Source organism: Felis catus, chromosome E1 (assembly GCF_018350175.1).
Source record: "Felis catus isolate Fca126 chromosome E1, F.catus_Fca126_mat1.0, whole genome shotgun sequence".
Classification (NCBI taxonomy): domain Eukaryota; kingdom Metazoa; phylum Chordata; class Mammalia; order Carnivora; family Felidae; genus Felis; species Felis catus.
Genome location: NC_058381.1, coordinates 30996014 through 31068102, shown reverse-complemented (window position 1 = coordinate 31068102; position 72089 = coordinate 30996014). Strand labels below are relative to the sequence as shown.

The 72089-nt window shown below is 43.1% G+C and overlaps 1 protein-coding gene across 5 annotated transcripts; it reads right to left on the bottom strand.

The window, feature by feature from the left end:
* Positions 1 to 21089: 21089 nt before the first annotated feature.
* MMD (monocyte to macrophage differentiation associated) lies at positions 21090 to 47489 on the bottom strand. Of its 5 annotated transcripts, none has more exons than XM_045044295.1 (9): positions 47194 to 47489; positions 42309 to 42531; positions 40729 to 40887; positions 39695 to 39776; positions 35686 to 35846; positions 32710 to 32784; positions 30848 to 30949; positions 28944 to 29013; positions 21090 to 22972 (listed from the first exon to the last, which is right to left on the bottom strand). In XM_045044295.1, the coding sequence occupies exons 2-9, from the start codon at positions 42461 to 42463 to the stop codon at positions 22772 to 22774; spliced, it is 1005 nt and encodes a 334-aa protein (XP_044900230.1). In that variant the 5' UTR covers positions 42464 to 42531; positions 47194 to 47489; the 3' UTR covers positions 21090 to 22771. The 5 variants fall into 5 exon arrangements, with proteins under 5 accessions (XP_044900230.1, XP_023099270.1, XP_023099271.1 ...); XM_023243502.2 differs by having other exon boundaries at positions 40729 to 40758; XM_045044296.1 differs by lacking the exon at positions 21090 to 22972 and adding an exon at positions 29718 to 29818.
* Between the last annotated feature and the right edge of the window lie 24600 nt (positions 47490 to 72089).

Below are 72089 nucleotides of genomic sequence, written 5' to 3'. Positions count from 1 at the left end.
GCGTGCAGAAGCGGTATTGCCTTGGGAAGAGAGATGACCAGATGCACATGAAGAGACTGGCCTTTCAGAGGACAGGACACTTGCTCCATTGAACTAGGAGTGGAAGAAAAGATTGATGCAGATGTAAGCACGTGGACAGAGTCGGTCAAGGAAAGGCAGCAGCACTACCATATGATGGCTTTTACTTTAACCATGAAGTGAAAGATAAGAATATGAAATTTGGGAAGAGGGTAGGAGATCAAGCTTACCAGAGACACAGAGAGAGAGAGAGAGGGAAGGAATCCGAGGCACCCCAGTGTGCCCACTTGAAGTGAGTTATTCATTTAGAGCAACAACAGTATGCTCCATATTGTGGTTTCCTCAGGCCGTTCCTGGAAGCACTGGTATAGAAACTTTGGCTTGAAAGGTGAGTTTGGTGAAAAGAAAAAAGGGTGAAACCAAGAAAGATAGCAGCAGGGGAGTGATAATGCTGATAAATCATGAAATTGAAGTCATAAAGATGTAAGTGATGTCAAGAGAGAGCAAATGAACAAAAGACAAAAAAGTGGTTGGCCTAATAGGCAGGAGGCCTAGAAACTGGATTTGCAAACTCATGATTTTTGGAAGGGGTGCAGATATTTGACAATGTCTGGGGCAGGATCTTGGGCATGTGGGTTGAGGAACAGTTGAGAAGGTCAATGAGTAGATGTGCAAGGTGCTGGGTGAGCAGCCGACCTGCATATACAAGTTTATAAGCTCAATGACATTGACCGCAAGAGACAGTGACTGTGATTTGGGTCCTACAGTCTTCAGTGAAGGAGAGCAAGTGACAACTAAGGAAGAGGGGAGAGAAGTAATGTAGGGTAGCATGAGCTTCAAAGGAGCTACATTGGTTATGCGATTGTGTCTTTTGGGTTTCGTTTATAAAAATTTTTTTTAATGTTTTATTTATTTTTGGGAGAGAGAGAGTGTGTGTGTGTGAGGGAGGGGGAATTGACTGAGGCACCCAGGTGTCTCTAGGTTTAGTTTGTTTTTTTTCATAAGAGGGAAGGAAATAATTGTCTGGATGTAGCTATGGCAAACAAGGAGGACCATCATCCTTCCACTGGATCCTGAGCTTTGAGAGAGTAAGAGGGCACACAGTCACCTTGGGTTTCAACTAAGGCAAGTGGGTGTTGAAAATAGTTGACGTGTTTGAAGATATAGATGAGTTTGCTGATCACTTAGTGGAAGTTCTTGGTGGCGGACTAGCAGAGGTTAGGAGGGAGGGAAGAAATACAGGGTTGGTTAGATGAGGGGATGTTTAGATACATTTTTATTAAAAAAAAAACAAAACAGGGGGCGCCTGGGTGGCTCACTTGGTTAAGCGTCCGACTTCGGCTCAGGCCATGATCTCACAGTCCGTGAGTTCGAGCCCCGTGTCGGGCTCTGTGCCGACAGCTCAGAGCTTGGAGCCTGCTTTGGATTCTGTGTCTCCCTCTCTCTTTCTACACCTCCCCCCCTCACACTCTGTCTCTCTCAAAAATAAAATAAAATAAAATAAAATTAAATTAAATTAAATTAATAAAAAACAGGACTAGCATTGCTGATTGGTAAATAGCTTGCTATAATATAATGACATACATCTATATGTGTATAAAATAATCTTTTCAGTAAAATAACAACAGAGAATCCCACCAGCCTCCAATTTTATTTTATTTTTCTAGCATTTTAAATGGCTTCCCCTGTCCATTTAGACGTCTTGGGCCCTCGGTGGTTTGTGGTTTTGATTTTGTTCAGCCCCGCTGGAAAACAAAGCATTAGGGAATGCATTTGGACCTCAGTCGGTGCCCAGCAGAAACAAAACAGAATATCTATTTCATTAGCACACCAGGACCTGGGAGAGGTGAGAATTCTCTGGAAAGAAAAGTACAGGAGGGCTCGGAGAGATGTCAGCCAAGCCCCACAAGCTCTATTTTACTTCTTGACAGACCACATCTCCATCAAAGCAGCTGGACTAGACAAGGCTCTCTGGTTAAGATGCTGAAATTGATATTCAGATTAAAGGTAATGTGAGGACCTCTCTCTCTCTCTCTCTCTCTCAGACCAAGGGTTTTGTGTGAGGGAAAGCAGCAGGCAAATCAAAGGAGGTGCTGCGGCTCCCAAAGAAAATGAGAACAGAAGAGGGTGATGGAGAATATGGTTTAAATGACCGAAAGAAAGGCTGCACTTGTCTATACAGGTCTGGCCTGCCCATCAGACAAGTCAGACTGGGAGTGGCCATCTGCTGCTCTGAATAATGACAATGAGCCACCTGCAGTGACCCAGCTTTTGATTCCCTCAGCAATGTGTTGGTACAAGGACCCAGCTCATCTTCCTGGTGCTAAGAAACACGTGGAGCCATTCACTGGACGCTTAAAGGTATTACAGTGAGGGCGTCAGGGTGGCTCAGTCAGTTCAGCGTCCAACATTGGCTCAGGTCCTGATCTCACAATTCGTGGGTTCAAGCCCTGCATGGGGCTCCCTGCTGCCAGCGCAGAGCCCATTTTGGATCCTCTGTCCCCGCCTCTCTGCCCTTTCCCCGCTCTCTCTCATTAAAAAAATAAATAAATAAATAATAAAGATAGTACATGATATGTTAAATGGGATAATATATCCAGCCTGCCCAGTGCATACGAAGGCTACTTTCCTTCCACTTCATTGTTTTGTAAAAACACAGTGTAGCAATGGACAACACACATTCTCTAAAGAATTGGTTTTCTTTCCCTCTGACCTTTAAAATTGCAATCATTACAATATGAAATTATTATTAATGGTACTGTTGACTCTAAATGACTTTCTTTGCATTAAGTGGGATTCTGTGTGAGATGGGTCCTCTGTGGCCCTCTATCCAATAAGGTTTAGTGAAGTTGCCTCACCTGGAAGGTGGTCTCGCAGCGAGGATGATAATCATACTGAGATGCTCCTGAGTGTCAGCCAGGTACTGTGCTTAACACACGTTATCCCCTTCCCCCAGAAACTCTGTGGGAGGGATATCGGTATCCCAATTTTACAGGTGAAAAACCCTGAAGCTTAAGAAGGTTTTGCTGCTCAGCCAAGCCTATTTTATTAACGATCAAATTCATGAATAAAAGGTTTTCTTTAACTTCTATCATGTTAGCGGTGGAGCATAGCTGACCTTTGATTGGAACCTTAAAGCAGATTTTAAAGCCCTATGAATTTGTTACCTAAGCCTAGGTCACTGTGATCAAACACAAGAACATACAGTCAAAAATGACAAGTGTATATTGATGCCTATCTTATTTTTCTTGAACACTGATGACTTTGATCAAAACATAACTTCAACTATAGGAATCTGCCCTTGGGTGCGTCCATGTCTCTCTGGGCAATCTCACTCATGCTTACGGCTCTACCTGCCAACTCACTTCTGATGACTTCAAATCTTTAATTACAACTCAATCTCTTTCCTGAGTTCCAGATCTATACATATCCAACTACCCATGAGAGATCTCCTCCTTGCGGTTCCTAAGGGACCACTAACTCACTAGATCCCAAATAAAACCCATCCCATTTTGTCCCAAGTAAGCTTCTCCTCTTCTAGTCCATGCCCACCCAGACAGCCATAATAGGAACCTGCAAGTCTTCACAGACTTTTCTGTCTCCCTCTCTTCACGTATCCTATTGGTGGCCAAGTCCTGTAGAGGAGAGGTTCTCAGGGTAAGATCTCTAGATCACCAGCAACAGTAACAACATCTGGAAACTAGTTAGAAATAAAAATACTTAGACTTCTCCCTAGTTCAGCCTCTTTGTAGGTAGGATCCACTAAGCTGTGTTTTAACATGCCTGCTAAACTGACCTTCCGTAGTATCTCTCTGATTACTCCACTCCTGAAGCTTTTATTGTGATCATTTCCTAACCAATCTACCTTTCCCCACCCTTAGTTCCCTCCATGTTACCCTCCCCTTTCCTACCAGAATGTTCCCTCTAAATGCAAATCTGATCACGTCTCTACCCTACATAAAATTCTCCAGTGTTCCCCCAATGCTTACGCAGCACTGTCTACTAGAAATATAATATGGGTCACATATGTAATCTTTTTGTGTGGCTACTAGAAAAATTTTAAAGTAAAAAAAAAAAGCAAAATTAAAAATTAATTTGAGCACTGTTACAAAATCCAATATATCAAAAATATTATTGCAACCTGTACTTAATATGAGAGTCATTAATAAGATATTTTATATTCCTTTTGCATGCCAAATCTTTGAAATCTGGTGTATATTTTTATGCTTACGTATCTCAATTCCAGATGTTAAATTTTCAGTGGAGAGACTTGACTTATATTTACATTTCATGCAATTTACAATGGAGTTGAAAGAGCACATGTGCTTATCCAAGTTGTTCCAAACATACTTAACAGTTTTCCAGTAACCGAATTGAATCCATTTTTAAATTTAAATAAATTAAAATTAAAGATTAAACTGCTCAGTTACACTAGCCACATTTCAAATGCTCTATAATCCCATGTGGCTAGTAGCTACTGTATTGGTCAGTGGGGTTTAGAGGACAAAATTTGATCTCCTTGGTATGGCTTCCTAGGCTCCCTGTGAACTAACTTCTCTGACTTCATCAGTATGTCCTATCTTCGTCCCTTGTTGCACATAATGTTTCCGTTACACAAAAGTGCATCTCCTAAGATATTCCATGTCATTTCACACCTTGGGCCCTTTCCCATGACTCCTCCTCTTCCTCAATCACTCTGTTCCCCCATTCATGTGTCAAAACCCACCTATTTTTTAGATCCAGCCCAATACAATGCTCAATTGTTAAGCGTCCCACCTCTGCGTCCCAGGACTCATTAATCCCTCTTTAAATGGAATCAAACTCTCTGTAAATTAAATCTCACATAAGATTGTATTTCACTTACTTGCTCACAGGTCTCTCATTACTAGAGAATAAACTAAAAATAATAAAATAATATAATATAAAAAATAAAATAAAATCTTGTGTTATTCATTTTTTATATCCCTAGCATTTAGAACACCATCCAACGCTAATAGACACTTAAAAATGTATGTTGGGTTAACAAATAGTTAATATCCCAAAATTTGCACCCTTTTCTCTGTGACACACTCCCCTCTGTGGCCCTGCAGGGCAGTGGTTTGCTAACACTGAAGAATTGGATGTTTTGTTGTAACTGTCACATCATAGTGATTTCCCCAAAGCTCTAGGAGTGAGATGGGCTTTCTGCCTTCCCATTTCTTCCTTCTCCAAATGTGATGATGCACACCTTTACACGCCTCACAAAGGATTTAGAAATAAGACTGTAAGGGGCGCCTGGGTGGCGCAGTCGGTTAAGCGTCCGACTTCAGCCAGGTCACGATCTCGCGGTCTGGGAGTTCGAGCCCCGCGTCGGGCTCTGGGCTGATGGCTCGGAGCCTGGAGCCTGTTTCCGATTCTGTGTCTCCCTCTCTCTCTGCCCCTCCCCCGTTCATGCTCTGTCTCTCTCTGTCCCAAAAATAAATAAACGCTGGAAAAAAAAAAAAAAAGAAATAAGACTAAGTTCTGGGAACTGCTATCATTCTCTGGTTTGCTCAGGCCAGGTCCCTTAACCTTTCTGAACCTTGGTTTTCTCATCTGTAAAAGGAGGGAGGGGTGACACTAGACGCCCTCTTCACGGGGATGTGCTAACTGAATGCACTAAGTGATGTAACATGCTTGGCAAACTGTGACTACTTAGGCAAACCTAAGGGCTTATTCTCATTTAATCTCAGAAGGTCACCAGCACAGACCAAAAGAGGAATCACCTCCTTTAGGCAAGAGTCTACACTGCCTAAAGAGGCATAAGAAGAGGGAAGTAAGTGCATGGATGAGGTGCCTGATGGTGAGGGTAGGCTGCCCCCGTCCTGCTTTCTTCATCACATTACATTCCTAGACGGAGAAGATGCTGTTTTACCCTCTCTGCTGGTTCTGGTGTGTCCCTCAACTACTACATCTGGCTTTTTTCCCCTCCAAGTCTTCTCTTATCCTCTTGTGATCTTTCTTCGTACAGGCTGCTAGAGACAAGGTCTCTGGAGTCAGGTGGAACTGAGAAGCAAGAACAACATTGTAACGCTATTGGGTCTTAAGATTGGCATTGCAGTCCAAGTATGAGCTGCAAAGATCTAATGGAGTACTTGCTGAGCCGGGCTCCCCTCTGCCCACATCCATCTCCCAAGAGGAAGGACCTCAGCAGGTTCAAATGAAAGCAGAGGCTGAGTGCGCTGGGAAGGGGGCCTCCCCGGAGCCAGCTTCAAAGAGGGTAAGATGACAGTGTTCCCAGGTAAGTGAGAGTATGCAAGAGTAGAGGAACCCTTCCCTGATTCCTGTCTGGGACCGAAGAAGGTGTTTGTCATACCCTTGTGGTCTGAGGGCAGAAGGTAGAGATGATTATGCGAGAGGCTGAGAGCAAAGGGCATCTGAAACAGCCACTGGCAGTTTCCTAGGCTCCAAAGCAGTGTGGGAGAATTCCAGACTTCCCTCTGTCTCCAAGGCAGATGGTGACAGATAGCCAGCAGGTATATCCGAACGGCGTCTGCGACATGAGGAAGCTGATGGGCAGGCAGCCACTCCACAGATAACCACAGCTGGGGATCAGGAAGAGGTGGGCTCACAGGTGATAGGTGACACCCAGGTATTCAGTGCCACCCCCACCTCTAATGCCCACCCAGCACACGAGACCTTGAACGGAGACACAGCCCTTGGAAGTCCCCGGAAGGAGAAGAAAACATGGAATTGACATCCTGGAATTGGCTTGACTGAGGATTCAGTAAGGAGGGGTCCAGGAGGATGGAGAGATTAAGTCAAGTTACAGAAAATAACAAAATAGGGATGCATTTTTGATACCCATGAGAGATCTCACATCCTCTGTGAATAGTTGTTTGTATGTCTGGATCCCTGCTAGACTATAAATCCCCTGATGGGATGTTCTGTGTCATGCATCCCTGCTTCTCTGAAGCCAGGGTTTGCACATCATAAGCCCACCTGACAAGTCTGTGAACTTGCTCTGAAATGAGCTGAGTTGGAGATCATATGTTTTCTTGGCAAACCCAGGCTGTGTCCTCTCTTTTCCCTTGCTTATCTGCTGTCACAACTCAGGACGCATGTATGCATTCTTACGCTCACGTATCCATCCATGCCTTCACTCAGAGAATATTTATTGAGTTCTTGAACTGTGAAGCTCTACAGATGTGAGTGGGGACGGGAGGCAGAGATTTAAAACGAGGTATTTGCATGTTTTGCTTTGTTTTGTTTTAAATTTTCGAGAGTCCTTTCTTATCACTTTATTCTGGCTTCACAGTCACAGCAGAGGCAAAGGGAAGCAGGTGGTGTTAACTTCACTGTTGAGGCGAAGAAAAAGACAAGTTGAGATTTGACCAAAGTGACACAGAAATTGATGGTAGAGATGGGGGAGGAGGGGGGCGGTAGGGGAGAGGAGGGGAAATTTAGTTCTTCTGATTCTTTGTGCTCTTGCGTAAAAAGACACCAGAACATATGTTTGGGTTAAAAGTGCCATCAGCCAATGGAAAGAGCCGCCACCAGCCAGAGCTAGAACATTCTCAGCAACAAAATTCATCAAATAGTATTTAAACCCAAAGTATAAAATAAATATCCATGAGTCTATACCGATATAAATAAATGATTGAATAAATAAATAACCGTGGGAGAACAGCCAGATATCTCTGAAGAAGAACCCAGATCATTTATTTAGATATTCTGCTCTGAAGGAGGTACAGCATAACTCTCCACTCCTTAAGTGTGAGCTGTGCATAGTGATTTCCTTCCTAACAACATAGTATGGAGAGAAAAAAGAGTAACTCTACGGTGAAGAAACTTGACCTCAGCCAGGTGATCCAGGTCAACATCAACAGTGATAAGTCAGGTTGACAGTATGTACCCTTGGTAGGACATAATGAGAATGGCACTTGACCTCTGTGACTATTCGTCGCCAAACCTGTAACCTCAGTCTCACTATGAGAAATCATCAGATGAATCCTTGTTGAGGAACGTTCGACATAATACCTGACTAGTACACCTCAAAACTGTCAAGGTTATCAAAAACAAGGAAGTCTGAGAAACTGTCACAGGCAAGGGGAGGCTAAGGAAACAACATGACTTACTGTAGTTTGGATGTGATCCTGGACGAATAAAGGAAATTAGATACAAGCTAAGGAAATCTAAATAAAGTATTGACATTAGTTAATAACATCAATTTGGGTTGACTGCGCCTCGTATATCTCCTTAATGTAAGATGTTAATGGAGGAAACTGGATGTGGAGTTACAGGGGAACTCCCTACTGTTGTCACAACTTTTCTGTAAGTTAAATTATTCCGAAGTTAAAAGTTAATTAAAAGTTGGAGAGCCTGGGTGGCGCAGTCGGTTAAGCGTCCGACTTCAGCCAGGTCACGATCTTGCCGCCCGTGAGTTCGAGCCCCGCGTCAGGCTCTGGGCTGATGGCTCAGAGCCTGGAGCCTGCTTCAGATTCTGTGTCTCCCTTTCTCTCTCTGCCCCTCCTCCACTCACGCTCTGTCTCTCTCTCTCTGTCTCTCAAAAAATAAATTAACAGTAAAAAAATTTTTTTAAGCTAATTAGAAGTGAAGTGGATTTCAGGGGTGTCTACATAGCTCAGTCAAGCTTCCAACTCTTGATTTTGGCTCAGGTCATGATCTCACGGTTTGGGAGTTCAAGCCCCACCTGGGGCTCTGCACTGACAACACAGAGCCTGCTTGGGAGTCTCTGTCTCCCTCTCTTTCTGCCCCTACTCCCCACTCTCTCTATTTTAAAATAAATAAATAGACATTTAAAAAGTGGGATAAATTTTTAAAAATAATATTCATTGTACAGTGAAAAAAAAGCACAATAAATTTATTGCCAGCATGATAAGGGAAAGGATGGGAGGAAAGAGCTATACGAGATTTTACCCTGCTTTCCCACAAAACTGTAGCGTTTACAGCCAACCTTGGTTGAAGTAACACAGAAAAGGGTCCTCGTATTCCTGTCACAAATATGTGGCTCCTCCAGTGTCTGGCAAGTCTGGACAAACACATTTTCCATGCCAGCATCTCCAGAATCTTTGATTTCCAAGGTCAAGAAGCCCATATATTACTCTTTGGTAATTCTTCTGGCTTACCTGGAACTTGAATGTCTATCATATCATCCAGTTAATTTTCAGAATCCAGGAATCAGTGAGAGAACGGGGGTCAAAATACCTTTGAGTATCACCTAATTGCCATGCCCCTGACTTGATCCTTCTCAGTTTGTATTCCTTCATCCATAAAATGATGATCCCTGGGGTAGTACAAGGTTAAATGATATAAGGTATGCGAAAGCTTTCTGTGACCTAGAAAAGGCTGTGAAGTTTTATTTTGGAATGTCCTTGTCTTTTGGGAGACTAGGACGGCCTGTGTCTTTTCTTCTTTTAAACCGTGCTCTGGCTTAACCACTCACTTCAGTTCAATAGGCATTTTTCAAGTATCGATATGTTAGGCACATTAACACGTGCCTCACCTGGGTAATGGTTTCCCTGGAAATAGAAGATGGAGACACTTCAGTTTTTCAGAGTCTTCCTGGGAAGAGCTGTATGTGGCTGGATGGATAAGTTGCCTGGGGTGGGGATTATAACCCACAAGAGGCATGCATCAGTTACAACACCTTTGGTTTTTGCGCATTGAAACCCAAATCAAAATGGCCTGAATGAGTTGTTGGCTTACCTAACTGGAAGGTCCAGAGTCAGGTAGACTTTAGGGTTCAAGAGTACAGTGGCTTAACTATAGCATTAAGGATGCAATTTTCTCCTTTTTCTGTTCTGTTATCTACAGTGATGGCTTTATCCTAGAACTGGCTCCCCTCAGGGTATGGGATGACTGCCAGCAGCAGGCGGAGTTCTTAGCTTCCTTGTTCACAGTAAGGTGGGGTGGGAGGGCACTTATAAAACTAGAGCCACTACCCATGACCTTGACTACCCTATCTTAATCAGACACTCCTACCTCCACTGCCTTGCCAGTCCCTAACTATGTATGACTTCTTTGTCATCTTGAAATATTATTTATTTTTAATTTTACTTATTTGTATATTTACTCATTTATAGTCAGCTCCCCCACTCCCCCTGGCTCCGTAAGGTCATGGGTTTCATCTTGTTCACCTTTGCTCCTTTCTAAGAGAGCAGGCCCCTCCTTGTTGACCTACAGGAAAGACGCTGGGTCTGCTGCGAGGGGTTTCTTCTGTGTCCTCCTTCCTAAGCCCATGCTGAATCCTGCCCGAGTCCTGATTGCTGGGGTGGGGTGTAGGGGGCGGAGGAGTGCTACCAATCAGGACTTCACTAGAAACAGAGGACCACAGGTGCCCTGTGGAGTAACACCTTTCTAAACAAAGGCAGCCCAAGTTGATATAGTCCGGGTGGAAAAAATAGGAGGTGAGTCGAACAGCCTGGGAAAAGATGGGAAGATAAGACTGGTGGACACATTGTCCTCAGGGAAAGGAGGGAAATGAGTGGTGGGTAGCAAAGTTGGTAATCCAGTGGGTGAAGAGCAAAATGACATAAGATGAAGGTTCAGGACCAAGTGTGAACAGAGGGTGGGTATGGCAGAACTCCTGTCATGCGGGCCTTCTGTCGACATTCCTGAGCGTGCTAACCACGCTGTGCATGGCCGTGCTCCAAGGGCCCTGTGAAATAGTAATAAGAGCTCCTCACATTTTCAGAGCATTTCATAAATTACAAAACACATTTGCAGACATGATCTCACTTCATTGTCACAGCCATCCTGGGGGGTTAGTGGGATCATTCCTATTTTGCAAGTGAAGACACCAGCCCTCAGTGTGATTTTCCAAAAGCCACACGGTTCCGGAGAGGGAAAGCTGGGTGCAGATACTCTCTTTCGAGTCCTGAGTTCATCCTATTTCAGTGCAGTTGAAGAAGGATGGGTAACAATTTCCTGAGATGGAAATTCATCTTAGGCTTAGGTTTTTCTGCCTTGCATTATGTGTCTTTCTGTGTAGAGTGGAGTTGCTGTCTAATTCAGTTACACAGCTCCTTCTGTGTAAACATGAAATTTCTCATAATAAAAAGTTTAAAAACATTATAAGAATAGAGTCAAGTTGTTTGGTCAGGCCCTGGCAGAGAAAATCAAGGGAAGGTCAGGCCCCAACGAAGTCAGGTGCTCAAGGGTTTGGGCTTCAGTGCTTTAAGATTTGACTGAAAGAAAGAAAGAAAGAAAGAAAGAAGAGGAAAAAAAAGAACATTTGGGAATAAGGAATAAGAAAAATCATGTGTGTGCTCAAGCAGCTAAAAAAAAAAAGGCACAAAGGAATGAGTTGTTCCCTCTGGGTTTTATATTCTCTTGCCAGATCCTTTAATTATGCTTCTATTCTTTTTTCCCAAATTTAATTTCCCCCCAGACTTAAATAAAGAGCAGATGATGTTTCGTAGAAGGCTTAGTAGAGTGGCCGTTCGGAAGTTATTTTTGTCCGGGTGCGTGTCCTGGCTTGATCTACAATTCACTGTGTGGTCTTGGGTTATTTACTACCTAGGAGGTTCACTTTCTCCAACTGTAACAGAGGAATTAGAACATTTGCCACCAAATGGCCTCCCAAAAAAACTGCAAAAGAAGGTGAGGTGATGGCCATGAAGGCACTTAGAACACTTGCAAAGAGGAATGTCTCAAGCTGGAAGATGTTCTGATTACAGCATTTCTCAGAATCACCTGGGTTTGTGGGAGTGGCTATAGTCCAGGGCTGTCTGCTGCCCAGGAATTAAAGCTGGAAGGACGTTAGTAAACCTGGCTGGATCCCGGCCGGCATGGGACCTCGGGTCTTTTGAACCTGTGCTCTTTCTGCTTCTCCAGGATGTCTCCTGGTTGGTCTGGCTGCTTTGACATAGCTTTCATCCCACCGGAAGGTGTTATCAGTTGGCTCTGATTGCTTCAGGGAACAGTATTGTAAGAAAGGGATGGGGTCAGTCCTTGATCATCCATGCTAAGGGGTGAAGCACGATCTCAGAGAGCAGGTGATCTCAAGGAGTGGGGGTCCTTTTAATTCAGCATTGCAATTAAAAAAAAAAAAAGTTTTACTCTCTTAATTTTGTTTTGCTCAAGCTGAACTTTACAAGATGGAAGAGGGAGGTGGCCCAGACAGACTCTGGGTGGTGGGAGGGAGGTTATCTAGAGTTGAGCCTGGCTTAAGGTTTTCTCTCTGCTGTCACTTGTGAAGACATCAGGACACATCTGACAGCCTGGTCTCCAGTTTCTTGTCTTCTCAGCACTACTGATGTCCTTTTAACAAAAGGATGTCATTGACCATCAAGTCTCTATTTAATCATGCATTCATTCACTTATTCAATAAGCATGTTCTGAGTAGATCCTATGTGTCAAGAACCTCCCAAGGATCAACAGTACAGGGATTAGTAACCTGCCTTTACTTGATGGTTGTTGTACGGATCAGATGAGCACAATGCAGTAGGATTAATAACTATCACAGTGGAATTCCTGAGGAGAATGTGAAGGAGGAGCCCTTTCTAAGCCCAGCAGAGTCAGAAAAGACTTCCAGGAAGAGGTAACACTTGAATTTGGACTTGAGGGATAAACAGGGATGTTCAATGTGGATGGTGGAAGGTGAAGGCAGGGAGGGCATCCAGGAAGAGGGAACAGCATGTACAGAGGCATGGAGGCATGATGAAGCAGTGGCATATTTGAGGAATAGCAAGCCTCTTGATTGGCTGGAGGCTACCTGGGAGTGGGGAGAGGTGAGTCCACACAGGTAAGTAGGTACCAGATCCAGCACTAGGCTTATCCTGAAGAAGAGGAATGATATTAGAGAATCAGACCAGATTCTCATTTTAGAAAGAGCCCTCAGCTAGAAATGTAGAGACTAGATGAGAGGTATGTGAGATGGAATGAGTGAGGTGGATGGGATGGGGTGGTTGGGGAGGTGGATGAAGTGGATGGGGTAGGGTGGGTGGGATAGATGGGATAGGATGGGACGGGGTGAGGTGGGTAGGGTAGGGCAGGTGGGATGAGGTGGGTGGGGCGGATGGAATGGGATGTGCTGGGGTGGGTGGTGTGGATGACATTGACTTTGAGGTGGGTGTGGGACATCCATGTGAAAATAGCTGGTGGGCAAATGGGTTTAAGGACTTGGGAGACAGGAGAGTGTGAGGCTAAAGATCCTCACTATGCATGTGGGTGAGGCCACTGAGGATTAGAGGGCTGAGGAAAACCCTGGAGGAACCAATATTTAAGGACCGGTAGAGGGGGAGAAGCCAGGGGGGGGAAAAAAAGACTCAGACCAGAAATTTGGGGAGGTGTGGGGTGGAAACCAAGGCACAGCAATGTTAGGGAGGCCAGGGCTGGGGAGATAGAAGAAGGGAGAACAGACAGTGCTAGCCAAGTTCCTCAGAGAAGATAAGAACAAGACAGGCCCCACACGGGGCCAGGGAAGACCTGGTTGGTAGAGCCAGCGCTTGGCAGCAAATGTGCCCGAACAAGAATCCCAGTTGGGAGCAGGGCCGCCATTCATACAGGATGAACCGAGCTGAGGAGGAGAGCAATCCGCCTGCACCCCTTTGCCCTAATTCCTAGCCAAGGGCTCTTGCACAGTCTTCAGAGCACCTCTGATGAAGGATAGTTGGGAACAGAATTCAGCACTGATCGATTGGCAGGTCCTGTGTTAGGTACTTTATGCAAGTAATCTCGTCATAGCCCTTTGAGGCTGAGAGCACAATCCTCCCTTTGAAAATGACGAAATCAAGGCTCAGCACAGCCAAATCACTTGCTCCTCTCTTTCCTCTCCACTGGTTGCCAGGTCACAACCCCCAAAATACATCGGTGAAGAACCATAACTGTGCTTCCCATCTGTGGAGAGCCAGTCTTCATCTCCGACAGGCTCCAGCTCCTAAAGTTGATGAGCGAAGAAGAGAAACTTGGGCCAGATCTAGGAAGAGTCTTACTAAAGGCAAGCCAAGGTTGTAAGATATCAATGTTGGTAAATGAGGGATTTTATTCACTACTGAGAGTAGGGGGATTTTCATTGAGCTGACACAGCAGGATACTCGCTAAACTTGAACTAAGTGGGCCAAGGACAGAGCTCAAGGTCAGGGACTGGCCAGAAAGAGGATTCAAGGAGCCTAACTCAAGTTTGGTTGAAGGAGAGAGTCTTTGTTACCCCTGTGTCCTCTTAGCCAAGGCTGTTCTCCGCTCACTCAAAATACTCAAGTCGTGCCTTCTGTGCCAGGCATTTACTGTGGCCTCTGCTGGAATGCCTTTGCCAGCAGGTGTCTCTGTGGCCAAGGTCCTTAGCCACACCTCCTCCTCCTCTGTGCAGCCTTCCCCAAGTGCCCTATTTATGAGCTCACATCCCCACCCCTGCTCAGTATCTCCCTTGCCTTTTTTCTCCATAGCACTTATTAAAACATTACGAGATGTTTTACTTAGACATTTTATTTATAGTCTGTCCCCCCCCACCCCGCCCCCAGCAACCATGTCAGTCCCACGAGGCAGGGACGTATATCCGTTTTGTTCACTGTTGTATCCCTAACAACTGGACCAGCATCTGGCACGTAGGATGGGCTCATTCTTTGCTGAATGAACTGGATGCCCAGATGAAGGTCTCCACAAATACCCTCAGATCTTGATTACCTACGTCAACAGGAAAGGATAATAATCCCCAATGACGGATGATCTGCCCAACCAATTCATAATGTACTTTATCATGTGTTATTTCAATTTTAACACAGGACTGCAGGGATTTGCCTTCCGTAAGAATTCGATGGTGTTACGTGGCTCTGAGGGGTGGAACAAAGGAAACGGAAGCCCAGAAATACTGGGACAAAGAAGCCCATCCGGGATTCAGTTTGCTGCAGAAAAATTCACATGCATACGAGATCATCTTCCATATATATATGCAGACTCCTATATAAGGGACCCTCAGTGGGCACTGAATAGTTATTATCTCCTCTTCCACACAGCCTATGCAGCATTTCCCAAGGGCACCTCCTGCTGTTCCTGAACCAGTTCCACCTCCCCCTGCCGCATGACCCTGCACACGCTCCTTCCTATGCTTGGAATGTTGTCTTTCCCCTACCCTGTGTCCACCCACTGCCCCCTCACTTCTCCCCTCTCTGTAATTCCTCCCTCACCCTTCAAGTCTCAGCTGAGATACTGCCTAGGAAGGACTCCCCTGGGGAGAGTTAATCACTTCCTCCTCCAATAATAGCATCCAATACAAACACTGTAATTATGTTGCATTATAATTGCTAATTTGTTCCCAGTCTGTCCTTCTCCCCAGAAGACTGTAGGAGCCTGGAGGGCAGAGACTTACTTTACTCAGTACTGTAGCCCCGGCAGCTAACCTGTGTGACTCACGGCAGGACTGAGGTGAATGACCAAGGGGCTGTAGGCATCCCAGACGCTGTAAACAGGGAAGGAAAACATCTTGCCCGGAGCAGCGATTTCTCAGTCATCATTCCCCGCCTGGGAGGCCAGGTAAACTCTGCTTCAAAGGAACCTGACATGTTTAACACACATGCTGCTGAACGGAGGGCTGTCATTCAGGCTGGCGGAGTATACATTTGAGGGCAGAGTTTACCACAGGGTTCCTTTAAATAATGAGTTTCTTCAGTGTTCTCCAAGGCAAGAGCTGAATTAGCCAGGGAATCCGAACTCAGCCCCGCAGACTTTCGCCCAAGGTCACCCCAGGTGAATGGCTAGCTTGATCATCGTCACTTTCTCCTTGTCTGTACACACTGGCTATGGGCATCTGGATGGTGCCCAAAACCAGATCCAGAAAAATCTACAAGGCCTCAAATCCAGATTAAGAGAGGAGGGGCAGAGAATCACAGCAACAGGCAAGGTTTTCGTTTTGTTTTGTTTCGTTTGTTTGGTTTTGCATTATAGCATCCCCAATGTCTAGACCGGGTCCCTGGCACATACCTGATACTCCCAGAATATCTGTTGAATGAATGTGTGACTAAGGGACTCTAAAATATCACCAAGAATGGAGAAGACGTGATAGCACTGCAGTTAGAAATAACTCTTTAATGAGCTTTGAAGGGTGGGTCTGGTGGGTGAGTCTCCCAAGAGGCATACTCTCAGAAAAGCAGATGGTGACCAAACTGCTGTCCAAAGAGTGTGGGTCCAATGAACTAAACTTTGGTCTGACAGTGGAGTATGCACGTTCCCATCTGGGCACAAAAGAAGAACTGCCCAGCTTCCTCCTTTTCTCTCATTTTCCATGTAGTGCTCAGCTCCCGTCTCAAGAAATAGTGAGTATTTGGGGCACCTGGTGGCTCAGTCGGTTAAGCATCCGACTTCAGCTCAGGTCACCATCTCGCCGTCTGTGAGTTCGAGCCCCGTGTTGGGCTCTGGGCTGATGGCTCAGAGCCTGGAGCCTGCTTCCGATTCTGTGTCTCCCTCTCTCTCTGCCCCTCCCCCGTTCATGCGCTGTCTCTCTCTGTCTTGAAAATAAATAAACGTTAAAAAAAATTAAAAAAAAAAAAAAGAAATCGTGAATATTTGAGGAACATTTGCTACAAAGGGCATAAAATCATTAGAAAGCCGGGAGTGACCACATGCCTCCTTATAGCCTTGGCTATAGCTTGACCCAGGACCAGTTTTTATTTTTATTTTTATTTTTGAGGGAGAGGGCGCAGGGGACAGAGGATTCAAAGCAGGTTCTGTGCAGAAAGCAGTGAGCCTAATGTGGGGCTCAAACTCACAAACTGTGAGATCATGACCTGAGCTGAAGTCGGATGCTCTACCAACTGAGCCACCCAGGTACCCCGACCCAGGACCACTTTTAAGAGCTAAAAGATCACAAGATTTTTTATTTTATTATTTTTACTATTTTTTGAGTGCAATGAAACTCTTCCTTCAGGTTGACTTTGCATGAAAAATCTCTGCAGGTGGGCTATACCCATAACTTTTAAAGCGTGGCCATATGGGAAGAAAGCTAGCATTTATCCGGTGCCAATCATACGCCAGAATGCATAAACCAGACACTTCTGGTAGATCATTCAATCCTTCTGACTGCACTGTGAGGGAAGTGCTATACCCCTTTTGCAGATAGGAACTGAGGCTCGAGGGTAATCTGTAACTTGCCTCAGCTCACCCAGTCTGTCACAGGCTGGCTGATGAGTCCACGCCAACTCAGCACACAGCTCACAGATGGGTTTCAGAAAACACTTGTGATTTTAAGAGAACCACATCCTCTTGATGAATACATTTTCCTGACCTTCTCAGCGACGGACACGTTTGATTGGGCATACGGAGACTGGCCTGGTGCAGAATGGCAACAAGGCCTGTGATCCCTCCAAGCAGATGAGGTAAGTCTCCAAAGCATATTTCCCCAAGGCCCTCTTAAGCCCAGCCAGTCTGAGCTTAAGCCTTCTGACTGCAGTGCAAGTGTGCGGGATAATGAGCTGCGGAGGAAAATGGGAGGTGAACAGGCTCCTGGTGAGAATAGCTTAACTCGCCTTGCAAAGCGGCTCGAGTGCACAGTAGCCCTGTTTCTTGGGAAAATAACATCACGGATACATTGCAGAGATGTAGGTGGTAATGGCACAGAACGTAAGAACATGTTGGCACTGTCTATTTAAAATAGCAAGAGCAGCAGAAAGGCATGAATGCAGTAATTCTAACCCCGTTAAACTAAAAACATTCCTTGGGCCCTCTTGGGAGACTTTATTTGGCTTCCCAAGGAGGGAGGTGAACCAGCCTCTTTGTGGTCAGTTTCGTTTGGGGATAGTCCTGTTCCACTCTTCACCTAATTGGCATAGAAGAGTAGACATAACCCAGAGACACCCAGTAAAAATGTAGAGGTTTGGAATGAGTTTTATTTGTAAGAGGTCTTCCCTTGGGTAGACCCATTAGGAAACCTTTAACAGGACTTGCACTCCTGAGAATGAAAACAGACGCCAGGCTTCCTGGGTTCAGTCCAGTTCTGCCACTTGCCTTGGACAAGGAAACTCATTCATCTGTGTTTGTTTCCTCATCTGTAAACTGGGGATAATAAAATTATCTACCCATAAGGATTTTTATAAAGGTTAAATGAGATAATCCATGCAAACGAGCACAATCCCCAATATATGGGAAGCCCTCAGTTGTTTATTATTATTACCTTACACACCCAATCACAAAGCTATGCACTGCAGCCACTGCAGTACTGTTTATAATAAAAACTGGGAACAATCTAAAAATCCAAAATTGAGGTGCCTAGGTGGTGACTCAGTTAAACATCTGACTTTGGCTCAGGTCATGATCTAGTGGTTTGTGGGTTCCAGCCCCGCGTTGGTCTCTGTGCTGACAGCTCAGAGCCTGGAACCTGCTTCGGATTCTGTGTCTCCCTCTCTTTCTGCCCCTCCCCCACTCTCTCTCTCTCTCTCAAAAATGGATAATAAAATGTTTAAAAAATAAATAATAAAGTAAAAAATAAAAATCCAAAATTAAGTCAACGATTAAGCAAAATAGACTGCATATCCAGTCCAGAAAAAAAAGAGCCTTTGAAAATGCCGGCTATGACAAAGCATAAGAGACTCTTAAAAACTGAGAACAAACTGAGGGCTGATGTGGGGTGGGAGGCAGGGGAGGGTGGGTGATGGGTATTGAGGAGGGCATCTTTTGGGATGAGCACTGGGTGTTGTATGGAAACCAATTCGACAATAAATTTCATATATTAAAAAAAAATGCTGGCTATGAAAGCTATAGAAGAATATTTTTTAAGTGTTTATGATAAAATAAGTGGAGAGAGGAGCAGCATACAAAATTACATGTATGGCATGTTTACAATCATATAGAACAAAAACCAAGTCCTATAAATTGGGGGAAGGGAGATTTATAGGAAATACATGAAAATGTATTAGGATGAGTGAACTCTGGGTAATTAAAAAATTTTCCATGCTCTGTTTTCCCAAGTGTTTTATGTATTTTTCAGAGTAAAAATATATGAAATAATATTTAAAAGTTATGTAAAGTTGCTGCTTTTTGAGGGCAATTTACACTAAGGCTTAAGGAACTGAGTGCTATTTTTTTTTTTATTATTATTTTATCAATACTTTCAGAAAAAGAGGACCTAAGGGAAGTAGGTAGTAAAATAATTTTCCAGGCTTATAAATCGGTGATAGTTGGTTCTCTGGAAGCTTCAGTAAATAAGGTTGGAGTTGTTCCCTTATTTCAGACACACTAATATTTTCCGTGACGATTTCTCATCAACTTTTCTGCATTTGCTATGGACATTCTAGCTGACCCTTGGTCAGGGAGGCCACTCAGGCCAAGGGACCTAGAAATAGTTATCTCCAGGGAGTCAGTGAGAGCCTGCTACAGTGTTCATGATGGACAAGAGGTACTTGGTCCAAACCAGGTCTGTCCTAAACACCCTTCATCGTCGGTCTTTCTCCTCTAACCCGCCCCTCCCTCTCTCCTTTTGCTCACGGCACCCTTCTGGTAAGCCCAGTGCTAGGCCACAAGTGGAGCAGAGGTGGATGAGACTTGGCTCCTGCCTTGAGGGAGCCCAGCCCCAGGACCAGAAGGAGCAAACTCAGCCCCAATGCAACACGACAGAGGCCACCATATAAGTGCTGTGCAGCCATAGAGGAAGGCATCTGATGGCGGCTGGGAACGAGGAAATGTTTGCCAGGGTAGGAGAAAGGCTGGGATAAAGGCATCCTGGGAGGAGGAACAGCAGCTACAAGGGCAGTGCAAAAGCACCAAGAGGGCATGTTGTTGAGGGGGAAGGTGGTGGGGCTGGTGTCTTGTAGGCTTTAGTCTGAGAGAGAGGATCAGGAAGGAGTCAGCATGTGAAGACACCATGCTTAGGGGTGGACCCAAGTCTTACAGGCTAAGGGTCAGTGGAAGTTTTAAAGCAGGAGAGAGCCATGCTTAGATTCTATTTTGGGAAGATAATGCCACCTGCAGTGTAAGAGGCTGTGCTTGTTCAAGGGATGGAGTCAGTGGCAAGGGTACATGGGTAGTAGTGGTACGTTGAGGTGGTCTCAGCAGTCTGAGGGCAGCTCACTAGGGCTTGGTAGCTCCTTGAAGCAGGAAGGGGTGGGGGGAGCGGTAAGGAAGCAGATCAGGGAGTGGTGACCGAGGCAGAGGTGACAGCTCTGGCTGGCTGGCTGGATCTGAGGGTGACACGAATCAAGGATGGGCGCGTGGCTCTAGCCATGCCATGAACTAAGATAGGGAATGTCAGAGAAATGGGCTTGGCGGTGGGCGGATAAGGAAAGATAATGAACTCAGTTTGGGACAGGCAGAGTGAAACGTGCCGAGGGGCCATCTGGACAGTTGATGAGAAAGGTCTGGTCTTTAGAAAATACTTTTAGGCTGAGGATACTGATCAGGAAGGTAGAGAGCACAGGACTGGGTGGATGCTCTAGAAACAGATGAGGTTACCCCGGTGGGACTAGGGGACAGAATTATAGGGAATAATAATGTTTCAAGATACTTGGTCTTCAAGATTAGGTTTGATGGAGGGTTGCCTGAGGGTTTACTGAGGCTCTAAACTGCATGAATAGTGTTTTCTTTCCCATGGCCATTGCAGATGAATTTTCAGTTCAAGTTTCTTGACTGGTTTGTTTTTGCTGGCTTTGAAAATGCAGTGGTGTATGGTGAGTAGGAGGCTTTGGAACCAGAGGGACCTGTGTGCCTGTCCCAGCTCCCTGACTCTGGAGGAAGGAGTCGAACCTCTCTGACGCTGCACTGTGGAAAAGGGAGTGAGCTCGGACATTCACACACTTGTTTGCGACATGATGTAGGTTTGGTTGCTTATACAAAAGTGTGTAACCTCAGCCTTGCAATGTATTCCATAAGCTAAACCAAAAGACTTCTCTTCGTAAAGATACATCATTTATAAAATTTACAATCTTTAGCATATTTTAAAGTGAAACGTGTGCTGATTTTAATGTTTGAGCTGGCTCTGGCATTTCAATGATTAAAAAGTGGGCTAGAAAGTTCTAGAGGACAGGGCACATTTGTTTCTCTTTTCATCCTGACTTTTCAAAAGAAAAAGAAAAAAGGCGAGTATACAGATTACAACGCTAGATGAGCTCAAGCTCTCAAAAATGCATTATCATCTCCACAGTCATCTAATTCAGAGACAGTGGAACAAATCCAAGTAACAAGTTTATTCTAGTCTACAGCACAATTTTTTACATACATTTTAGTGGTTTTGACAGTGTTACTTTTGAGCAGACTTTAAATTCACAAAAGTTAATATATTAAAAACAGAATACACACAAAACCACAGGCATCAGGATGGTCAGAATCATGCAGGTAGGGGTGGTCTGGTTGGTGTTATCACTGGGCGCCTTGCCTGTTTAAGAATTCACCAGCAAATACCAGTTCTTCCCAAATGAGAGAGTTCTACATATGCACACCCAAAATAAACCCTCTTTTGAAGCCGCATCAGTGCAAAACTTCAATGAGTAAGCCTAAATGTTTCATCAAACCAACTATTCCACTGATCAAACCCAGTACTTGCAAACAGTCAATACCAGCACCAATCTAAAGGCAAGGTTATTTCATTTATTAAAACACCAACAGGAGATTAATAAACAAAGCCAACTAAGGTTAATCTTAATATAAGACACTGAGGGCAAAAACCAAAAATGATATATTAAATACCACTCCACTGAGCTAGGACATAACCCATGAACTACAGATGCATGGGTTTCTATCCGTCAAACAATGCTTTTAGATATTTTGCTACGGAAAAGAAAAAAAGTAAATCAGGAGATGCAGGGGAAAGATAGGAATGTGAATTTGTGCATCTAGTTCCACAATTGAAAATGAGTACCAAACTGATAATAGTAAGCTAAGTGACAGTGACTTCACTGACGGGCACCAAGCAGGCAGTACCACTATTCACTGTAATTCATAACACTCTTCAGGAGTCTCGCGTGGATGGCCCCTCCAATAATACCATCATAACACAGACATGAATGCTCATCCACTGTTGAAAGGGACCCTGAAGAACACATAGCAAAGGCATAGAGAAAAAGTTGAGTTCTTTGAAAAAGTTAATGATATCAAAATACTTTTCTATCACTGGTAAACCAAACGAGGTCAAGTATATGGCCCAAAGCAGCATGGAATTCAGAGTCAGAGGTTGGCAGAAAAGTTTGGAAAACCGCAGTTTTTAAAAATTGGCAATTTCTCTATGCTTAATAAAACTATCAGAAGAGGTATAATGTTTGTTCATTTGTGGAATGTTGACAGCTTGCTGCAAAAATTCACATGAATGAGGAACCGCAGAGATGCGCTTCGATGAAATATTCTTTAAAAATTTACAAAAAACGAAACTTTCTATTTAAAAAATAACCATGTTATGCCAAGATGAAACATGGTAAAAGTAGTGTAAGTTCTGTCCATGATTCTTCACACAGCTAATGGGAAAGTGATAGAAACAATTTTCTCCTAAAAAGGAAGCTTTGTTATTGCACTGACTTTTACAACCTGACCTAGTAATTTAGAAAAATCATGTAGTAAAATCTGTAAAATTAAAATACAAAATTCTGTTTTGTAAACATCAGTTGGCCAAGTCTATCCAGAGTCCTTCATGATAGTGGAATGGAATGAATAATTAATTCACTACCTTATTTATCTGCTGTGAAGAGGGAAATTCCAGAACACAGCTTTTATACTTTCACAGTAATTATATTCAAAAGATATAAAGGAAGTCAGTGCAGTTGTCTTTGTTTGTCTTTTTCCCTCTGTGCAACCTTCGGCTCTTACCCCACTCCCAAGTGCCATAATTGAAATAATACTGGTTTCGAGACCTAGTACAGATTGGTCATAAATGTCGCATAAAGTCTGTAGGACTGCGATAAAGGTATTTCCAAATGGCATAGTAATGTACCGCAGCTGCCGTGGCCACAAACAGGTGCCAGATGGCATGGGCAAATGGAATGATGCCATCACTCTTGAAGAACACAACTCCCAGGCAATAAATTAAGCCCCCACAGGCAAGTTCGTGAAGTCCATCAGTGTTATTCTGTCAACAGAGGAAAAAGAGAAAGAGGTTTTGATGTTACTCGATGTGACAAACTAAAGAGATAATTGCAATTCCCCCTGAGCCTGCTGATTTTCTAGACAATGAAGTAGCTGCACAGGCTGAATCCCGGTCCGTAATCATGAACTTAACTTAAAAGCCTCTCATCCATCAACCTGGATTTACCCTGGGGGTTGACCATCTTGGACCGGAGCAAGCAGTCGGGTTACGGAACCCACACTCTACTCATCTACAGCATGTTGAAGCAGATTACAATCACATCCAGACATGGGAATTCATTTTAATAAAGTATAATCCTTGGCTTTCATCTTCTCCTTTAAGAGCTTTCTTCCCTACTAAGGCACGGCCACACCACTCCATTTAGAATTTACATCTGGGCCCGGGGTTTCACTTCCCTTATCCTCCTCAAACGCTGGACCACACCGATTCCTTTTCTGAGACTCCCCCCTGCTTGTGCGAGCTTACAGCTTCCTTATGGCTGACACAGGAAATCAGAGCTACATGTGACCTCGGAGATCAGAGAGCGTGTAAGGATAACATACTTCCTAACCTTCTACATGTTGCCAGGCCTTTTTGTCTGTGAGCCTGGGCGTTTCTTAGCTTAGCAGGAAGTTTTGTGCTTTAACATAAAAAAGAGAATTTTTAGGTTGCTCTTGGTTTTCCAAGACCTCAGCCCATCTTCAGAATTAAACTGGTCTGTGTGAATGAGGGAAAGAGAACAGAAGCAGGGTTTGGTGGAGGTGTGGGGGTGGGGGGTGGATTGATGAAACAAGTCAGTCCCCTGGATTCCTGAGGACTAGGAATAGAAAAGTCTCAGGTTCTGCAAGGTGGTGGAAACCTAAGCCAGATTGTGGCGAGGCCCTGGAAAGGGACAGGTGTGTGGGTGTCCCAGAGGCCTGGGCACTGATGACTGCAACCTTGTGAGCCCTGGAGCCTTGGACTGCAGCCAAGTCCAGCAGGGAGCGTGGGAAAGCTCTAATGCAGCCACCAACGTGAAGGGGTCCCATGTGCCTAGACAGTGGCAGCAATGGACAACCATGAGCCAAGAACCAGGCATGAGGACCCAGGGCCACAGATGAGGATCAGTCCTTTCTTCAAAGTTCACATAGGCCCCCTGGTTTTTGTAGGATCAAAAGATGGGGAAGGAGCCAACCCAAATCGACTGATTCCAGATTTTTCATTAACCTTGGTAAGATGGAAAGTCAGCCAGATTGATTTTTATCAGAACAAACAAAAAAAAAACAAAACAAAAATATTCCAATACCACACATTTATCATTTCCTAAAGGTTACAAAGCAATTAATATCCATTAATTATACAAAATCCTCTGGTATGTGCATTAGGGGCATTTTTTTTCTAGAAAGTATTCATCACATTTTTAAGGAGGCATATAATTCCTAAACAGTAAAAGCCACTCGTCTAACATAACACAACCTCCTCATTTTAGAGATGAAGAGAGTAAAACCAGAGGAATGAAGTAGCCTGAACAAAATCATAGAGCTGGTCACTGCCCAAAAGATACCACTCTTCTTTTCTTTCTGCTAAAACAATAAGCATGAGACCAAGCCAAGTATACAGGTTGGTTCTGACATAACATTCTGTTAAAGATAGCTCCCTAAGACACCACATTTAATTTATCAACTTTCAAAGAACCAGACCATAGTTAATCCTAAAACACATTTTCATCATGACCCATGTCATTACTTTGTTACAGCAGGCACTGTTTGAAGCATTTGCATATATTTACTCAGTTAATCTTCACAACCCTAAATTAGGTACTATTATCCCAACTTTACAGATGAGAAAACACAGAGAGGTTTCATAATTTGCTCAAGGCCACATAGTTTTTAAGTGTCAGAATGGGGTTTGAATCAAAGCAGTCTGGTTCCTGAGCTTATATTCTTTTGGGGGGTGGGGTGGGTGGGTGGGAGGGATGGGTCATTTTTTTTGACTGATGATTAATTTACAGGGTGTAATGCATAAATACTACATGAACACCATGGGTTTTGATAAATGCATACACCTATCTAACCCATACTCCTATCAAGATAGATAACTACCCCAACACCCCCTCCCAATCCTGGACAATCTCTTTCACCAAGGTAAACATTATTCTTACTGCATTAACACAGACCAAATCTGTTTTAGAACTTCACATAAATGGAATTATAATGTATGTATATTTTTATGTCTGTTTTTTTGTATTTGTGAGATTCCTGCATGTGCTTATGTATATCAATCATTCCTTCCTTTTTATCACTTAGCATTCCCTTGATTTATTTATTATAATTTGTTTATCAATTCTTCCCATCTGGGGCTTATGGAGGTCTTTCTGTATATGTTTTCATTTCTGATGGGTAGTACCTGTTGAGTCATAAGTTTATGCTTAATTTTATAATAAACTACTAAACAATTTTCCAAATAGTTATACCATTTTATACTCCCCAGAACAATGAATTAGGGCTCCAGTTATTTCACATCTTTGCTAGAATTTGGTGTTGTCAGTCTTTTTGATTTTAACAGTTCTACGGGATATATTCTGGTAGCACACTGAGGTTTTAATTTTCATTTCCAGGATGACTAATGGTGTTGGGCACTTTTTCAAGGGCCTACTGGATACTTGAGTACATTTCTTTGTGAAGTGCCTGTTCAAGTGTTCTACTCATTTTTATAGGACTGACTATTACTCATTTGGAGTGTTTTATATATTTCATATACATGTCTTTTACCAGATACATATAGAGAAAGCAACCGCTGTATTTTCCCCCAGCCTGTAGCATGTCTGTGCATTTTCAAGTTCATGGATCTCTTCTTTTGCAGTATCTAATCTGTTGTTAAACTCTCCAATGAATTTTTTTCTTAACATATCATTTTCAAATCTAGAATTTCCACTTGGTTCCTTTTTTATAGTTCCATATCTTTTCTGAGATTCTTCATTTGTTTACTCATTATGTTTGGAAGTCCTTGTATGTAAATTTCAACATCTCTGTCCTCTTTGGATCTGTTTCTATTGACTTGTTTTTCCTTAGGTGTGTGGTGTCACCTTTTCTTGCTTCTTGTTTATCTAGTAATATTTGTTTGAATAAATGGACGCAAGCTGTTGGAGTACAGATTCTGTGGTCTTCCTTTTAGGAATGTTGAGTTTTGTTCTGTAGGCAGTTTATGTACAGAGGATCAGGTATATTTGTTGTGGCAATTCCAGGGCAGTCCTCACTCTAGACCTAGAGCAGTTCTCCTAAGACATGAAGGTCACCTTTCTAGGTTCGGTTGAACACCTGAGTTGTTCAGCATGGCCACTCTGGCTGGTTGGACCCTGATATCTTCCAGCACCAGGCACCTTGGAATCTCAATAGCTACTCTTGACCTGGGCATGCAGAGTCTTGCCCTGTGCAAATCCAGCTTAGTATCTGGGCAAGGGTTCAGGGAAACCCCTTTGTAGATTTCTGGAGATGCCTCTCTGTGAAGCTCCCTCCTTTCCAGGATCCTACCCCAAAACTGCAGCAGGCTCAGTAGCTGAAATGCTGATTTCTGTTTCTTCCACGCTGACTGCGGCTTTCTGGCTCCCCTTTCTTTTGTCGCAGTTTGGAAAGTGTCCCCAGGGAGAAAACTGGGGCGAATTTGAAGCTCATGTTTTGGTTTCTGTTCCCTCAAGGAATACAGTCCTGTGTCTGCAGTCCAACACCAAGAAACAGTTGTTTCATCTACTTTTTCCAGTTTTATATCATTCTTTATGGCATAAGAATAAGTCATTTGGTTCTGACCAGAACCAAAGCTTAGAGTGTCCAGTCTTACTGTTGTTAGTTCATATGGCTTATGAGTTTCTTTTTGATCTGGTCTCTGTCTAGCTCTCCAGCTTTATCACAAGACTTGTGCTACCTGCATACTTACCTACCTCATGCCCAGAGGCACACTCAAACAGGTGCACACCCTCATGTTCCAAACAATGAACTATTTTCAATTCTTCAAAGGTGTTAGTGCTTTCTCCTCTCAGGGCTCCCTTCATGCTATATTCTTTCCTATTCCACTTGTATCATCCTTACTATCTCTAGGCCCTTTCTTGTCTTTATGAATCAGCTTGAACACCATTTCCTCTGGTGCTTGGCTCATGTGCTCCCACAGCAGCCTACACTTTCCCCAAAGACATAAAAACTTCAAGATAGTTTCTTATCGAACATGAATTGTAGTTTCCTGCTTGGTGCTAAGGTCTATGGGGGGAAATGCGAGGATTATCCTGTTTGACTATCATAAACATTAGTCACTGACTACTGTACAACTTGTGAAAATGCCAAGATTTAGGCTAGTAAAAATACTGGAGAAACCTGCTCTTATGGTAGCCAGAGGGAATTTATTTGATGTCTTACTCTAGTGATTAGTAACCTACACATACAGACCTTGCTTAAACTGTTTTGGGTGTCCTGATTTGCCCTCCAACGAGATGGCCTGCAAGGCAGATTTTCTCATTGCCATTATTCATCTCCTTTCCCTCACTACTCCCTGTTACCTTTACCAACTAAACTATATGGATTTCTAATGCTAGGTAATTATTAAAGCTACCATAAAGCTCTTTAATCCTAAAGAAACACAACTTGTGACATTCTCATAAGACATATTACTGAAAACAGCAAGCAAACCTGTAACTCCTAAACCTTTAACAGGTATTTTGGTGACCAGGGCAGGAGCTATGTACATTCTTATAATATGCCCATGAGCTCAGGAGTGAAATGGTAGATACAAGTCTTCTGACCTCTATAGACTGAGAAAAGAATTCAAACTGGACACAGTGTGAGTTCCTTAATTAACAACATAGTGGCTAATGCCAAACAGTGTAGAGGGTAGGATACTGGAGCTGATGGTAGGAAGCTAATGGCACAAAGTAACCAGTTGGATGGGATCACAAGGCCATAATGCTGTTTTTCTTTCAAATTGACAGAGGGGTGCCCAGGTGGTTCAGTCAGTTAAGATCTGCTCTTGATTTCAGCTTGGGTCACGATCTCATAGTTCATGAGTTTGAGCCCTGCATTGGGCTCTGCACTGACAACGTGGACCATGCTTGGAATTCTTTCTCTCTTCCCCTCCCAGACTCGAGCTGTCTCTCTCTCTCAAAATAAATAAATAAACTTAAAAAAAAAAAAAATTAACAGATAGGGCCGCCTGGGCAGCTTAGTTGGTTAAGCATCCAACTTCGGCTCAGGTCATGACCTCATGGTTCATGGGTTTGAGTCCTGCGTCAGGCTCTGTGCTGACAGTTCAGAGCCTGGAGCCCGCTTCGGATTCTGTGTCTCCCTCTCTCTCTGCCCTCCCCTGCCCGTTCTCTCTCTCTCTCTCTCTCTCTCTCTCTCAAAAATAAATATTAAAAAAAAAAAAGAAATTTTCAAGCAAAGTTAAAATAAAAAAGCACTTTTCTAAGAAAGAGAAATAATTTGACTTAAAACCAAGTGAAAGAAAAGTAAAAGTGAAGACTTTTGGGAAATATTAAATAAAATGTTCACACAACTGAGCTCTTCTGGTCCCTCTAATTCTTAGGATTTAAAAAGTCAGTAATTTATAGTTTTTTCATTTTAAGACATAAAAAAATTTACCCTCTTCTGTGGATTTAGGGTTAAGACACCATTTTGGGCAGAAATACCCCTCCACCCATAACCTCATGGGTTATGGTTATGGTTATCCAAAAGATAACATAACCCATGAGGTTATCCAAAGAAACACATACAGAAGATTACCATATGGAAAGAAACACACTTCAGTGTAGAACTTCTCCAAACTCCAAACAGTAGCTAAAACAGATTGTTGGCGCTTTGCTATTTACATACTTTTTCTTTGGAGTCTCTAGTTAATGGACACGTCATAATTTCAGAAAGAAAAACTACATATCGTATCTATACACACATGAAGAATCCCAGCAATTAAAAAGGAAATTAGGTGAAATAACTAAAATTATGAAGCCATTTCTTACCATTGATGTCACCACCAAAGCTGGAGAAAACCCCATTGTGAGATAGAAAAAGAGCTCAACCACCTTATACCTGCAGGATAGAAAGGCAGTTCATTTTATGTATTCCTATAACACCTAGTCCAGTCCCATACCAGCTTTCCCTTTTTTCTTTTGAAAGAGAAATGCAAAGTCTTCAACTATCCCAATGAACCATATTTTCCCAGTAGACCATTAGGGCTCTAATTAAAACACTATAGTTGAGTGACAGTGAACTAGCATTCCTCTCAGGACTGAAATGGCATCAAACTCCATTAGCAACTTGGAAAATGTATTCTGCCAAAAGGAGTTACTGTTGCATCCAATCCACCATGCATTTTCCCGCTTCCAATCTCCCAGTGTTTGCCCTCATTACTGCCCCAATCCACAGCTACAAGAAGCTGAAATTATCATGATGGACAGGACAGGGATGCCATATGGGGCCAGGCTTATCAGTGGCGGAGGAGGAGGAGCCCTAAGGAATGAAGAGCATGTAGTTTTCTGTCTCTTTATTTTTCATCTGCACAAACTCCCAACTTGTAAGGCTCATCCCATGAGGCTACAGAATGTCCGGAAACACTAAGAAATATACTCCACTGAAATTTAACTTGCATTTCAGCCTAATCAAAGGATGCTCTATGTTCCCTGGAGGCAGGGGCCAAATTTCATTTATGTTTGGATGTGCAAAGCCTACCACAGTGCCTGGCACTTTAGGCACTCCCTAATATCTGCCCAACCGAATGGCCATAGGTGACTCACATCTCATTCTCCATGTTTTATACTCAAGAGTCCACCATGAAGCAACCTTATCAGGGACCTGGGGAAGAATGGGTTTGTGGGTTTGCTTTACATTAGGAAGCCTGGAATAGGAGAAAAGATAGTTGTTTTACTATACTTTCTATTTTATCCAAGGATGTAAGTTAGGGGTTCGGGCCCAAGAAGCAAACTGTTCTCTTGGATTTATATACACTACATAACACCACTCAGAATTGCTAATTGTAGTGAAAAATGCATTTAAGTGAATTTCAAAGTCAGAAGTTAGTGAAAACTACCATTTTCTTCTGAAAAGAGAAAATAACTTAATACTTTGTGATAAACACAACATGTTCAATTCTGAGAGCCGTTCTGCCAACAACAACAGGTAAGCTAATAAACTGTATTCAAAGACAATGATTTCATGCTTGTGGGTTTCTCAAATTCAGGCATCTGAAGTAATGAAAAGAGCCATGGAACAAGAACTAGGACACTTGGGTCCTAATTCTACATGAATCGCTAATTTGATGCACATCCTAAATGTTCTCATTTTTTTTTTTTCTTAACCATGAGGCAGGAATAGATGACTTTGAAGGTCTCCTCTAGAGCCATCATGCTAAATCTCAATAGGCTTTCCTTTTTATATTGCTTCACATTTCTGACTACGGGCAATGAATAATGGGTTAAAAAATGCGCCCTGTGATTAGGATGCCTCTCCAAATATCCCCTTTCTCAGGGAAGCTTAGTTTGGAACATCTTCTGGGTTCCTGTCTAGATAAGTGTTGTTCTTATCTGTTATCTTCAATCTTCATAGAAAGCTTGAGAAGCAATTACTTTTCTCATGGGCTAAGCGTACATTACAGAGAATAAGGCTAAGTTCGCTGATAAGGCCAGTCACCTGAGGATTGTCCCTCAACTGCTTCCTGTCACACGTGTGCCATTCAGTTCTTTCCACAGCAATCTGTCTACCAACAACGAATACCAAATGGTTTCAAAGATTTGTTAAAAGCAATATATATTCTATTTATGTATTTCTACTATTTTGAAGTGCAAATATAAAGCAAATTATGTTGTAATGTCGATAAAATTTAGGCAGGTAATTTTTAAACTATCAAATGTAAATTACGTTCTCTTACTTTTCATGGTAGAGAAATACATAAATGGTTCCTCCAGCTGCCATGAGCCAGATAAACCAACGCATATGAGATGCCAGGGGTCCAAGTTCACGGAGATTTAACCTAAAAAATGTAAACATGACAACAAAGAACAGAAGTGATAAATGAAGGGAATTCACAGGACCCGTGTTTTCCTCTAGGCCTGAAAACTGGGGGAGCAAGCGCTAGCATAAAACCAGGAGGAAAAGGCATTCAACATGCCACGGAAGTATTTAGGCAGTTTGGGCAAAATTAATAAAGATAAAATTGTCAGTTGACCTTTAAGACTTTGAATTGTTCCAATGTGGTTTAAAAATAGAACCAGCTAAAAGGAGGTATGAAGTGCGTCCCATCACACCTGTGATGCCTGACTTGCCTTATAAGGCAGACTGCTGTCAGATTAGCTTAATTCTGATAATGTATCTGCAAGCGGACCGCTTACAGAGCTTAATGAGAACCCTGAACAAAATCCTGAGCCAGGATCACATACCCACAGCGGATACCTAATACACAGACCAAGTATCTGCATTACCAATCTCTCGGCCAAGAGAGAATATGAATTAGCCCAACGTATGTTATGAAAGACATTTTGTCAGAATTTTAACTGTGGCCTCTTGTAAAGCTTGAGTTTTAAGATGCTGCAAATTCATTTGTACTCATTTCATATTAAGAATGGACATGAGAAGAAAACCAAACGTTATTCTGATTGGCTACGACTACAAAACGATTATTTCCAGATGGAAAAGGCACCACCTGCCTATTGAAAACTACATGAAAACAAGTTCCTTACTGTAATATTTGATTCCTCAGCCAACTTTAAAAAATTTTATTTACTTAAATTGGGGAGCACTTCCCCAAAGCCTGTAACTGTTCTCGCTCCAATGTGATACAGACCTATAATTTAGTGACAAGTATTAGAGAGGGAACACACTTTTTACTCCAACAGACAATTAGGTTTCTTTTTAATGATGGATGCTGCGTAAGTCAGAATGTAGAGGCCTGTTGTTTCTAGTGACTCTAGCCGTTCATGGCACAACATGAATTTCTGAGTGTTTAAAACTGGATCATGTCTTCGTAGAGGGAATCGAATGCTCCTTTAATTTAGGTTTCAAGGCAACAACAGATTCTACCTGATCTGTACCAAAAGAGCAGAAAGATAAAAAAAAAAAAAAAAAAATGAAGAGAATACTAGGTATTTTTTTTTTTAAATATATCATTTTTAAAAAAATAATCTGTATGCCCAGTGCGGGGCTTAAACTCACAGCCCTGAGGTCAAAAGTCACACGCTCCACCCACTGCACCAGAATACTAGATATTTTAAGCAGCTAATTTGTTTAGTTCTTCTACTCATATAAGCTAAAGAAGTAAGACATGTACTCCATATATAGAAGCTACCGTGCTGTGAAGTGAATTGAAAACGGTAAATTTCAAAAGCGAGCTTGTTTTCCTCACACGTATTTACAGCATTTCCACTTAAACAATTAGATGTCCAAGTATTATGAACAGCAGCAAAAGCAGAAAAAGAATGTGGAAAGCAAGGGTGACATATTTCAAAAGACAGAATGCTACCTACGAACAAGTTCTTAGCGCTTCCTCTTGAATAACCCAGTGCCAGGTATGTATTCTGAACAGCAGTAACATTCTCCCCTTAAAATCTGAAATCTGACCCAAGTAAATAAAAAATTTAAAAAAGCATGTATGCATGTGTACTGGCAGGGGGTGGGGGTGGGGAGGGGGGGGCATATGCATGGGGGCTGGGGCAGGGACCCGAGGAAGGGAGGGAAGGGGGACAGAAATTCTATCCCCAAAACGCTACCTTCAAAAATAGAAAGAAGGTATCTTACCATGGAGCGTAAGAAGCAGCAATGAAGAAATAAATAACCATTCTATCACACATGTGAAAACAATGTTCCACTGTCCTAGTGGGGGAAAAACAAGTTAGCAAGTTTTCAGAAAAGTTTCAGACTGGCAGCATGGGTTATCACTCCACCGTGTTGTAATTTCCATTCCTGTTCTAGCTCCTTGGGGCAGTTACAACTTGGCTTTCAAAGGTATTTTTAATATTATGAAGCCACAAGTAAAAGCTTTACATTACTCTTAAGCTTGCACATGCGATACTCACCATGTATGAGATACAGTAATCAGGAACTCCAAAGTGGTTAAAAAACAAACAAACAAAACCTGTCTTTCTGAGGTTTTCCATTTCTTTTAGAGCCTATGTAACTGAGAAAGAAAACTCCTCGAGGGCAGACCACCCCTCAACCCCTGTCATAGTGCAGGATGTGAAGTGGTTTTTCATGCCTTTTTAGAATACCTTCAAAGAATGTTTCACTTCAAATAGCTTAATGTAGATGATAAGTTGTAATAAAGGAAATTCAGAAACTAACTTAGGAACAACAATGACAAAAACAAAAACAAATAAACAAAAAATTAAGAGGCATATTTGCTGCAAGCAGGTAGCCACCTGGATTTCTAAATGAGTTGCTCCTTCCAAAACTGATAATTCAGGAAGTGTACAAAGATCTGGCTCACTGAGGTCTAGTCCCCAAATGGATTAGACAGAACCCGCCCTTTACTGAAGTGATTTAAAAGTGTGAATGAATGCACTGCATCGTCTTGAATCCATTTTCGTGTCCAAGTGGTGAGAGCTGTGATTTGGTGGAGTGCTACTGTTACATTTTGCCTCACCACACACACAATGTCGACCAAAGCAAGTTGAGGACGTTTTAGTCACGGTTAGCGTTAGTCATGTTAGTGAAGGCAAAATAATTTAGGTCACAGGTCTCAAAGGCTTACACTACATTAATGCTTCTCAAACTTGACTGCATATCACCATCACCTGGGGAGCTTATAAAATAGTCACAAACTCCAGTCCAGAAGATTGTAATGTATAAAAGGGCTAGAACATGGGGTAGGGGATGGAGGGAAGAGAAGAATCTCATTATTATTATTTTATTTTATTTTTTTAGCTCTTTGGATGATTGTCATTCCTAGCCAGGTCTGAGGCCTCTCTGATTCTGCTCTCTAGATTATTAGGCTCTTGTTACAGAAGGTAAAGTCAGACCTGTAATGTTATTCAAGATCCATGACCGGCTTCTCTGACCCTTACTCTCCACACAGGGAAAATAGACATAACAACATTTCTATCATAGAGTGTGTGTGAGCATTAAATGAGATTACGTGGACCATGTGTTCATTAGCATAGTATCTCGCACACAGTAGGTACTCAATAAATGCTCATTCCCTTGCCTTTATAAATTAAGGCTATATTTGGATCTATAAAAAAATTAAGACAGAGCAAAAATCCACACGTGGCTCATGATTCTAGCAGTGCTATTTCAAGGTTCAAGAGAGCCTGGTTTCTGTTACACCTTCTTCTCCGGCCCCTGGGAGAGAGCCCTGAATACTCAAGTATGCATCTACAACTCTTTATTGATTCAGAAGTCTAGACATCAAAGCCAAGTCAGCCGAGACAACCACAGGCACTGGGTTGTGCCAGCACAATAACGAAGTGCTCTGGCCTCTGATCTCTGTGACAGTGTGTGCTGGAGAGACGGGCACTTTTGGGGCTCTCTTGTGAGTATGCCTCAGCAAGCCCTCATGATCCGATGCTGTGGTTTCATTTTTGGCCCAAGGAACTGCCACCTTCTAGGCAAAGGTGGCCGGCTGGTAACTGTAAGCAGTACTGAGAAGGGTGTGGTGAGAAACTCCTCAGGACTGGGAGTCAGAGGTCCTGGGATGATCAGACACTGCTGGGGGTCACTGACCTGGGCAAGGTAGACCACTTCTAAGCCTCAGTGTCCCTTGGTGAAAATTAAGAGGTCTGGATTAATGACCCCTAAGAATCCTTCCTGCTATGAAACTATGACTCCACACATAAGGAGACCGGTAATCATCTCACGAACCTCAAACCCTGTTCTTAAATACTGGATTGTCTGAATGTTTGAGATTTTTTTCTTTGGACATTCTGTAAAACCGAAAGCTATATTCTATTATTTTAAAGCACTCTAAGTCTGCTCGGAATACTCCATTTCTGAGAAGAAGTGTTGTGCTTTGGGGTTGTACAGAATCTATTCCATAAGCAACTGAATGGTGTGCTGCATCTTTTGTATTCCCCCAAATTAATCCTTCACCCAGAGGAGGAATGCTTTTATGTCCTCGTTGGGAGGCTAACGGGCTTGGTATGGTTTGGAAAGTACCTGACAGCTAATTGTAGCAAAATCTGTGAACTCTGTTTGAACAGATACACAGCACCCAATTCTGGAAGCTGAACTTTGCAAGACAATAAACCCAAACTGTAGCAAATCTCCTTACATTACAAAGTCCTGGTCATTTGCAATTTTCAGATGATTTTGGCATGCACTGTCTCATTCACCTATCATGGAACCCTGCGAGTCGGGCATTGTTAGTCTCATTTTAGTAATGAAGACACAGAGGTTCCGTGGGGTCAGGGGACTTCCGAAAGGGTAAGTGGCAGGGCTGGGCTGACTCCAAGTTCACTGTACTCTGTCACTACCCCACAGCTGCTGCGCTCTTAGGGCATCGTTGGCGCACCCGACAACATTAAGAGGTCTCAGGATTCCACATTGTAAGTCCTGGGGAAGCAGTGCGGTTTTGTCAGCGGCTTCTGAGAAAGGCCAGCTTTCTTAGATACATATGGGGGTCCTCAGAGTCTGTCCAATCCATAGGAAATTTCCTGAATACAAGGCAAGAAGACATCTAGCTCCTCTACTGCTTCAACCTGACGAAACATGCCAGTACGGGAGGCTAACCTGAGTCAACTATTCTGATCTGTTGAAATAGCGTGCTATCCACGGTACCTTAAGTGGCTCTTTTTCCATGATACAATGTGAAATACTGTGGAAACAATGAAGAGGGCACAGAGGCCCATTCCATAAATCCATGCAGTTATCTTTTCCCAGCAGTCGTCAGACAGCCGATGGAGGAGGGCACTGCCCACAATGGCCGGAACAATGAGGAACTGAGGGAAAGGCAAAGAAAAGTAAATATCCTGGGTTTTCCTAAATTGAGACCTTTGTTAAAAATACACAGGTTTAGCAGGGACAATTTTAGAAAGATAATTTTAAACATTTGCCTCTCCTGGATAATCCTCACCAGAGCCACACTGAGTTGTCAGCTATGGCTGCTCAGGGCCCAGGAACCGTGCCCACCAGCAGGTACTGAAGTCAGCAGTAAAAGATGTGACATTACTCAGCTGTTGCAAAGCAGATGTTCTTTATCCTGATTTCATCACGGAAGAACAGATTTCATCCTATTGTCTAATGTGATTTTGAGTAGGTACTTCAAATATTCAAATGCCAAGCATATACCCAGATTTCCCAGGGAGGTCTTGCTTTTAAATGTTCTTTCCTATTTCCCCCATGAACTACTGACATCTCAATATTTCAGCAAAGGGTTAAGCCAATGAATCGAGTCAGTAAGTATCCTAATGCGCACACCACACACATACACACGCACACACACACACACACACACACACACACACACACACAAATCAACTGGGCAAGTCATATGTCCCAATTTTTAGTTTGGATCACTCCACCAATTTGGGAACTACTGCAAAGTGAAAGCATTTTTGGGTTATTTCATTTTTAATAGCACCTTTCAAGTAAGCAAGGGTAATCCACTCTCCTGTCATCTACTCGAGTAATTTTAAGAAACCAGAACCTTACAGAAAGAAACCAGAAACCTTTTGTTTCCTGTATCATAGTTTACACTCCACATGGACACCGATTTCAATGTCTGTCGTAGGAGTATGAGTATGACTAGTGAAATTTTTTCTTTTAAAGACTCCATCTTTTAGAGACGTTGTAGGTTCTCAGTAAAATTGAAGAGGAGCAAACATTTTATATTAACACACATCCTCAGGAAAAAATAAACTACTTTATTAGATATTAGAGTTCACGTACCTGGCAAAGAATGCAAAATTTAGCAATCTTCTCTCCACACCCCCATCACCTACTTTTGCCCTCTTCCAACAAAAATATCCTATCCCCTAGATAAGATCAGCACTAAATATTCAAATGCTGAAGTTTTCACTGGCCCAGACAGTATGAGAAAAATCAAAGACAATAAGGTAAGTTCTTCATAAGACAGAACTTCATTTATTCTGAGATTATGTCCTTTCTACTTTTTCATGTTAAAATACCCTCTCTTTAAATGAAATGATGATGATGGAAGAAATGTTACTGCTCTCTGACATTCAAAAATTAGGGATACAGTTTAGTAAAGTTAATAAGGTGACATTTCTCTTCTAAAAAATTAACATGGAGGTTTTGTCAGTTTTTCCCTTTGTTTTTTACAAGTATTCCTTAACTTATGACATACCCAGAAGACACGAGGGACCAATCTGGTCCGTCTCTAGCAAATAATATTCCTAGAGGTGAACTGTGCATCCCTATAGCCAAACTATGATATTTAAGTAGTTTAAGTGCTCGATATAATGCTAAGTAAAAAACACTTCGTTGATTACTTTTATTGATCAGTGGTATGGAAATTATCAAGGCACTATACCTGTAACTTTCATCAGTGTTTTGTAATTGGTAAATAGAAAAATATAATGGATATATATTGGAGCAATGAGTGAAGGAACAGGCCGCATAAATTATTATTCAGGCTTTTATATTCCTTATATCCTAATCTTGCCCTAGATTTACATACACACATACAAGCACACAACTTTTTCTTATGGGTCTATGGGCAATTATCTTCAGAAGTAATAATTTACTTTTAGCTGTTAAATTCATCGAACATCTGGTCAAGAATAAAAGCTGGATATCCTGCAGGTTTGGGAGACAATCAAATTAGGTGTGCATTCTTTAGTCCAAGTTGGTACTCTAAACATTTTGACCATCTGGTGAAAGCTCACTTTACATAAGTGTGTCACTACAGTGAAGACAGGGGTCACGTCAAGTCTAGAGAATTCCACTGAATCTTTCCTGTCCCCAGAATCTAAGCCATGGGTCTAAGGAGACTGTCCACTAGAGAGGTTACTCCAAATTTCATTATTGAAGCTCTTCTACAGAATCCAGGGCAAGCATGTCAGCTAGTAGTAATTTTTCTCATTAGCTAGATTCAAGCATATTAATGATTTAAAGAAAAGTCTTTTTAGCACCTAAGGCACAAGGACATCCAGTGATAAATGAGGATGATGTCTCAGTATTAAGTAATACGTGAATTCCATCATTACAGTACATAAAACCAATGCTTTACAAACTTTGATTTATGCTAAGGAATGACCAAATGGTGTTGTTCTATTAGATTATAAAGGAGTCCACTGGAAACCACAAAGTTTATTTGGGGGTTATTTGGCATCATTGTTTTGTTACAGAAAATACTAGAACTATTCTTTGGGGAAGATTAAAGACAAGAAAAGGCACAACTGGAATTCAGGCAAATTTAATTCTTAAGACATATGTATGTAACCTATGTATTGTACTAACGTTGTCTAAAATAGTTACATTAGCCTATTCTAAACACTGGTCATGAAAGGATTAAATTGGCCTCCTTCTCTATTTTGTATCTTCAGACTATGCAGCCACAATCTTTCCTTCAAAAGTCTCAGTAAATGCAACTTTCAAAGGGAATAATGAAGGCATAGATAAAAGGAAATTCACAATGACACAAGAAAATGTCAATAATACATTAACAGGAAAACCATGAAAATACATGTTCCTGAACACAGCACGCAAGTAGAAGAAATGTACCAAAGTGTTAATTTATGTCTGGGTAGTTTTGTTTTTCTTATATATTCTTCAATATTTTATAAGTTTTTTATAATGAGCATGTTTTGCTTTTTAAGGAAAAAAAAAGTTCACTAAGAATTTAGGGGGGCGCCTGGGTGGCGCAGTCGGTTAAGCGTCCGACTTCAGCCAGGTCACGATCTTGCGGTCCGTGAGTTCGAGCCCCGCGTCGGGCTCTGGGCTGATGGCTCAGAGCCTGGAGCCTGTTCCCGATTCTGTGTCTCCCTCTCTCTCTGCCCCTCCCCTGTTCATGCTCTGTCTCTCTCTGTCCCAAAAATAAATAAATGTTGAAAAAAAAAAAATTAAAAAAAAAAAAAAAAGAATTTAGGGATCAGGGGCGCCTGGGTGGCGCAGTCGGTTAAGCGTCCGACTTTAGCCAGGTCACGATCTCGCGGTCCGTGAGTTCGAGCCCCGCGTCAGGCTCTGGGCTGATGGCTCAGAGCCTGGAGCCTGTTTCTGATTCTGTGTCTCCCTCTCTCTCTGCCCCTCCCCCGTTCATGCTCTGTCTCTCTCTGTCCCAAAAATAAATAAACGTTGAAAAAAAAAATTAAAAAAAAAAGAATTTAGGGATCAAATCAGCTTTTCCTTCAAGATGTGAAATAATATGGGCACTGCAGAGGTTGGGACGGTGTGCCTACCTGTTCCAAGGGATCATTTAGTAAGAAAAAGCACCCTTTTCATCAAAACCGTCAACTCTCCTGGCCACACGAACACAGTTGATCATCTTGAAAGGGTGATTCACTTCATGTCAGAGGTGACAGTCCTCATAAATTAGTTTTCTTTGGTTTTCCCATAACTAGAGTACTTACTACTATTGCTCTTTTAAAGAAGATCTTGTCAGAGAAAGTCAGTTTAGGACCGACATTGCTGACTGTAGATCAGAGCACTCAAAGCATTCGACATGTTCACAGTTTCTGGTAACATGACCCAGCACTGATATCCTGAGAGCGAAGGTCACAGAGGTAGGCACATCCAACTAACTGGGCTGAGGGGACTAAAGATAATAGCCCGCCCTCCCACCGGGGCCCTTTGGGAAGGATGCAAAAGGCAGACAACGCATACTCACTGCATGCGTGTAACAGTTAGCAGCATGTTCGTAACAGGTTGGTTTGTAGCGGCCATTGGCTGGGGCCCGGTGGTTCATGAACCTGTCCAAACAAAAAGACATCACGTGAAAAAGCTCAAAGCGTGTGAAGAACAATGGGGAAGGCTGCCAATATTGTTTGGTCCATTCTAATTGCAGAGGGGACTGCTGGAAATACCTAGTTACGGGAACAAAAACAAAGCCACCAAACAGGTGTAAACTGAGCCAACAACCATGATCTGAAAGCAAATGCCTTAGTTCACTGGATTAAGTATTCTTTCAGTTTAGTCAAAAGAAAAACCTTCTACCAACCAAAAGCAAATAGAAATCCTATCCACCCCCTTCAACTCATACCCCACCCCCATGCTAAAAAGAAATTACAAAGAAAAAAAAGGCACAACCAAATCTTAAATCTTAGGGGAAAAAAACAAGGGAATTTTTCTAAACTTTAAATGCCTGTAGCTGCCATTCGATGAAAAGGGACACAATACAAGGCTTCAATTTTCTCTCTCAAAATGCATAAACCTTTATACATGTCGATCCTTGCATCCTACATTCCACAATTAGCAGGCCCATCCAACTGGTTTCCCTATATTGTATTACCTGTGTCAGCACAGAGAGCTTAAATAAATGATGCTGGGCTGCGTCTAGGCTGCCTAAACAAGAGATATGTTTTTACCTGCATTCTTCCTGAATTAAAAGTTTGCTTCCAAATCCAAATATATGACTACTACCTGATATTCTGGCTATACAATTCAGATATACCTGGGGCGCCTGGGTGGCTCAGTCAGTTAAGTGTTGGACTTCAGCTCAGCTCATGATTTTATGGTTCGTAGTCCGAGCCCCCCATCAGGCTCCTCACTGAAAGTGCGGAACCTGCTTGGGATTCTCTTTCTTCCTCTCTCTGCCACCCCCCTCCCCACCCCAAGTAAATAAACTTAAAAAAAACAAACATATACACACAAATATGTGTATGTATCTAAATACCAATATCTGTTATACATATAGACACATACCCATATTCCACACTTCCCTTTGGGCGAACTCTGTGGAAACAAGTGCACAGTGAAAACCATGAAGCATTCTTCCACTTCAGTGTGTAGGTGAGGCTCTCCCCAAATCCAACCCACACCCGTGCCATGTTTTCTGAGGGATGCTGGTTTATTCTGTCTGTTCTGTTGGAAAAGGGGAGATGTAAGTTCAGGCAGATAAAAAAAGCGGCTGCCTGAAAGAAACAGATGCAGAGAAACCAACAGAGGTACAAGAACCCCAACAGCACGCAGGTCTCAGAGGCGCCACTGCATTCCTGGGCTTGGAGCCTGCAAGATGTCAACAGCCTTTGCACTATAAATTATCCTTTTGCTTCAGCTAGTTTAAGATGGGGGAGGGGGGAGATTTTGTTATTTGCCACTAATGAGTTCTGACTAGTCACACCTTATTAATCGCCATGATGAAAAAATGGTACCAGGCTGAACCAAACGGCAGAGCCAGGATGCCAAAAATTGGCTGAAGCACATGGTCAAGGCATCCTAATCAGTGCCTGGCTTAGGAACAAAAGACTAGCATTTTCTCCCTGAATTAAAAGGGCCTGTTATCCTTAGAGCAAATAAATAAAATAGAAGACAGCAGTTCCTGTTAACCCAATATAGAGAGTTCAGATGGAAAATCCACTGGGGAATGAATTTGGGACAGTGAAGATATTTCACTTGCACCACCAATGAGTTAGTTATCTAACTCGTGTGCAGAATATGTACGGATTGAATGGAATTCGCCAGATGGTCTGAAAACTGTTTAACAGAAACGTGCAGTTAACAGCTTCAGATTTTATCCAAGACATTCTCGCACATACATAAATAAATCTTTTTCTCCCCTGATAATCCTTTAAATAATTTTACTAATTTCCTAAGGGGCAAGAGTGTTGCTACAGAGCTGTTATTAGTAAAGGGGAAAATAATTGCACTCTTGGGAAGAATGCTTTCAAAGTGTCCCAAGCATTCAAGGATCTACCTCATCATTACCCCGAGACGTAACAGAGCTATAAGTCGCATAACCTATTAGGAATTTTATATTTATATATATATATATATATATATATATATATATATATATTCAATATTTATTTTGAGAGAGCACCTGTGAGAGTGGGGGAGGGGCAAGAGGGAGCGAGAATCCCAAGCAGGCTCCACGTTGTCAGCATGGACATGGGGCTCAATCCCATGAACCATGAGATCATGACCTGCGCTGAAATCCAGAGTCTGATGCTTAACGGACTGAGCCACCCGGGTGCCCCCCTATTAGTAATTTTAAAGGGTAAAGAACAAGATGGTGGAGGGTAAATTGAGAGTGTTCTGTTTAGGGTGCAGTAAGTAGGGTTTGTCTACCCACCACCAGGCTGAGGACTAAAATAGCAATTTATATCTCTGGCAGCCCAATCTAAAAATAGTCAAGCCATTACACAGCAACAGGGATAGACTTTCACATTTTCTCCTAAAAGCAAAGAAGCTGGGTGGCCATGTTTATGACAGCTTAGTCCCTGCCCACCCGGAATCACTCAGGGTAAAAATAAACTCGTAAGTTGTAGAGAAAAATATCCCACCCATGTGACTTCAGGTAGTCTCTCATGGACAGAGCCAGATTTGCTTCTAAGACCAGCGAAGAGCAAGTCTGCGAGGAGCCCATCACTGTCTGGGGCTCAGTGAAAACCATGGCACAACACGTTCTGCTGGGAAATTGACAGTGCAATTTGTCCATTTGTCTCTGATCTGCCGGGGTACAATCAAGCCTCCAACATAGCCTCCTGAAGAAATCGTTCCTAAGACCTAAATGGAAAGGCAGAAGTAAAATGCAAATCAATGCCCACACAAGGAACCTATTCTATTCTCTTCCTCCAAAAAGAATGAGAAAGGTCCTCAAGTGTTACGGAAAACAGTGCCCATTTATGGAAGCTGCTTCTACTTCAGGCGGAGTAACTCTAGAAGAGAGTTTCCAGAGTGTTTTACTGGGTTTGAGGGAAGGCGATTTAATCCTGGGTGTGGGAACCACACTTCTATAAAGTTTTTAGTCACGTTTGTTCACTCATCTCCTCACTTTCTTTCAACACTCTCTCTTGCTTCTCCCTTACTCAGGGAGAAAGGTGACAAAACTTCAAAACTCTGGAGACAAAGAACAGATAGCCCAAAGCACTGGGCCTTCTGAGAGACTAGATCCACATCTCATCTGTAGATCTCTGAGGCCCAAGGTCAAATCCCAGAAGCTGTCTTTGATTCCTAGGTGTTCCCCATTCTCCAAATACAAGTGTTGTCAATACCACTTCCAAGTATACTCCAGATCAGCCTACTCTAGACAGTTCCACAGACCCCACCTTACATCAAGACATCGACCTCTCTGATCTATAAAACACAAATCTCTTCATCAGTCTCCCTACTTGTCCCCCCATATACTGTCTTCTTCATTTGGCAGCCACAATAGTCTATGAAAACCAGATCATAGCACACACCCCAACTCTAGCTTAAAACCTGCCTTTGGTGGCCTGGGCCCCACCACTGCTGCAGCCTCAGGGTGCCACCTTCCTCCCACTTTCCACCCTCCAGCTACACCACCTCCTCTCTGCTCCTTAAAACACCAAGGTCTTGTCTGGCTCAGGGCGTTTGTGTTTGCTGTTTATTTCTGCCTCTAACGTTCTTCTCCAGAAGGTTCAACCTTCCTCATCTGTCAAGCTCAGCTCAAGTGTCAGCTCCTCAGAGGTTTTCCTGACCATCCTACCTAAAGTATCATTTCAGCCCTCCCCACCCCACCAGGGCCCTTACCAGAATTAGTAAAAATTGGGGTTTTTTTCCCCACTTTTGTATTTTTTATTTCATCTTTCCCCATGGTAATGTGAATTCCACGAAGCCCTTCTTGTTTACCATTTCTTTCCAATCCCAAGCACAATGCCCGGCTTACTATTGGAACTTAATAAGTGTTGAGTGAATAAATAGAAATTCTGGCTGTCGCTTAACTATTTTGTCTTAATCGAGAGGTATCCCCTTGTCAATTAGTTTCACTGATTGATCCAACAGGTTCTGTATGTAATAAAGAGAAATAGGCAGTCTTAGGGCCAAAAGAACCTTAAGTCTCATGAAAAGGCAAAGACCATGGACGTTCCAAGGGCTCTTTCAACATCACTTGATGGAGCAACGTAAGCCAACCCCGACACACAGCACCTTATTATTAGCCAGTTTATGAGTGAGCGTGGTGTGGTGTTCAGGAATAGTGTCCACTGCCAGAGGTGATGATAGTGGTGGAAGGCATTTAGTTTAATTATTGAATAAGAGAGAGGCATATATATAAGAAGACTACTCCATGCCTGTAATTCAGTGTTCTGAGAACATATTTAAAAATAAAAAATAAAATAAAATTTAAAAAAAGGCAACAGGCTGTCCTGGAAGACATCCTAATGCTGACGAATCAGGTACTTTACCACGTTATCAGATCACAAGGCTGGGGCTGGGGAAAGGAGCATCCTTCTTGGATTTTCAGTAGCAAGGCTGGAGAAAGGGGTATATATACCAACACAACACAGTAGAGGCTCTGCGGACTCTCAGCCTCAGCGCTTTACACATGGATGCTGTGGTGTGGGCAGGGAGACAGAAACAGGCGAACCGGCAGCGGTGGGTGGTGGAGAGGGACAAAACACTGAATTGAAATAAATGGGTCTGCCCTTTCCCAGCCATGTGATTTTGGCAAGTTCCCTTTTACTCTCTAGCTCGATTTGCTCTTCCATTAAATGGGTATAACATTTATCTTCCAGGGTTAGAGTTGAGAAGGAGACGAGTAATATGCAAATACCCAGCCACTGCCTGGCACAAGTAAGTACTCAATAAATGTTAGCAGCTATTCTGATCAGTCAGGGATGCTGCCATAGGGAGAAAATGACTCTGGGTGGGGGGTGGGGGGTGGAGTGAGACTCAAATGTGGAAGATATGCTCTGTGTCCCAGTGGCACTTTTCATATCCTAAACTTTTTGAGAAGCCATGCATGCATAAAACCCTCCACTTGGCACAGTGGGCTACACTTCCTTACAGCCTTCTGCGGAAATGGCAGAACCATAGAAGTTTATCCAAAGCCACAATGACCACCAAGTTTCTATTAAGAACAAACCAGCAAGGTGTTCATTTCTTGTAATTTAGGCACAGCCACAAACTACAGCCTAATGAAATGTTTTTACTGCAATCAAATGCTCTTCAAGGGAGTACCGATAAATCTATCTGGAGAAGCAGACACATGCATTCAGAGACAGTATGTCCTTCCCTCCAGTTTTTCTGTAACTTACCTGCCTATAACTTTTCTGAATGCTCAAAAGATACATAATGAACAAGGCTCTAAGGGGTGATGAATAGCACCCTCAACATTTTAATGTTGTAGACCACAAAAACCAGGATTTTTCTTAAATTAATTTGTATTTGCAGGCTTCATAACCAAGTACAAATTTATCCTTAGAAATGGCTTTCCAGTCTAGTCTGTAATAGAAAAACAAGCAATTACGTGATCATTCAATCTTCAGAGAAAATCAGGGTAGGTGTAGATGCCATCCAAAAAATATATGTTAAATATCCATTCCTATTGTGCAGTCACTGAGAAAATTACAAAGTCTATGCCACACCAAAAGAAAATACCTCTAGTTTTCATTTTTAAATGAAAGAAGTGGAGTGCAAAATCACATTACTACGTTGATAATAAGGGCTGGATAAATTAGCATCCAGCAAAAAGTAGTTCAACCAACTGAGATAGTGGGATCCTAAATGAAGGTGTTTTTTTTTTTTTTTTCTTTTCATTTTTCTGAAGATTTGTTTTAACGTTTGGGCAAAAAAAGGGGGGGCTTTTTTTTTTCTTTCTAAAGGAGAATTCAAAGGACAGGAAAGAAATACAAATTCAATCAAATAAGGAAGGCTAATTTCACAGAATATTTCCACTGTTCTCTGAAAACAGGAAGAGCACAAGATGTGCAAAGAAGTAAAACCAAATCAAACAAACCACATGCACAGGGCTTTACCAATCATGTCTCAATGCAGGTTCCTTTCTCCCTTAAGACCCCTCCAATCTTCATTCCTGACTTCAGTTCTAAAGCCAGACATCATGGTTCGTTTTTGCCTTTAGAAGCACTGATACCATGTTCCCACCTGGGGAATATTGCCAGGCATTCAACACCCTGAGTGACGAGCAATATTCAGAAGTTAATCCAAGTCTTCAAACTGATTCACCCTTCTAAATGGCACAGCCCACCCCAACTCTTCCTATGCATTTTTGGCTCCTTTACCTTTGGGGCCTGGGGGGGGAGGAATGAGAGAAGCATAATGGGTGAGTGGGCATGGGAAGATTAGGAGGTTGGGAAGAAAAAAAAAAAAGTACAGTTTGAAATTCTGAAATAAAAGGCAACGTCTAAAACCTCAACAATAACCTCCTTGGAGGATTTCATGCATTCCTTGTCTTCTTTCAAATTCCCATTACTGCACACCAAGCTTGCCTGCTAGTGAAGGTCTGGGAATGGGGCCACGGCTGACAGATTCAGACAAAGGATGGAGAGTGAAACACAGGGGAGATGAACTTTCACCCACTTAAACGAAGAAGAATTAGAAAAAAAGCCCAGAGCTTCCTCTCGGAACCGTGGGCCAGCCCCCATCCATGGCTAAATGGCAGACACCCGAGTCGGGATTAAGGCCACGGTGCCTCCCTAGGCTGGCGTTCCCACCAGCCCTCCAGTGAATGAGCTGCCGGCCAACCTTCCGGTGGCGCCTCCTCGGTTCCTCCTCCTCGTTTCCTAACACAGGCGCCTCAAAGCAGCTCTTACCACCCGAATGCTAACTTGCCCCTTCGCAGTGCCCAACACAGCACCGCCCTTGGACGCTAAGCCAGCAAGCTCAGAGAACCAGCAAGGCCCGGACCTGGCTGGGCAAGGCTAACCCAGTGGAGCATGCCTCAGTTTCCCTGTTGCTAGGACCGATCACAGACAAAGCACTAAAACGCCCAGCACCCCGGTTTACGACAAATCAAACTGCAGGGCGCAGCGGCTACCCGACCCCTGTTCCGCCCGCCCCGGGAGCCCCCCACGCTGGGGATTTGGGGTGGAGGCCACAGCCGGGGTTGGCGGAACCAGGGTCGGCGTCTGCGGCTGCGGTTTGGGTCCATAGAGCAAAGCACGAGCACTTGCCGGGATGGGGGTCGGCAGGATGCAGTCGGGTGCGCAGTGGGATCCCGTGGGAGGAGGGCAGGCTCGGGGTTCGGGGTCCGGGAACCCGGGTCAGGCACGAGATCCCGATGCTGGGAGGAAGGGGATCGCCGGGGGACGGCAGGGCGGGGAATCCCCGGGGAGCTGGTCCCCGGCCAAGGCGCGGGATCCGCGGGGGGATGGATTCAGGTGAGGAGCCGGGACCCACGCCGGACGAGGCGGCATCGGGGACCCGCTGCCGGCACGGCCGGCGGGGCAGGGGCGCCATCCCTCTCACCGCTGGAATCGATTCTTGAACCGCATTGATCCTCCGCTCCTCCTCGGGGGCCGGGAGCTCCGTCTCGTCTGCGCCGGCGGCAGGGCGCGCGGCCCTCATGGGCTTGGGCTGCTCCGGAGGCCGCCCGCGTGCCCGGCGGACCGCTCGGCGGGGCAGGCTGGAGTGGGCCAGGCCGGGGGTCGGGACAGGGTCGGGGCCAGACCGGGCGGCTGGGGGCGGGAGGGAGGCCGCTTAAACGGCCCCCGCGCCTCCCGCCTCCCGCCTCCCGCCTCCCGGCTCCTCCGCCCCCGGGCACCCGCGCCCCGCCCCGGAGCCCGGCTCCACCCCTGCCCGCTCCGCCGGCCTGCGTGCGCCCGCGGCCGCCAGCGCGTCACCGAGCCGGACGGCCAATCAGCACCCGGAGCGGCGCGGCGGCAAACCTGCCATTCATCCCGCAGGGTCCGGGCGGAGGGGCGGGGCCTCGCATCTGGGGGCGGGGCCTCGCGGCGGAGGGGCGGGCTTAGGGGGAGAGGAGGAGGGCTGGAAGGGCGGCGCTCTCCTGGAAGGGGTCGAGGTGGACCAGGGAAAGCGAAGGGGCAGAGGGGAGAGGAGGAGAAATTGCGAAGGAGAGGATGGACGAAGACTCTTCAAAGCTGCTGTGAAGAAAATAGCAGCAAACAAGGACTTCTGTCTGCGTTCTAGTCCTGGCTGTGTGTCATTCATTCATTCTTCACCATTCATTTCTCCATAGCTCCATTCATTTATTCCTTCACCATTTTGAGAGCCAGCTCTTGCTACTGTGCGAGGCTCCAGGGCAGAGTTAAAAACCTTTCCTTGTGTGCCATGTGAGAAGGTTGGTATCCCTAAGAAACGCTGAGATTAAATGAGAACCACAGATGGGGATATCCTCTACAGAGATCTTTTTATTGACGTCCTCCTCTTCTTCTTTTTTTAAATCTAGGCAGTTTCCAAACAGACCATACAGTAGACATGAATCAGGATCCTGTCGCTAAACCTAAAACTAGAGGGCTTGCTGGAAGAGACGTTCAAAGGAAAGTGAATGATGGGTGACCTCTTGATCCTTTCCCTTATCACTCCTGGAATTTAGGTGTGCTCCCCTCTAGGTAGGTAGCCTGTCCACACCCATCCTCCCACACCCCAAACCGGTGACTCTCAAGGGGCTATTAGGCCAGCTTGTTAGGAGTGTTTACTCTGCATGCAGTGCAACATTGAAAGCCTGAAATTCTTTCACTCAGAATTCTAGTTCCCTTTCCTTATTTCCCAATGGACAGGTGCATTCCATGGTGATTTCATTAATTTCCCAAAAGAACTCCAGGAGATAGGCATTATCTTACTCATTTCAAGATAAGGAGACTGAGAATTTTGGAAACTTGCCAAAGGCAAATCTAGGATTTGTACCCATCTTTGTCTAATATTAAAGCCTTAGATCCTTTTGGTACACCACACTGTCTCTCCGTAGGATTTTAAATAGTATGTGTCTTAACAAACAAACAAACAAACAAGCAAGCAAAACTTTTTTTCTATACCAAGTGAGATATATATGAGGATGGATTAAAAGTTTTCTCATCTGTTCTGTCTGGCCACCAGGCTGAATAAATTGATTGGGGTGGGGAAGATTACAAAGGAAGTAACTAATAAAAATAGATCTAAATAACAATATGAAATAACTCTAAGAAGGTTTAAAAAAAACACAATGAACCAACAGATGATTTCAGGTCACATTCTAGTAATTACTTAGGAATGTGCAGAGAAAAGAGGCTATGAGAATGTGGTGGGGCTGATTTGGGGAAAGGGTACAGGAAAGAAGGAAGTCCGGAGATGGATTTTGAATGCGATGATGGGCATGATTTGGCACAGCCTTTCATAAGGGGGGAATGGCTTGAACAAAGATGAGAAGTGGTTAGTATGGGGAAAATTTGTGCAGGGCCACCTAGGTTTAGAAACATCAATGTGAATGGTATTTGCCCAAGAGAAAAAATGAGCAAGATAAAAATCAGATTAAACTAATAGAATAAAATTCCATGACCTACAGGGTCATTTCTCTGCATTTCCACAGAAATGCAGGAATATTAACTGAAAGTGGCTTGTGTAAACAATATGGTCACAAATTTAAATCAGCCTCATTGTTGGTGAAACCCATCCCTAAATGTAAAAGCAATCTTGAAAAGATAAAAATAAAACACAAGAAACAGCTTTGAATTAATTATGTAAACACCTGCCACATTATTTTTTAAAGTGACATGTCCGTTTGGATCTGTTTCTGAGGACAAATTCCAATATTTTTGAAGAAAAGAGGTACTAGATTCAACTTAGAGATTAGTGTTTGGGGAGGGGAAGAAAGTGCATTAGCAGGATGTGACATTTTTGTTGAGCTCAGAGATACAGTTCTTTCTGCAAAATGGCAGACCCACATTTGCAGGGGCATGGCCCATGCCTAGGAGAAAGAATTTGTGATGCACCAGGCACCAGCTGCAGAGGAATCTCTTGGAAGAACACCTGCTCTGCTAGCTGAAGGGCGCAGAGTTTCTGGACAGGATGCTGACCATACTAGGAAGCACCTGGAATCTAGTCCTCTGGCTGCCATCATCCAACCAGAAAATAGCAGCTCTGCTCACGACTGTGATTTCATCAGATGCCCAGGAAGGTTGCCGAACTTCTGATTTCAAGTCTTATTTTGTGAGTGGCTTTCAATCTGTCTCTTCACCAATATGACAAAGTAAAGCAGTTACTAAAATGTAAAGGAGAGAGAAAGGACTGAGGTAGACCAACTACCTTGATTTACATAATGAAGCTGAGTGAGGGAACAATCCACAATCTGCAGAATATTAGTAAAGGTGTTTTGTGAGGTGTGGAGGGATTTAGCTCAGTGAGAAGGTTCATAGAATTGTGGGCCATGAGAGGAACAGGCAGGGATTGTGAGAAGCTCTGCTACAAGTATGGGTTAAATTCTAATATTTTCCAACAAGTAAAGTTTAGAATCCCCGTTTTATTATCTCAGCTGTTCAGTTGTATTTATTTGAAAGTGATTTCTTCAGAGACTGGACCACATGGAAGGCGGATATAGAATAGTTACACAGATTCAACTTTCTGTTGAATTGCCTAGCGTGGTCCTAGAATTTTTACATGTAGGGGGGCTCATTTTATCCTTAAAACCATCCTGTAAGGGACAAAATGTCATATCTATTTTATAAAGTAGTGAAAGTTTAGGGAGGCTTTCTGAGTTACTTAATTTTGTAAGTGTAAGTGAAGAAGTCAGGGTTTAAGAGTATGCTGGTGTGAGAACCCATGAACGTTTCTAAACTTGCACACACTGAAAGATGATGCCCTGAAATTTCACCTGCTACTGGAGCGTGTCCACTGGGCCCAGCATCATTAATTTATTTGTAAACCAAATGCAACTAGGCTTCCTTGGACGAACCCTTGCACCTGCTGTATGCATTTCTTCTACTTGGAAGAAACACAAACCTGGATGATCTCTAAAAGCACAGATGAGTAATGGCAACTGTTACTGAAGTTTTGGTGAATGTGGAAAAGGGCATTACGGTGTGTATCACTCTTAAACATCTATTTCTCCAATGTCCTATGTCTTATGGGAGCTGCCATTTCTTTTTCTCTCAAACAACCCATTTTCCCACCCAGCATATTTTTTTCCATACCAGTGGGGAAAATCCTCTATCCCAAGAGGGTCTGTCGCTATGTTTTCTCATTGCAAAGAAATTAGGTCTTTCTCTTTTGGCTTCTGTCATTAGCAATACCAACCATCACTCTGTGGGGCAAAACAAAGGGTCTTCATGGAGATCTACTTCTTTAAAAGATACAGAAAAGGAAGGACTTGAAAATAACAAATAAATTATTATTTTTATTTATCATACATTTATTGAAAGTCTAATGAGGTTCTGGATACAAAGTAGTAAGAGATGCCCTAGCCTCAAAGAACCTCCAGGTGGTAGGAGACAAAAACAATCTTAAATCACTATTCATTGTGGTTAAGTGCTATGATGGAGTATTGTTCATGATTCTTTAAGGGCACATGACAAAAATCTCTAATGATATTGAAGCTGGGTGGGGGAGGGGGGCTTTTCAGAAGAGACGACACTAGGACTTAGTACCCAGTGATTTGATGAGAAAGAGTAACTAAGCTAAGCAATATAGATGTTGATATTCAAAGAAGAGAGAGCATAGCATATGCAAAAGCACTACATGTTGGAAGACGCTCAACTCCACATAATACAAATGAAAGGTGTTTGCGGAGAAGCATCATAGACAGATATGGAGGAGTAAGAGGGGTTCAGATTAAATAAAGTGCTAATGTGCTAAGCCAAGGAGATTTGGAGTTTATACTGCAAGCAGTACAGAACCCCTGATAAAATTTGTTTGGGAGGGGTATGGATAAGAATATGGGTTGTCTATATCAGCTCTATCCAGGAGAACTTTGAATGATTGAATGTTAGAAGTGTCCTATGTCTGCTCCCCAATACGGTAACAGTTAGCCACTTATGCTGTTGAGCACTTGAAATTTAGCCGGTGCATCTGAGGAACTGCATTTTTACTCTTGTTTAATTTTAATTTATTTAAATTTATTTATTTTTTTTAATTTTTTTTAACGTTTATTTATTTTTGTGACAGAGAGAGACAGAGCATGAACGGGGGAGGGGCAGAGAGAGAGGGAGACACAGAATCCGAAGCAGGCTCCAGGCTCTGAGCCATCAGCCCAGAGCCCGACGCGGGGCTCGAACTCATGGGCCGTGAGATCGTGACCTGAGCTGAAGTCGGACGCTTAACCGACTGAGCCACCCAGGCGTCCCAATTTATTTAAATGTAAATAGCCATGTATGGCTAGTGGCTACCATATTGGACAGTGCCACCATGCATCTTTCTCCTCTCTCTTTCTCTCTCTCTCCCTCTCTGTCACTCGCTCTCATTTAAAGATTTTGTTATTTATTTCAGGAAATATTGTTTTATTGCACAGTACCGTTGACACACAATGTTACGTTTGTTTCAGATATACAACATAGTGATCCAGTAACTCTGTCTGTCGTGCTATGCTCGCCACAAGTGTAGCTACTACCGTGTGATTATCCTTCTCCACTTTATCTGTGCTAATAGAGAAACTCCAGTGTATAAGCTGGGCACGTGGCTGCCCAGAGTAAAGACTGCATTTTCTAGCTTGCCTTATAGCAAAGTATGGGCCACATGACTAAGCTCTGGGCAATGGGATGCGAGCTGAAGTGCGACTTCTAGGTTACGCCTTTAAAGGTACACTTTGCCGGGGTGCCTGGGTGGCTCAGTCGGTTGGGCATCCGGCTCTTGGTTTCGGCTCAGGTCACGATCTCATGGTTTAGTGATTTTTAGCCCAAGCGCAGAGCCTGGTTGGGGTTGTCTGTCTCCCTCTCTCTCTGCCCCTCCCCTGCTCACACTGCCTCTGTCTCTCTCAAAATAAATAAATAAACTTAAACCAAAAAAAGGCATACTTTGCCATTCCCTTATCAATTTCCCTGTCTCCACAGGCTGAAGTGTGGGCATGAAAGAGAAGCCTTTGGATTATGTGGCATAGCAGAGCAGTGAGATAGGATCGTGGGCACTAATGGCTTTGGTCCAGCCCTGTCATGCCAGTCAGAATTTTAAGAGCAGGACACCTTAGTGGCTCAGTCGGTTGAGCCTCTCAGCTCTTGATTTTGGCTCAGGTCATGATCCCAGGGTCATGGGATGGAGCCCTGCATCAGGCTCAGTGCTGAGCACAGAGCCTGCTTAAGATTTTCTCTCCCTCTCTCTCTCTCTCCTCTTTACTCCTCTCCTCTCCCTCTACCCCTCTTCCCTGCTGTCTCTCGCTAAAAAATAAAAAAATAATTTTAAGTGCAAGAGAGATGAATTTCTGTCTCATTTATACCACTCTTATTCTGAGCTTCTGTCACATGCAGGTTACCCTAGCAGACACTGAGTAAAGCTGGAAGTAGAGTGACCAGTTAAAACAGGATTAGAATAATCCGGGCAAGAAGTGATGAAGAACAGAACTGAGGCAATGCCAATGGGAGGGGAAAGAAAGGAGAGAATCTGAGAAGGATAGAAGGACTCTTTGTAGAAAGCCTAACTCTGAAAACTCAGAGAGGAATGCAGTTTCACCCATGACTGCTTCTGTGAACATTACGTTAAACTCACAATTCAGTACCATTTAAAAATAGAAATCTAATGAGCAAAAGAGAAACAAAAATAGGACATATACTCTTCCCTAGACCCAGCTCAGATCTGCTGCAATACAGATACAATTAAGTCAATATAGTACCCTGACCTATTCAGAAACTGAGAAATCCTTGTCTGGGACTAAATGAAGGAGGGCAACCTGAGAGCTAACATACAGTACAAGTTCTAGAATAAATTAAATGTGTGTAGGTCGTGCCTGTAGATCACCAACTCCACGTCAATAAAAACGCTGATGGCACGCCTTAAGAGATACCTTCATGAAAAAATAAAACTGATTAAAAAAATTTTTTTTAATCTTTATTATTTATTTTTGAGAGAGAGCATGAGCAGGGGAGGGGCAGAAAGAGAGGGAGACACAGAATCCAAAGCAGGCTCCAGGCTCCGAGCTGGTAGCACAGAGCCAGAGGTGGGACTCGAACCCATGAACCGTGAGATCATGACCTGAGCCGAAGTCGGACACTTAACCGACTGAGCCACCCAGGCGCCCGAAAAAATAAAATTTATTTTAAACTGCCAACAATTCCTAAGACTTTCAAGCAAGTTTCCTAATCCTTTTTTTTTTTTTATCCTCAGACTTTGTAAATTGTAAAAGAATTCTGGTTGGATACATTTTGATTATGAAGGGTCTTGTGGTATTTTGAATAAATAAATGAATGATCATTTGTTAAGCACAAGTTCCTATGCCAGGCACTTTTGAAGGTGAGAATTGCAAAGAACTCTAGGCACATAAGGACTCCATCCCAAAACCCTGCATTTAGAGGCTTGATCAACTCTCTAAAGGCTCCTAGCAGCCCCAAAGGCCTAATCCCTGGGACTACCCAGTCCCCCTTTGAGTTCCTACCTGGAAAAACTCTGAGCTGTCAAAATAATTGACTGTTCTAGCCAACACCCTGCAACAACCCTGACCTCCCTTTCTATAAATCCTTCCTCCATCCCTTTGAGATGTATATGTGCTTCCTACATCAGGAGAGTCTTTCTCTAGGACCTGAAATCCATTCCTTTGAAATGCTGTCATCAGGAAGGATAGGGCCTCCCTCTCCCAGTCTCTATGGGAGGATATAATCCTGGCTTCAATAATTGCCAGCTTGCAGACACAGCTGGCTTCATTGCATTTACACTAACCAACCTTTTGTAATTCTTCACTTCCAGACTCTACTGGAGCCCTGATTGTTTCCCCACACCCACCCCCATTCCTCATTCTCCCTTTTTAAAATTTACTTTTTAATGTTTACTTATTTTTGAGAGAGAGAGAGATAGCGCAAGTGGGGGAGAGGCAGAGAGAGAGGGAGACACAGAATCCAAAGCAGGCTACAGCCTCTAAGCTGTCAGCACAGAGCCCGATGTGGGGCTTGAACCCATGAACTGTAAGATCATGATCTGAGCCGAAGTTGGACACTTAACCGGCTGAGCCACCCGGGTGCCCTGCTCATTCTCCCTTTAAACACCCTGTACACATTAGAATGGAGCTCAGCTCTTTCCCCACCCGTCAGTGGTTACTGAAGAAAGTCTGTTTTCACCACTTCAACTAATGTTGGTCTCTGTCTGTCCTTGACACAGGTAGGAGCCTGCTGCATGTGTCTATCTAACAATTCTGTGACATGGGCTTTATCATCCTTATTTTGAAGATGAGGAAATTGACCCTCCTAGAGATTAAATAACTCACTCAAGATCACATTTTGTTGTTCATTAGTATTTGAGTCATAGAATTACACAATTATTCAGTGGCAGGAGACTCTAGTGTTCATCTTGTTTGGCCTTTTCATTCTACGGAAGGTTGTGAGGACCGGAGAATTTAAATGTTACCTGTGATAGGAGCTGGAAACTGGGTAGGGATGTCAGATTTAGTAAATAATAATACATGGTGCCCAGTTAAATTTGGATTTCAGTTGACAAATAATTTTTCTAGGATGAGTTTGTCCCATGCGGTATTGGTTGTTCATTTATTATTTACCTGAAATTCAAATTCAACTCAGCATTCTTTATTTTATCTCAGGAATTTTTCTTCCCAGGGTCCTTCCCACTCCATAACTTAATAAAACAAAAAATATCTACTATCTCATAATTTCTTTGTAGGAAACTGTGATCTAGTGACTTTTGTGGTTTTGATGAGACACTAAACCTTTCTGAAGTTGGGAAAACCCCACAAAGTAATATTTATGAGCGAGAGACATGGTTCATTTACAAACAAATCCACCAAAAAAAACCCCCAAAAAACTGAATTTAAAACTCCTCTGTCTTATAAACTTAACTGTATCAGGGAGTCACATAGTTGGCTGGAATCTCAAGCTAATATCCATCTGGCCCATCTCTTTGTTGCCATGCCAGTTTGTCCCCAAGCAATTAGTTAAGGGTCCTCTGAACAGGAATCACAATCCTTGTTGAGAGGTAGGGAGAGGGCCATCTAGGCCCATGCTGGCAGGGAAGATAAGGTTTGGCAAAGCAAAGAAACATGGGAAGACTCAGAGCCAAGACTAAGGAAGAGTCAGCCCAGGAGAGTGTCTCTGCTGAGAAGTAAACAGAGCTGTGGAAAAAGAGATCTGTCTTACTGTAAAGAGACTGGTGTTTCCAGAGCTGACTCATTAATGGTGTTAAAAAGGAGACAGCCCACCCAAAATGGAGTCATTTATGCTAAACCCCACCTTGCAAACCAAGACTTAATACCTAACCTAACTGCAGTTTCAACCCTCCAGGAAGGTAACCTTTAACCAGTTGACGTGGTTACCTGTTCAGCACTATTGAGTTAACCTGCCAATAGACCTTTTCCATTCCCCCCCTTGAAAGGCCACTGTGCCTGAAACAATTTGTGCTTTGCTAATAATTTCCTTTTTTGGTCCCCCTTCCACCTTCAAAAGCCTTTCCTTTTCTACAGCTTGGTGGAACTCCTTTCTATTTGTTAGATGGGATGATGGCCGATTCATGAATAATAAAGCCAATTTGATCTTCAAATTTACTCAGTTGAGATTTGTTTTTTAACAGGGAGAGAAATAAAGAGAATGTATTTTTCTGACAATACCCGTGACCTTGTAAACAGAGACATGAGTGAGGGAAATGCCATGGTGATAACAGTACCTTTTTCTTTACTGACTGGCACAGCACCACTGATAAAAGCCATAGTTTACATGCAAGCCCTAAGGAATGCTAAGCTTAAAAAAATGCTCCCTATTTACACAGGCTTTTCACCTACTCTATCTTAGGTAAGCCACAGCCACAACTCTTGGCTGGAAGTAGGAGGCAGGACAAATGTTTTGTTATTGGCCATCCCCTCCCCCACACCCATTTTTTTTTTTTTTATACAGGAAGCTGTTGAGGTGTAGACACATCAAGGACCAGTTCAAGGTCACACAGTTAATGAGGTGGCAGAACTAAAAAACTGTTGTTAATTGAGATTCAAGTTTAACTTGGTGTCCTGTATTTTTATTTACTAAATCTGACTCTGAGTAGAGAATTCTTTCTGAGCAGGAGGGTCTGAAGAGCAGGAGGGTCTAAAGAGCTGCAGCTGAGCTGAGCGGGGGACTGTGCAATGAGTGTGACCTCTGAGTCCACCTGCTGAATATTCAATATGGACTTTGAACAAGTGCACAGGGTTATTTTCATCGTGCAGAAGTCCCACCTGATTCAGCTCATGCAAAGGTCAATTTATCATAAGAAGTCATTGGATTCATGAAATCCTAGGGCAGGAAACACAATATTGTCAAGCCCCTGGGAATTTTACAGCTGACGGGAAATGAGATCTTTCTGTGGCTGAGTGAGGTTTCATTTATGCAACTCTCTTTGCTTCTCCTATTGTTATTGTGCTTTCCTCCATCGACTGGCTTCCTCTGCTTACTCCTTGGCTTGTGTGGGACTTTCAAAGGGGTGCACCATCCTTGTGTCTTTAGGGCTTTTCATCTGGCCCGGCTCTGCCCTAGAGAAACCAACATTTCAACACAGAGAAGAAGGGCACAGACTCTAGAGACAGGTTGCTTGAGTTCGACTCCAGATTTTCCACTTAACTTCTCTGGTTCCAGTTTCCTCATCTGTAAAATAGAGCTAATAACTGCCTCAACCTTATAGGATATTGTGAGAAGTAAGATAATGTCCTTAAACACAATCAGCTTAGTGATGACACATTGTACATGCTCAATAAATATAGTAGTGTTGTTATTATTATAACAACTCTGGTGTTTATAGCTCCTGGATGAGTGTTACCAAGTCCCAATTTGAAATTCTCAGTGGAAAGAGCCATTGGCTGAGCTCGACTTATCTCCTGAGGCCACAGGCTTTCTATGAATTGGCTGTCCTGATCCAATCAACTCGGGCTGGAGGATGGACTATGGTAGAACAAACACCAGTGATTCATCAACCATTTCATCAGGATCTGTGAATGGGGGGCAGTTGTTTTAGAAGGGGGGGATGGGTGTGGCTATTACCTGAAAAACCCTTAGCACTTAGTGTATGCAAGAATTTGTTCTCAGACATAAAATATCTAATTTTAAAAAGTGCTCACAGGCCCTGGGTTATAGCCATCTCCTTTTCATTGCCCCATTTGGGATAGAGAGGAATTCTTCCCAATCTCCATTCCATTTATATGCTTTCCAACATCCCGGAGATTCACATAACTCCCGTGATTTTTGTCTAATGCCTGCAGTATGTAAGGTACCATGGCCTACACTGCACATATTGCAAAGGTGGTAATGGTGTGGGTCAGAGGATGGGATTTAAAGATGAATAAGAAGCAATTTCTGTCTTTTCAGACACTTGAAATCTGGCGGGTTTCACAAAATAATTCTATACCAATATAGTAATGGAGGCACAAAGCATTCAGACACCACAGAGAGGGATAGACATTCTGTCTGCCGAGGTTTTACTTCTATGGAGAATGTATCTGGCCTGGATGATGAAGGATGAGAGGATACTGACCAGCAAAGGCAAATAAAAAGTATGTGAAATACTGGGGCACCTGGGTGGCTCAGTCCATTAAGCATCTGAGTCTTAACTTCCACTCAGGTCATGATCTTACAGTTTGTGGGTTCAAGCCCTGCGTTGCGCTACATGCTGGTGGCTTGGAGCCTGCTTGGGATTCTCTCTCCCTCTCTCTCTGCCCCTCCCTGGCTCTTGCTCTCTCTGTCTCTCTCAAAATAAATAAATAAGCATTTTTTTAATGTTTACTTAGAGAGAGAGAGAGAGACAGAGCACAAGTGGGGGAGGGGCAGAGAAAGAGGGAGACACAGAATCCGAAGCCGGCTCTAGGCTCCCAGCTGTCAGCACAAAGCCTGACTCAGGGCTTGAACTCACAAACCGTGAGATCATGATTTGAGCTGAAGTCAGACACTTAACTGACTGAGCCACCCAGGCACCCTGTAAATAAATAAACTCTTTAAAAAGTTCTTGTTTAAAAAAAAAATGTACATGACATACAGGTTGAATTAATATTATGAAACAAATTTTCAGAGGTGGGAAGATACAGAGCCCATTGGGATGGGAACACAGTTAGTGGTCTGGTTTGGTTGAATTGTAAGTTTCTGACTTAATGAGAAGAATGTGTTACATGTGTAGAAACATTGGCGTCAAATTGTGAAAGACTTTGATGCCAAGCTAAAGAGTTGGTTCTTAACTTTATAAGCAGTAGAACCTGTAAAAGAGAGGTAATGAAATACCCACCGCCCATTTGGGGTTTTGTTTTATGTTCTTCTTTTGCTGGCTGCATGTGTTGTTAAAGTGTGTCCATGTAAGTGGATCTTTCCCCCAGCTCCTAGAGGGCAGGGATTCTATAGTAACTAACATAGCCTGAGTACTCACCTTTGTACTTGGCAGGTGCTAATCTAAGCACTAGATGTGTATTATGTCCTCGTAATAACCCTGTGAAGTAGACATCATTGTCCTCCTTTTGCTGACCATGAGGCTGGCACTGCACAGAAAGCAATTTATCTCAGGTTGCCACGTGGAACATGGCAAAGCCGATGCCCGACCCTAGGCCTACTGCCATGTCACACTGCCTCCTGCTACCTATGAAATCCTTTGCAGCACCACCTGGTCTAGCTCGAACAATTCTGGGCTTTAAGGAACAGGGTATATTGCAAGCTATGTACGAGGTGACACTTTTGAAAATCATGAAGGTATGAGATGGAGGCAGCTGAGATATTTATGTGTGGCCTTTCTTTGCATCTGAGAGATCAAAAATGCAGCCGGGGCACCTGGGTGGCTCAGTCAGTTAAGCATCTGACTCTTGGTTTTGGCTCAGGTCATGACCTCACGGCTTTGTGGGATCGATCCCCATGTCAGGCTCTGCGCTGGCCGTGCAGAGCCTGCTTGGGATTCTCTCTCCCTCTCTCTCTGTCCCTCCCCTACTCACACTGTGTCTGTCTCTCTCAAAATAAATAAATAGAGTTAAAAAAAAAATGTAGCCTTGACCCAGCCTTATCCCAGACTTGGGATATGGGGGACGATCCCTGCCTGAAAGACCAGAGAGCAATTCCCCAAAGGACTTCAAGCCCTGAATAATTTATGTAGTCTCTCATACTCCCTCTCACATGGAACTTTCACTTTCTGCACCAGAACAAACAAACAGAGCACAGGTATTTTTTTAGAATTACTGAGTTTAGGAGTTAGAAGGACTTTTAACCACTGCTCCGTTCAACATCCCCTCCCTGAATTCAGTTCTTGGTTCCTCCAGCCACGTTGCCATCTGTCTCAAGCAGCTTGCAGCCCTTTTTCCCCATCACCCCACACTTGAGGGATAATGCTCACGTGTGAGATACATTATTCTGCGGACGAGCTAGGACTAGAGCGTATTTTTAAACTTGTTCGTTTGCAAAGGTTGGCAGTTTAACGGCTGATACCAAAATTACTAGTAATACCCTGCTCGACTGTTCTTGATATGTAGGTTTTGTGGATGAAAGTACTGATTTCACCAGTGGTTGAAGTCATCCAGTGGCTAGGAGCTCACCCTTTCTGATGGGAACCAGTGACAACTTTGGACAGTTTTACTGTCAGCAAATTCTTCCTTTCATTCTGTTGAAAAATGTCTCCAGCCATAACTGGCCCATTACAGCACTGAGAAGTCTAAGTTTGCCCCCTGCTCTGCATTCTCTATTAGTGTTCTTAGAAACTACTCTGAACTTCCACGGCTTTCTTCAAGTCCTCCACACTGTTCCCCACACTCAGTAGATGACCTTCCCTGGGACACACTAAGTGCTCAGAAAGTGTTTGCTGGTTGAATATCTCTCCCTCTAAAGAACAGTTGACATGAATGCCCCGACTTTTAGGCTCTACCCTAACAAAATCTTGTGTTTTCCTTCTTGCCCCAATTTCAGAGGAAGGGGTTCATCCCCTCTATAAGGCTTATTTATTGGTTTGGGCTCTAAATCGAATCCTCTAGCTAATTCGGGGACTTGTTTGCTTTACACATAAGAAATAGTGTCATGGGGTGCATGGGTGGCTCAGTTGGTTAAGTGTCTGACTTTGGCTCAGGTCATGGTCTTCAATTCATGCGTTCAAGCCTCCATCAGGCTCTGCACCCATAGTGTGGAGCCTGCTTGGGTTGCTCTGTCTCTCCTTCTCTCTCTGCCCCTCCCCCACTCTCAGAATAAATAAGTGAACTTTAACTTTTTTTAATGTTTATTTACTTTTGAGACACAGAAGACAGAGTGTGAGCAAGGAGGGGCAGAGAGAGAGAGAGAAAGACAGAATCTGAAGCAGGCTCCAGGCCCCGAGCTGTCAGCACAGAGCCCAACGCGGGGCTAGAACTCATGAACCGTGAGATCAGGTCCTGAGCTGAAGTCAGACGCTTAACCAACTGAGCCACCCAAGTGCTTCAAATAAATGGACTTAAAAAAAAGAAAAAGAAAAAGAAAAAAGAAATAGTGTCATTCCTGTTGGGTAGAAATATTTTCTTTCCTCAAAGAATAACTTCACTCTGAACAAGTGTGCCATTTTAGAAATTTGAGTAGTGAATTTAATGTTTATCAAAGAAACCGCTGAGTAGTTTATTCACCTGCTTTGAAGTATTCTTAATTTTAGCCACAAAATTACCTGGGGAACTTTTAAAAATCCTGATGCTTAAGCCACAACCTGCATCAATGAAATCAGGATTTTGGCGTGTGGGGATAGCAACCAGGCAGTAGTATTTTAAAGCTCTCCAGTGACTCCAGAATTCCAAGGTTGGGAACTACTGGTTTAAATTCAATCCTTGCTACTCAGAGCATGGTCCTAGACCACTAGCATCATCATTATGCGGGAGCTGGTTAAAAATCTATTGAATCAGACTCTGCATTTTAGCAAAGTACCTTGGAGATTCCTATGCATATTCAAATTTGAGAAGTGCTCGTCTAGACCAGACTCTAGATCAGCCAGCTAAAATCTATAGGTCCAATACAGCTCTCTGCTTGCTTTTGTGAATGAAGTTTTATTAAACAAACCACTCCCATTTATTTGCATATTATCTATGGCTAGTTTTGTGCTACAGTGGCAGAGTCAAGGTAGTAACAGAGATCTTATAGCTGACAAAGCCTGAAATATTTACTATCCGGCCCTTTACAGACAAAGTTTGCCAACCACTGCTTTAGAGGATAGAGTGGTTAAGTCCCGCCAAGAAAGCCTCTCTGGGCTTTTGTCAGGGCACGGGTGGAGGGGAGGATACGATGTATCTTCCTTTATGCTGGTGATGTCCCTTATGGGGACAGTTCTTCTAGCACACAGGCCTTTTATATCCGTTTTCCAGGGCTATCCTGCCAAAAGAAGCCTGTTGTTTCTAATAGAATTAATTCTGGATATATTCTCCGGAGAAACAGATGGGCTGGCACAAGTCCGCCCTCAGAATCATGCTCAGACACAAGCAGACATTTTATGTCATTTAAATGATGTTACAGAATCATTTGACTAATGCAATATTGCAGTCTCTACTGGAAAAACAGGATGCATGAGTCAGGAAGATCAGCTCTCATGTCTGACTGTCACTCTACCTTCCTTTAAAGATAAGAAGGTTTCTTCCTCCCCCCCGCCCCCAATATATCAGCTTGATTATATCTTTTTACAAATGTGTGTCCTTCATATTAAATTAATCACTGGCCTCCAGTTGGAATGTCAGACCTTACTTGGTTTGCCCAGTAAAGGGACGCATAGGCCTGCTCTAGGGGGCAAACTTTTGCAAGATGGCTGGTATGGGCAAGGTTCCAATCTTTCCTCTGTAATTATGGAACAGAGAGAAGCTAACCAGCTCATGGTGATACTCATTTGTGACCTTGCCCCAGGGGACACCATATAGCGCTGCTACTCAAACTCATACATATTATAAATCAGCTGACCATCTCGCTAAATTACAGTTTCTGACCCAGAAGTTCTGGGCCTGGGCCTGGGCCTGAGATTCAGCATGTTCTAGCAGGATTCAAGGGGATGTGAGTGATCCTAGCATCCAGCTTGCATTGGATGGCAAGAGTCTAGGGCAAGGGTTGGCAAAGCATGGCCTATGACCGCATCCAGCTCACTGTCTGCTTCTGTGAATAAAGTTTTATTGGAATTCAGCCATGGTCATTTGTCTCACGTACTGTGACTGGTTTCGTGCTACAGTGGCAGAGTTGAGTAGTTATGGCAGAAACAGTGTGGCCTGCCAACCCTAAAATATTTACTATCTGCCCCTGGCTTCCTGAGGGAGCCTGTCAGAGTCCTTTATGGGAAGGACGTTCTCTCAGCCTGAGAGGCATTTCTTTTAAGGAACTTAATTAGGTGCATGAATCTGGGTCCTGAGGCCCTCTGTGGCATGCATGTTTCTTTTTCCTGCCATCAAAGTCCTGATGGAAGGCGAGCTGTTGGAATCATGTGGTGCTGACTGGGTCACCCCCGCAGGGTGACTCTGAGGTGGAAATTTGTGTGAAGAAGGTTTACTAGGGAGTGCTCTTGGATTAACACCTGTAGAAGGAAGAAGGGTGGAGGGGAAGGGAGGGGAGAGGAGGAAATGGAAGTAGGATTGGAGAGAAGGAAAGGATAGGCTGCAATAAAGTTTCAAGGGAGGCCTTAGCCAACCCAATGGGGAAACCCTGAATCTGAGATAGCCCTTCAGACTAAAACTGGGTGAGAGAGTCAGTCCTTTTAACCACCCCCCACCCCCCAATCCACAGCTTCCCAGGGGGTGGGACATGTCTTTGGGACAGATGTTTCTCTTCAGCAAAGACATTTTCTCTCTCTCTCTTTTTTTAATGTTTTTATTTATTTTGAGAGAGAGAGAGAGAGAGAGAGAGAGAGAGAAGGGGAGGGGAAGAGAGAGAGAGGGAGAGGGACAGAATCCCAAGCAAGCTTCTCACTGTCAGCACAGAGCCCAACGTAGGACTTGAACTCACAAACTGTGAGATCATGACCTGAGCTGAAATCAAGAGTTGGACGCTTAACCAGCTGAGCTACCCAGGTGCCCCTGAGACAGTTTCTGAAAAGAGCTGAGAAGCTGTCTCCGGCAGCCTTCTCAGAAGCTGGGGAAGCAAGTCTTTCCTTTATTCCAGAAGGGGATGTAGAAAGTGCCTCACAGCCCTCCATTCCACAAGGTATCATCAGGGCTCCCATCAGGGGCCAAGCAATAAGTTTGCTTATTTCATCCTCAGTACCGTGGTGGGGTTGGAATTATTTGCCTATATTTGAAGGTGGCAAACCAGAGACTCAGAGAAGTCAAGCAAATTTCCCAGGGCCTCACAGCAAGGAAATGGTAGATAGTGATTCCCACCTAGATTTGCTGACCCAAAAGTTCACAATTTCCCATGAAACCGGCGTACTCCTCAGAACAGATGGTAATAGGTGTTACATAAAAGAGATTTTAGGGATCCGGGTGGCTTAGTCAGTTAAGCCACAGCTCAGGTCATGATCTCACAGTTCGTGGGTTTGAGCCCCAAGTCAGGCTTCCGTTCTGCCAGTGTGGAGCCTGCTTCAGATTCTCAGTCTCCCTCTCTCTCTCTCTGTCCCTCCCCTGCTTGCATGGTTTCTCTCTCTTTCTCTCTCTCTCTCAAAACAAATAAACAAATAGCATGCTACTAAACCATGAATGGGTTAACCAAGAAATCAAAGAAGAAGTAAAAAAAAATTACATGGAAACAAAATAACTAAATAAACATTTAAAAAAGATTTTAAGGGGCGCCTGGGTGGCGCAGTCGGTTAAGCGTCCGACTTCAGCCAGGTCACGATCTCGCGGTCCGGGAGTTCGAGCCCCGCGTCAGGCTCTGGGCTGATGACTTGGAGCCTGGAGCCTGTTTCCGACTCTGTGTCTCCCTCTCTCTCTGCCCCTCCCCCGTTCATGCTCTGTCTCTCTCTGTCCCCAAAAATAAATAAAAAACGTTGAAAAAAAAATTAAAAAAAAAAAAAAAGATTTTAAAAAGATTATATGGTCAAATAGCTTTTGGAAATCTTGCATAATTAAACAGAAATAAGTTTCCTCACAGTAGGCTTTAACATGCCAATGCACAGCGTGAATCTCCAGGAGAGTTATTAATATGCATTTTCCCCAACCTTCCCTAAAAATGGAATTGTTTTGTAGCAGAATGTACATTGGACTGCATTTGGGGACACAACACATTACTCTAACCAGTCCCCTTTTGAAGTCTCTTTCCATGGGAAGATAGAATTTGCCCTGAAAACATGTTCCCGGGACAGCTGCCCGCATACTCCTCCACCTTCCCCTTTTCTAGAAGGGAACTTTCCCAGTGCTTTCCTGCAGAAGGAATGGAATGTAGAGTTTATACTTTGTTGCCTTTGGTCCTGATTTAGAAATACTGGTGTCCTGGGCAAAGGCAGGGAGGCCAGACTCTAAGCCAGGATGGCACTAGCAAAATGGAACAAGGCTTTTCTATGTTCCCACCCACGCTTGGCAATGAGCAAGGTCCGTTTCCCACAGCCTGCTGGGTAGAGTGGTGAAGAGAGTCCTCCCACTCTGCAGGGCTTCTTGGGTTTAGTGCTACATCTTGAAGTGGACGAACCCACTATGTATTTTAAGAAGCAGTGACAGACAACTGGCCACCGGAATTTGAAATCCCTTCCCCCAAAACGTTTGACATGCCTTCATTTCAAAGTTTTTTTGAAAGTGTGTGAAATAAAGGTGAAAAATCAATCACAATGCAAAGTTACTGTTGCTATAAACTTTTCCCTAAGTGGGAGCTGGGGGTGGGACTGGTAGCAGTGGGGATGGGTGGAGGGTGGGCAGCGGGGTGGGAGTTACCTTCCTGCCTTGATGTCCTTCACCTGGCCAGGTTCTGGCAAGGTCATCCACATTGCAGTTTGCTCTGAGGTTTCCACCTGCAATATGGGGGTTGTCACAGACCTGAATGAAACTCATAGAAATCAAACCCAGGGCCCATTTTCGACAATTCAGTTACAAGATTAAAATCCCATCACCTGGGGTGCCTGGGTGACTCAGTCGGTTAAGCATATGACTTTGTCTCAGAGCATGATCTCATGGTTTGTGAGTTCGAGCCCCAGGTCAGGCTCTGTGCTGACAGCTCAGAGCCTGGATCCTGCTTTGGATTCGAGTCTCCCTCTCTCTCTGCTCCAACGCTGCTTGAGCTCTCTCTCTGTCTCTCAAAAATGAGTAAACGTTAAAAAAAAATTAAAAAATACAATAAAATCCCATCACCTGGAACTTGGAAGACTTGGGCTTGGCCATTCTTTCTGACTTGAAGATGGCTAAGCTCTTTGGCTGATACGGTTTTGGAGACTGAACAGATTGTAGCAGAATTCTTATACGTTCCACCCACCAATCTGACTACTCCTAACCTGTAGGTAGTTGAAGTTTCACATAATGCATGAGACATGAAATTGAGGAAGGGAAGAAGGTTGAGACTTGAACTAAGCATACTAGACCATTTTGGGCCAGAGGGACAGACTTGGCAATTTAAAATGCCCCCCACACCCCACTGTTTGAACCTTGAATCTCCTGCCTCAGCTCGCAAGGCATTATCAGATAAACGGACTGATGGGATGGAAAACAGGTCAGGGAGTGGCTACAGAGGACACTTTTAAAATAGAACCATAAAACTGTAGAAGGGAAGTAATTTACCCAGCGTGAGAAACTTTCTTTAAAAAAAATTCCATAATTGAACAAAATCAGATTGGTTGCGAAACTGATTTTTCTAAGCTCTGGTTACAGCAAGTCTCATTTGGAAAGGGCCTTATCCTTTCTGTGGCCAAACTCTCCATTTCACAAGGGAAGGGCCCAGAGAGGTAAAATTATGTCCCCAGATCCCACAGCTGTTCCACAGAGAGGTGGGAAAAACGGCCCAGGGTGCTGTGCCTTCGCTTGACTGCTTCTGTTTCCTGCTATCAGACCTGAGCAAGCTGACCCCTACATTAGAAACTAAACAGTATTCTGGCAGGGTTGAGGTCATTTTATTTCACAACTTCCTAAAAGATGGTGCTTTAAGCAATATCAGTAGCTGCATTAATGAATATTTAAGTAATGAGAAAAGGAGGACATGAGTGTCCTGGGTCAGGAAAGGAAAGCACTAAATAATCTGGAATTCCTGGTGGGGGTTTTTGTTCCAAGCTTGTCTCTTATCTTTTTTTTTTTTTTTTTTTTTTGGCATTTATTGTAACTGAAACACTTCACTGCAGCCCTGTCGGGAAATGGCCTTGAAACAGCCCCATGTTCTTTCCTTGAGAGATCTGTGCTGTATAATTGAACGTTTTCCTCAGGCAATGTTCTAAAGCTTTATATTAACAGCTCATTTAATCTCCATAACAACGCTATGAGACAGGTACTAATATTCTTCTCATTTTAGTGATAAGGAAAATAGTCACTTAATAAGAATTGACTATTTTTTCCCCTAATTTTGATGTTTATTTAAAGAAAAAATTTAATGTTTATTTTTGAGAGAGAGAGAGCGTATATGCACGTGTGAGTGGGAGAGGGGCAGAGGGAGAGGGAGACACTGAATCTGAAACAGGCTCCAGGCTCCAAGCTGTCACTTCAGCATTCATGCCTTAAAAAGAAGAATCACGCATAAGAAAATAAACAATAATTCTTTGATACCTAATTTTCAGTTCGTAATCAGATGTTTTTAATTGCCCATTTTATAGCTTTTTTTTTTTAAGCCAGAATCCATTGAGAGCTCATGTCGTGCATTTTGATTTTATATCTCTTTACTCTCCCATAATCTAGAACAGCAGCCCCTTCCCCATCTTACTTTCTATGGCACCAATGTTTTAAAGTAAGGCCAGTTGTCTTGAGGAATGTCTTACATTCTGTCATTATTTAATTGTTTGTGGTGTTGTTTAACTTGTTCCCCTGCCTTGTATATTTCCCATAAATTGGAGACTAAGTCTAAAGACTTCGTTAGATCCAGGATAAATATTTGAGGCAAAAATACAAGGCTTCATAGGTTATGTTGGGTATTCCATATTGCATTATTTAGGTAGGCACATCATGTCAGGCTGTCAACATTAGCTATTAATGTTACCAGGAAAGGATACAGTACTTAAACCGTCTCCAGCTATCCTTTGATAAACATGCCTAGGATATGTACTAGAAAGGAGACTTAATCTCTGTTTGCTATGGTGGTAGAAGGGATACAACCACCACCACCACCAAAGAATTTATTTAGATCACTGATTCCCATTAGAGACTTTGGATTACCCAGTATCTAGGCTGGTCCTATGGAATGTCTCCTGGCAGGTTTGGGGTTGAAATTTCAAAATTTCATTCAGTTAATTAAAAAAAATTCAAAATATTTCTCTGGGCCAGATATTGTGTCAAATACTTGGGCTGGGAGACAAAGATGAACTTAAGAGTTACGGTCTAGTGACTTCTCAAAATGCTGTAACAGTGGCTAAAGGGAATCACCATATTTACTCTCCTTGAGACGATTATTTGAAGGCTTTCAGGGCCATATTTGTTTTTCTTTTCATTCTTTAATTATTCACAAAGTTCAAACAGAGGTAGAACTAGGGGCTGACACAACCAGGAGGCCATCCCCCAGCAGAGACTTAATGAGGATGTGGTTAGATAATATTCAAAGAGTGATGTGTTAACATTCTTTCCACTCACCCAGCTGTCATCCAAAAAAACAACCACAGGTCAGGAAATTAGCTTGGAAGAGACATGAAAGGCTACTGGTAATTCAGTTGCAGTTTCTGCTTTGTCTGAAGATCAGTCCTACCATTATCTACTGAATTTTTTTCTCCACATGATAATTTATTACATGTCAGACAGAGTTTCAAACCTTGGCCTCAAACTGTGTGGTTGGGGACAGTTAACTTTATGGTTTCCGTGTCCTTTTTTAAAATTGTAGTGAAATATACATAGCATAAATTTTACCATTTTAACCATTTTTGAGTGAATAGTTTGGTGGCATTCAGTGTGCCACGATACCACTGTTTATTTCCAGAACTTGTTTGTCATCCCAAACAGAAAGTTTCGACCCATTGAATAATAACTCCTATTCTCCCTTCCTCCCAGCCCCTGATATTCTCTATTCTATCTCCCGTCTCCATGAATTGGCCTATTCTAGGTACCTCATGTGAGTGAAAGGATATAATATCCCTCTGTGTCTGACTCCATTCACTTAGTATAATGTCTTAAGGATCTTGTCCAAATGTTTCATCCATGTTGTAGCATGGATCGGAATTTATTCCTTTTTAAGTTTCAGTAATATTTCAGTGTACGTGTATACCACATTTGGTTTATCCATTCATCTGACAATGGGCACCTAGGTTGTTTCCCCCTTTCTTGTTGTTGTGTCTGTATCTTTTAAAGAGGATGATCAGGTCTAATTCCACAGGGTAGGTGTGAGGGTAAGATAGCCAGGAAAAGGCCTGGTACACAATAGGTGCTCAGTTAGTATTATGTTCTTCCTTTCCCCTGGTTACCAAAGTTCATATATTTCCTTTAGAACTTAAGCAAAGGGGTGTGATGAAGAGGACAGGGTCGTTTTTTTTTTCTTTCCTTGCGCCTTTTCTGGTCCTCTGTTACAATGTCTCCAATTGATAGCTTGGATATTTAAATGATTTACCAGAGGAGGGTTTCTTGAGGATCTGCTGGGATGTGGGGAGGAGGATGGAGGGGGACAGGGTGAGGGTGGGAGTCCGAAACAGTCATCCAACCCCTATATGTTGCTAAACCTAAGAACATTTGTTAGCTGAAGGATTTGTTAACTTTTTCCAAAACAGCAATGGAGCTTGCTGCAGAGATAGTGATCTTTGAAACTTGACCCTCCTTATTGCAAAAGCCTCAAGTGTTCAGATCTGGGCTATCAGGACTGGAAAATGAAGATTTTTATCTCACTTCAATTCTTCTATCTAGGGCAGATGTGTTCCTCCAAATTGTAGTGGGAGGGGGCAAAGGGCTATGCTTTTCCTTTGTAACTTAGAAGAAATATGTGCTTCAAAGGATCCTGAGAAAGAATGTATTTAATGTTGAATTTGAAGGGTATTCAGAGCATGCAACTCCAAAATATGCCACTCTGTATATATAAACCACATCTTCTTTATCCATTCATCGGTTGATAGACATTTAGGCTCTTTCCATGATTTGGATATTGTGGAAAGTGCTGCTATAAACATTGGGGTACAAGTGCCCCTATGCATCAGCACTCCTGTATCCCTTGGGTAGATTCCTAGCAGTGTTATTGCTGGGTCATAGGGTAGCTCTATTTTTAATTTTTTGAGGAATACTACTTAGCAATGAGAAAGAATGAAATCTGGCCATTTGCAGCAACGTGGGTGGAACTGGATATGCTGAGTGAAATAAGTCAGTCAGAGAAAGACAGATACCATATGTTTTCATTCATATGTGGATCTTGAGAAACTTAACAGAAGACCATGGACGGGGAGGGGGGGCGGTGGTTACAGAGAGGAAGGAGGCAAATTATAAGAAACTCTTAAATACTGAGAACAAACTGAGAGTTGATGGGGGGTGGGGGAGAGGGGAAAGTGGGTGATGGGCATTGAGGAGGGCACTTGTTGGGATGAGTGCTGGCTGTTGTATGGAAACCAATTTGACAATAAATTATATTTTAAAAAAAGAATGAAATAAAAAAATATATTCCACTCTGACATAAGGTTTATTTTGTGCTAGAGGAAATTAAGAAAAACCAAACACAGGGAAAACTTTCTGCCTTCCCCTCTCTACTAGGAAGGACAGGATGATTCTTAACCACTGGAGACAACTCTGAAGACTCTTATCAGCTCCCAGGTGGCACCAGAGGAATCCACATAAGAAACTTTCCTAACTAGCTCTTATTCCCCCTTAGTGTCTCCCACATATTTACCTTTCCACAATTTACCACCGTAAAAACTCAAAGTTCTTTTCCTTCTGAACCTCAGTCCTGTCTCTTCACTACAAATTTATTGTTCTTTTGTTAACTGCTATATAAGCCAAAATTCTAACCACCCCTTTACGGTACTTATCACCGAATACTCCCGTGTGTATGTGTGATACATGTGTGCTAATAAAACTTCTGTATGGTTTTCTCTTCTTAATCTGTCTTTCCCACTCTAATATGCAGGGCCTCGGCCAATGAACCTGAGATGATTAGAGGAACACAATTTTCTTTTTCTCCCCTAGAAGTAAGAGTTTCTAGAAGTCAACGGTGCTAGGCCCCTGTCTGTAGAAAGTCAATGCCCAGACAGCTGGAGAGACTTGCCTAGCCAGGGTCATAAAACAGATTGGTACAGAGTAGGGACTAAAACCCTTATCATTTTTTTGCTGCCTTACAAGTCAGCTGATATCTACCTGATTTTCCAATCTTTGAGTTGTAAGGGAAGTGCCCAGGAGACTCTTACTGCACTGTTTCCAGAAGTTTCTATTTGGAAGCAGTACTCCTCAGAAAAAAAAAAAACTACCTACCTATGCAAAGTCTTTTACTGGGCTCCATGAAGGAGAAATGAAAGAAAAAAGTCATGCTGGTATGGGGATTCTGGAGATAAAGAACAAATATCTGAAAATAGCATGAGGGCATATTTGGGGTGGGGTGGTAGTTGATAGCTGTAGCAGGCTTAATGATGCTCCGCCTCAAATATGTCCACGTCCTAACCCCCAGAAACTATGAATATTTACTTTATGCGGTAAAAGATTGAATATTGCTATATATGGCAAAAGATATGATTAAGTTAGGGCTCTTGAGAGTAGGAGCTAAGCCTAGATTTTCCAGATCGGCTCCAAATGCAATCGCAATGATCTTTATAAGAAAGAAGCAGAGAAGAAAAAAAAAAAAGAAAGAAAGAAGCAGAGGGAGTTTTGAGGCAGAAGAGGAGGTGGCAAAATGCCAACAGAGGGAGGCAGAGATTGGAGTGATCTGGCCACAAGCCAAGACCTCCTGGAGATGCCAGAAGCAGAATGAGACAAGAAGGAATCTCCCCTACAGCCTTTGGAGGGAATGGGCCTGCAGACACCTTGACCTCAGACTTTTAGCCTCTGGAATGTGAAAGAAAAAATTTCTGTTCTGAGACACTCAGTTTGTGGTAATTTGTTACATCAGCCACAGGAAACTAATACAACATCTAATCTTTTTTGACTCTAAAAATATTACACATATTTAATGTATATAATTAAAGTATACAAGTAGTGGGTTTGAACATGTGTGTGCCTCTGTGAAACTATCACCACAATCAAGGTAATAAAATATCATCCATCACTTCCAGAAGTTTTCTCCTGGCCCTGTGTGTGTGTGTGTGTGTGTGTGTGTGGTAAGAACACTTTAACTTGAGATTTACTGTCTTAACAAATGTTTCAGTATGTGATACAATGTTATTAAATG

Coding starts and splice junctions, on each gene's coding strand:
- MMD (XM_045044295.1), bottom strand. CDS start 42,463: ATGGACAAATTGCACTGTCAATTTCCCAGCAGAACGTGTTGTGCCATG. Junction 39,777..40,728: donor AAGGGAAGTGTGGAATATGG/GTATGTGTCTAT, acceptor TTGTTTGGACAG/GTTCATGAACCACCGGGCCC. Junction 32,785..35,685: donor TGGAAAAAGAGCCACTTAAG/GTACCGTGGATA, acceptor TTCCCCCACTAG/GACAGTGGAACATTGTTTTC.